General features: G+C 43.9%; 1 pseudogene; it reads left to right on the plus strand.

Moving 5' to 3' along the window:
• Positions 1 to 28,511: 28,511 nt before the first annotated feature.
• Positions 28,512 to 30,629, plus strand: LOC105739001 (annotated as a pseudogene).
• Positions 30,630 to 72,089: the final 41,460 nt, after the last annotated feature.

Below are 72,089 nucleotides of genomic sequence, written 5' to 3' on the forward strand. Positions count from 1 at the left end.
CAGAGAACTTGGAGCAAGAGAGGGACTGGAGTAGAGCTGGAAGCACCATGAAGGCCTCTCCTGCAGGAACTGCTAAGTTAGCTCTGGTCATCACCTCCCAAACACACCTGACCATGGGATTAAAATTACGATGTTCTGATAAAGCACTAATTAAGGGTTAAGAAGATGGAGTACATACTTGCCTCAAAATCGGAAAAATCCAAATTTTAATATTTTGGAATCTGTAATAGAAAAAAATACATCAATTAAAAAATACTTTTTCACAGCATACATTTTGGTTGTTTATAGTAAGTATAGCATTCCCTCATTCCCACTTTGAATCTTCCTTTCTCCATCCTGAGAGGCAGTGCACGTTGAGATCCGAGCCTCTCTTTATCAGAGGGTTCAGGGAACTGGCCACCAGTTGGACTGAAGGACATGGCGCTGTCCACCTCTTTTCCCCCCATGGGACTGGAGCCAGGTCTCTGCCCAGCTGAGAGACAGCTCCCACATGGATACCCCTGGGCCTCCAGAGGGCTCCCTGCAGACTCACTCCCAGCCCTGACTCACTCCTGGGTTCTCCTTGAAGACCAGCATCAGCAAGTCCCAACCCAGCCCTCTCCCTGGGGCTCGCCCTGTTGAAATGCTCCTCCTGGCACTCACCTGCAGGCACAGGTGCCAGGAGTGGACAGCAGCAAAGATGGAGGAGCCCCTCCTGGGCTTCAGCTGCCTGTTTATTAAAGTAGCTTAAATTAAATGCACTTCGGAGTGTGAGAATTAATTTTTTTCAATTAAAAAATATTTTTAGAGAGTTGTAGGTTCACATGCAGTGGTAAGAAATATTACAAAGATTCTCCAGTTTCCCCTAGTGGTAACATCTTACATAAGAATAGCTGTCATAACCAGAAATTGACATTGATCCAACCATCGACTTTATTCAAATTTCATCAGTCTCACATGCACTCATTTGTGTGTGTGTGTTTGGTTCCATGCAATTTTATCACGTGTCTAATCATGTGATGCCATAGTCGAGATATAGAGCAGTTCCATCACCAGGAGAGCCCCTGGTGTTACTTTTCTAATTGTTTTCTCCTCAGCCAGGTGTGTGCAGATGATACCTGGGAGGTACTGAGTGTGACTGCATCATGGCAAATGGTGTCAGCATGTGGTATGTACCCAATGTTTGTATCCCTCAAATTCATATGTTAAAATCCTAATGCCCAAGGTATTAATGCCATGGTATTTGAAGGTGAGGCCATTGGGAAATGATTAGGTCATGAGGGAAGAATCCTCATGAGTGGGATTAGTGCCCTTAATAAAGGGACCCCAGGGAACTTGGTCATCTCTTCCACCATGTGGGGACACAGCCAGAAGGCACCGTCTGTGAACCAGGGAGCAGGTCTTCACCAGACACCAAACTGCTTGTGCCTTTGTCTTGTACTTTCCAACCTCCAGAACGGTGAAAAATAAGTGTTTGTTGTTTAAGCCTCCCAGTCTATCATAGTTTTGTAATAGCAGCCTGCACTGAGACAGCATATGCTGTTTCCTCTCCTCTCCCTGCAGGGGATCTTTGGAATGGGGGAAAGGGACCAAAGAGTCACCCTGCCCCTCAACATCAACCAACAAAGAGAGCACAGATGAGAGGAAAAACAGGTTTGTCAACAGATCCCCCCCCATGGGCATGGAAAGTCACATAACTTCTCAGACTGTTTCCACACCTTTGAAATGAGTACTAGGTTGTGCCTGCCAGAGAGCACAGGGCTCCTGGGGCCCAGGGGAAGTCCTCTCTGTAAATGGCCTTTGAACCTTGGCCCATTTCTTTCACAGGATGGTTCCGGGATTCAGGCAGCACGTGACACCAGATTCACAGATCACCTGGTATCAGCTATGTGTAGGAGAGAAGGACCAGTCCAGCAGCTACTCACTCCTTGGGGCAGATGGCTTCCTGGGTGTGCATTTTCATGTTGACCCAAGGCTTCCTCAGCTGGCTGAGACCAGAGTCCTCACAGACCTGGGAGATTGACACATGGTGCCAGGTGGCCATGGAACCTCCTTCCTGGATTCAGGACTTCCTCAGCGTGAATCTGGGAAAGCTGTTCCTGGAGCCCCCGGCCCATGAGGCTGATGCACAGCCTTCTCCCTAAGCCTCATGGACTTGGACTTGCTGTGATTCCCACAGTGACCTCATCAGCCCCTGTCACAGGAACAAAATATGCCAGCACCGCCCTTGACTTTATAGGTCTTGGCAAGGTGTGAGACACTTGGTTTTCACAATGTCTTGGTCTCCTTAAATTCTAGGGGAGGTGTGCCAAAAAGTGGCATCACTGTCCACAGTCCAGGACTCAGAGGAGGTTACTTCACACACTTGCCAACTCAGGTGTGTGAAGAACAACTGAGGTAGTGTTCTAAGTTGTTTCTGTGTATTCTCTCAATCCTCATAGCATCCCAATCAGGTAGGTGCTGTCATCTCCACATTTTGCTGATGAGGAAACTGAAGAACAGAGAGGTTGAGTAAATTATCCCAAATTACACAGCTAATTGAGAGAGTTTGAGGCTGTCCCAAATGACAGTGATGGCTCCCAATTGCTTCAACTTGTTATTCAAAATTATGTCTACCACACAGACTTTCTCTCTTTCTCTCACTGACAACTTACTAGCCATCGAGTTAGAAATTTGAGAGAAAAATAAATAAGATAGAGGATTTTATCACCCTTTCACTGCACATCCTTTTAAATCTCCAACTCAGAGTGGAGGTGTTAGGGGCAGCCTGGGGTCAAGGGGAGCAGAGGTGTGACGTCCAGAGGGAATTCAGGGGGAATTCCCAGCGAGCAGGCCCATTCCTCCCCAGATGTGCCTATTTGGCCCAGAAGCAGCAGAGCGTGTCCTTGTGGGAGTTTCTCACCTCCTGCTGGAAAGCCCTGGCCTGTACTCTCCTGCCTGCACCCTGCAGACCCAGGCTGAGCCCTGAGATGGGGATGGGCTGAGCTCCTCTGTAGGCAGCCGCAGCCCATTCGCATAGATACAGAGGAGACCCAGTGGGGAGGGCTCTCACCCAGCCGCCACCACCAAGCCTGTGCAGCTGGGTGCTGAGGGCAGGCCGACTCGGGAACTCGCACATCCAAACAGCCCCGGGGCGCGCTTGGATGGATTCCACACCAAGAGCTGCTGAGTGCAGGGCGGACTGGAGATGCCTCAACAGCATGGGCTAGAAGTGGGCCTGACAAGGCAGAAAGAGGCTCATGGGGTGGGATTTGGGACTCCCCAGCCAGGCCCAGGGCGTCTGTGTACAGTGAAAGGAATGGCTCCCACTGCGAGATACAGGCTGGCCTCAGAAAACCAAATGCAGAAGGGAAGGAAAGTGGGGAGCAGTGGGTGGCTCAGAGCCAGGAATTGGGTCTCTCCCAGGGCTTCCATGGGTCTGTCTCCCCATCTCCCGGTGCGTGGGCTAAGCCCTATTCCATAGCAGTGATGAGGGAGGGACCAACCAAGGTGTGTGTGCCTTGGGGCCCCCATCTTGGCACCAAGCCTTGGGAACATGGTCTCCTCTGCATCCCTCCCATACCCACGTGTGACCTGGGTTCAAGCAAACAATGAGTGCAGAAGCCTAGTGAGCTAGAGAACCCTGCTCTTGGAGTTGTCCCTGCAGTCCCATTAGGCACCGTGTATCAGAGCTGCACACCTGCACTGGCAGAAGAAACAGGACCCTGGGCTGCAGTGAGCAGGCGACCTCAGAGCCCTCTTCACTGAAGCACTGGAGCCTGGGCGGGTTTCCATCAGCTGAGTCAAGTAATTGAGTTCAGATTAGATTAAATCCAGACACATCCCGTGTTTAGTGCCAATTACTCATGGCCAGCAGGGGCAGGCAAGGGGTCTGGACTGTGTCAGGTCGTGCCTTCTTGGAGGCTGACTGCTCCCTCCAGCTCAAGGTGAGTTGACCCAAAATACCAACAGTCGTGTCCCTGGCTGTGTTTCACCTCCACCTGGCACTTTGCATGGATCTGTTGCTGCTCAGGTGGGCGGCTCCTCTGCCCCCTGTTTACAATGGGGGTTGGAGCCTTGAACCCTCTGTCCTTGCCATTATTGGCTGGGCTGGCAGCAGAATCGAGGCCCACCCTGCACACCTCACTCACCCAGGCACGGGGCACAGGTGGGCGTCTGGCCCCTGCACGCCCTCGGGAATCCCCATCACTATCTGGATATTGCCACATGAGTGAGGCGTGGGAGGCCAGGCAGGCAGGATGTGGGGGTGCTGCGATTTGTCATCTATTGCTGAGTTCACAGCTTGAGAAGAAAACAACCCAGATTTAAGCGCTTTGCTTCCCACTGGGAAATGGCTTGACTGTAGCCATGGCCTTAAGCCCAGGGCCGAGAAGCCCCAGCTGCACCCCCTTGGAGGCTGAGAGTGGCCTTCAAGCCAGCCCCAGCTCACAGCCCAGCTTGAAGGCACAAGCAGGGACAAGGCCACTGCAAGAAAAGCAATGAGTCCAGAGAAGGGCACTCAGGCTGGAGAGCTTGGCACTTGGAGTAGAACGAGTTATGAGTCTGAACCAGGGAAAACATTGGGGAGAAACTTGGGATGAAGCAGCAGGGCACTGGGTTGAGACTGGAGGTTTGGGAGGATGGCTCAGCACCCCTACAGAGGAGGAAGGGATTCAGTGGTGACCACAGCGTAACTGGGAGTGTGACAAGGCCCAGAGTTGAGCTCTGCCTGTGAAGATAGAGAGGGGAAGAACTCACCTTTGCTGGGATTTCTCTTCTCATGTTTCAATGCACCATTTTCCCATGGTTATTAATTACTCTTTTAGTGAATAAAGGCTGTGTATTAGTTATTTATTGTTGTGCAGCCAGTTGCCTTAGAAAATAGCATCTCCAAACAGAAAAAATTGATTATCTCACACAGGCTTTGAGGGTCAGGAATCTGGGAGCAGCTCACTTGGGTGGTTGTGGCTTTGGTTTCTCAAGAGGTTGCAGTGAGGATGTCGGCTCGGGCTGGATCATCTACAGGCTCAGCTGGGGCTGGAGGACCTGCTCTCAGGAGGGGCTCCCTCATGGCTGTTGGCTGGAGGCCTTGGGTTCTGGCTGACTGCTAATAAGAGACCTCCTTCCATCCATGTAGACTTCTCCACAGGGCTGCTTGAGTGTCCTCACTTTATGGCAGCTGGCTTTCTCCAGAGCAAGAGATCCTGATGACTTCTGAGATGGTTCCCTACATTCCATCCCCTGCCTGTGCAATCCCCTTCCCTTAAGTGTGAACTGGACTTACACAAATGGTGCGATCTCACTCCCATGATTATGTTACATTATACAGCAGAAGGAATATTACAATCAAGATCCGTGATCAGTAGACTTTGGGTTAATCAGAAATATTATCCTAGGTGGGCCTAATCTAATCAGGGGATCCTTTAAAATGGATCAGAGGGATTCGAAGCCAAGGAAGTTCCTGCTGGCCTTGAAAAAGCAAAGTGTCATATTATGGAGGGGTCCAGGTTCCAAGACCCCAAGAGCAGGCTCTAGGAGCTAAAAGTGTTCCTAGCCCCTGTTAAGCTTGGCAGAGGGCCCCAGACCTCAGCTGAGATCTCAGTCCTGGCCAGCACTTTGATTTCAGCCTTGTAGGACCCTGAGCAGAAGACCACCCATACAGCACCTGTGATATAGAGAACTGTGAGATAATACATTTGCAAAGTTTAGAATAAGTTCCTGGTAATTCATCATGCAGCAACAGAAAATGAATACATTCATTCCCTGAAGTTGCACCCCATCACTTCTGCCTTTTCTCTGTTTGTCAGAAGTTAGTCACTAAGGCCACCCACATGTCAGGGAAGGGGTCTGCCTGTTGAAGAGTGTGTTCAAGAACTTGTGGACTTCTTTTAAACCATCACAGGCTGGACAGTGTGTGTAATGGGACCATGCTGATACACCCAATGTGGAGATGTACAATGGCTAATCATTCTAATGTCTAAAGTGAATTTGCACAGGGTGATAATAGACTTAGGTAAGGCAAATGAGCATTTTATTTTAGGAAGTGACAATTACAGCTACAACGTCATAGGTTGGTGCTTTTTTCCCCTTTTGATGTCCCCTTGCAAGCAATCTACAGAGTAATTGTGTAGATACAGGAGGAGGATGGAGCATTCCTGCCTTTAATTTGAAAGTTATGATGCATTAATGAGCCCCAGTCTGGGCCTTGCAGGAGTGCTAAGTTTGGGACGTGTTAGTAAGCATCTGCCAGATGGGGTGGGGGAGGAGGACATGGGTGGAGTTCAGAAGACAACCCACAGGCAAATCTTTTGGGACACTTTTAACAGGAAAAGCTCACTATCACCAAAGCTACATTCCACTTCTGAGCCATAAAACAGTTCTTGGCTCTTGGATTAACCAGTCTTCGACATTTGCCATCATGTCAGTGTTTGAAGCAACTGGGAGTTTTCTGGTTCTGCTTGGACCATGAGAGATCATCCAATACAAGCACAAATGGTGGCTCAGGATTTATTTAATTCCCACAAAATTTTCTCCTACATGGCTACATAGATGAAATGAAGACACATTTAACTCCCCCTATTCAAGCTCTGCCTTTTGTGTTCCTAAGAGCTGTGGTCTGGTTAGGTGACGGTGGCTCAGAGAGCCATCACTGTTATAAACAGAGGAGGGCCACATGCCTGTGACTTTATCTTCCCCAGAAGGAGAGAAGAGAAAAAACAAACTGGATAATTTAAGAACGTGTCAGCAATTTGGCAAAAGACAGAGAAGTGAAAGAGCCATATGAGTTCATAAATAAGCCACAGATCCCAGCTGGATTTAGTAAAAATCCCCAAAGGTTTTGTGTACTGACACCAGTCAGGTTGGTTTCATTTCATCTTAGCTCTGGCTGGAGGCCTTCGTGAAGCAGGATGGGTGGGGGCACGAGCAAACCCAGATTGTGGTAGAAAGGAAGAGTCTGCTCCCAGAAGGCCTCTGAGCCAGAGGTGTGAGTCAGAAGGAGCTGGGCCACCTCTTAGGCTGCATAGACTGCATTTCCCATGGAGTCTATTAACATGGTTGCATTTTCAAAATGATGATGGTGAGAGTAGCAAGTTTGATGGCCAAGTGTCCCAAGACAAAAGTTCTTGGGGACAGGGAATTCACTTGGGTTCGGGCCCACACAGGACCTTTTTTTTTTTTTTTTTTTGTCTTTTTGAGATAGGGTCTTGCTCTGTCTCCCAGACTGGAGTGCAGTGGCACAATCTCGGCTCACTGCAACCTCTGCCTCCTGGGTTCAAGTGATTCTCATGCTTCAGCCTCCCAAGTAGCTGAGACTACAGGTGCGTGCCACCACACCTGGCTAATTTGTATTTTTATTATAGTAGAGACTGGTTTTGCCATGTTGGCCAGGCTGGTCTTAAACTCCTGACCTCAGGTGATCTGCCCACCTCAGCCTCCCAAAGTGCCACCCAGGACCTTGAACACCTGTGATCCCTCAATCTGAGTCCAAAGGGAGCTGCTCCTGCTCAGTGCACTGACCCTTAGATCTGGGTGCAGATGGAGAGCTGATGTCCCCGCAACACCCTGCTCTGGGCTCTTCTTCTGTAGGTCATGGTATCTGTGTACTAGAGACACAAGAAACACAGGAAAGACATCATCTTGCATCATGGGCCATCTGTCTTCTGTTGGAGGCAAGTTTCTCACCATCAGCAAAAGACTCCCAATTTTTGCCACTTTCTCAGATTGGGTAGAAGAAGATAGGAGGTGCCCACTAAATCCCTGGAACTTCCCGAACTGAGCTGGGAAACTGAGTGGGAGCTGAGACTTGACCCAGACTGCTCCATGGACAGCAGGTGTCAGCAGGAGGTAGCCAGTCTGTAGCCCTCCTCTCCTGGGCCATGCCATGAATCCTCACCTGGAGGTGTTGTGCTGAGTTAAGGTAGAATGTGCACACATTTTATCACTTAATCCTCACAACAATCCTAAAAGGTAGTGATTATTCTTGTCTTCTTTACAAATTAAAAAGTCAAGCAGCAAGTTGTCTTGTCCAAGGACAGAGGCCTACCTAGTAAGTGGTCGAACCAGGACTCAAGCCCCGGCCTTTCACTCTCACACTCTGGCACCCTCATATCCACACACTCCTTGAAACAGTACTCTGGATCTTTGGCCTGAGGAATCTCTGGGGACAAACCCAGCAAACAGATCTTGAATTGGCCCAACAGGCACACACAGGGGTCAGAGCTGCATGGAGTAATACAGTCCAGGTGACTTGGCACCTGGCAAAGAGAAACAAAACTTACCTGGGCACCCACTCACTGCCACATTTGTGTGTTTCAGGGCAATTGTTTGTGTGGGTTGTGTTTCTGGCACTCTTCCAATACCCAATATCTGACGTCTGTCTTCAGTTACATCAAGGGTTGTAGTGGGGTGAATAGTAACCCGCCAAAGTTATATTTGCATCTAAACCCCAAGACCTGTGAATATTACCACGTATAGCAAAAGATGTAATTAAGGACCTTGAGAGGAGGAACGTATCCTGGGTCATCCAGGGCTGTAAATGCCATGTATCCTATATGAGAGAAGCCAAGGGAGTTTTGACCCAGACCTGCACAGGGCACAAGGCCCTGTGAAGACAGAGAAGGCCTTGGAGAGACATGGCCACAGCCCAGGAACACCACGGAAGCTGCCAGAAGTTGGAAGAGGCCAGGAAGTCCTTTCCCTAGAGCCTCAGGCAAGAGCACAGCCAGGCCAACACCTTGACTTCAGACTTCTAAATTCCAGGCCTGTAAGATGATAAAGTGCTGATAAAGCTGCTGGGTTTGTGGCCATGTGTTACAGCAGCTGCAGGAACTAACACAGTGGGTAAAGCCCCTTCCCACCATGGCCTGTTCCAACTGCACTTAACATGGCCTGTGAAGGGCATGGGCTGACGACTGCCTGATTGCACCTGTGTGAACCAGTGAATGAGAAAATCAAGAAGCAGTCACCCAGGCCAGCTCTGAAGACCAACCTCAGCCCAGCATCACACAAGCTGCCCAGACAGCCACAGGGCCTTCCTAGAGATGCTCCCCAGGACCCAACACCCAGGGCCTGGAAACCAAGACACCAGAGTTGCACTCCCAGGAGGAGGCGGAGGACATAGGATCCTTGGAAGCATACTGTTGTGCAACTCTGTTTTTAAATTAACATTCCATCTGCTAGTATGGGAAAAGTATTTCATTCCTTTTACTGGCTACATAGTATCTCATTGCAAGATGCCTTTAGAAAGAGGAAAGAGAAAGGTTGTACCTGGACAACACAGTGAGACCCCACCTCTACCAGATAAATTTAAAAATAGCTGAGTGTGGTGATGCACACCTCTGGTCCTAACTATTCGGAAGGCTGAAAAGGGAGGATTGCTTGAGCCCAGAAGGTTGAGGCTGCAGTGAGCTCTGTTCCTGCCACTGCATTCCAGCCTGGGTGACAACAAGATCCTGTCTCAAAAAAATAAATAGGAAGTGGCAGCTGTGTGTGCAGCTTCAGCAGACTTAAATGTTCCTGCCTGCCGGCTCTGAAGACAGCAGCAGATCTCCCAACACAGCGCTCAAACTCTGCTAAGGGACAGACTGCCTCCTCAAGTGTGTCCCTGAACCCTGTGCCTCCTAACTGGAAGACATCTCCCAGCAGGGGTCGACAGACAAGTCATACAGGAGAGCTCCAGCTGGCATCTGGCAGGTGCCCCTCAGGGCCACAGCTTCCAGAGAAAGGAACAGGCAGTAATCTTTGCTGTTCTGCAGCCTCTGCTAGTGATACCCAGGCAAACAGGGTCTGGAGGGGACCTCCAGCAAACTCCAGTAGACCTGCAGCACAGGGACCTGACTGTGAGAAGGAAAACTAACAAACATAAAGGAATAGCATCAACATCAACAAAAAGGACGTCCACACAAAAACCCATCCGAAGGTCACCAGCATCAAAGAACAAATCCACGAAGATGAGGAAAAACCAGTGCAAAAAGGCTGAAAATTCCAAAAACCAGAATGTCTTTTCTGCTCCAAAGGATAACAACTCACCAACAAGGGAAGAAAACTTGACAGAGAATGAGTTTGATGAATTGACAAAAGTAGGCTTCAGAAGGTGGGTAATAACAAACTCCTCCAAGCTAAAGCAGCATGTTCTAAACCAAAGCAAGGAAGCTAAGAACCTTGAAAAAAGGTTAGAGGAATTGCTAACTAGAATAACCAGTTTAGAGAAGAACATAAATGACCTGATGGAGCTGAAAAACACAGCAGAGAACTTTGTGAAGCACACACAAATATCAATAGCCAAATCAATCAAAGAAAGGATATCAGACGTTGAAGATCAACTTAATGAAATAAAGTACGAAGACAAGATTAGAGAAAAAAGAATGAAAAGGAAAAAACAAAGCCTCCAAGAAATATGGGACTATGTGAAAAGACCAAACTACGTTTGATTGGTGTACCTGAATGTGACGGGGAGAATGGAACTAAGCTGGAAAACACTCTTCAGGATATTATCCAGGAGAACTTCCCCAACCTAGCAAGACAGGCCACCATTCAAATTCAGGAAATACAGAGAAAATCACAAAGGTACTCCTCGAAAAGAGCAACCCCAAGACACATAATTGTCAGATTCACCAAGGTTGAAATGAAAGAAAAAATGTTAAGGGCAGCCAGAGAGAAAGGTTAGGTGACCGACAAAGGGAAGCCCATCAGGCTAACAGCGAATCTCTCTGCAGAAACCCAATAAGCCAGAGTGGGGGCCAATATTCAACATTCTTAAGAAAAGGATTTTCAACCTATAATTTCATATCCAGCCAAACTAAGATTCAGAAGTAAAGGAGAAATAAAACCCTTTACAGACAAGAAAATGCTGAAAGATTTTGTCACCACTAGGCCTGCCTTACAAGTGCTCCTGAAGGAAGCACTAAATATGGAAAGGAAAAACTGGTACTAGCCATGGCAAAAACATACCAAATTGTAAAGACCATCGACACTATGAAGAAACTGCATCAACTAATGGGCAAAATAACCAGCTAACATCATAATGACATGATCAAATTGACACATAACAATCTTAACCTTTAATGTAAATGGGTCAAATGCCCCCACCTAAAAGACACAGACTGGCAAATTGGATAAAGAGTCAAGACCCATCAGTGTGCTGTATTCAGGAGACCCATCTCACATACAAAGACACATATAGGCTCAAAATAAAGGGATGAAGGAATATTTAACAAGGAAATGGAAAGCAAAAAAAAGCAGGAGTTGCAATCCTGGTCTCTGATAAAAGAGACTTTAAACCAATAAAGATCAAAAGAGACTAAGAAGGCCATTACATACTGGTAAAGGGATCAAGGCAACAAGAAGAGCTAACTATCCTAAATATATATGCACCCAATAAAGGAGCACCCAGATTCATAAAGCAAGTTCTTGGAGACCTACAAACAGATTTAGGCTTCCACACATCAACAGTGGGAGACATACACAAATCAATAAACGTAATCCATCACATAAACAGAACCAATGACAAAAACCACATGACTATTTCAATAGATGAAGAAAAGGCCTTCAATAAAATTCAACATCCCTTCATGCTAAAAACTCTCAATAAACTATGTATTGATTGGACATATCTCAAAATAATAAGAGCTATTGATGACAAACCCACAGCCAATATCATACTGAATGGGCAAAAGCTGGAAGCATTCCCCTTGAAAACTGGTACAAGACAAGGATGCCCTCTCTCACCACTCCTATTCAACATAGTATTAGAAGTTCTGGCCAGGTCAATCAGGCAAGAGAAAGAAATAAAGGCATTCAAACAGGAAGACAGGAGGTCAAATTTTCTCTGTTTGCAGATGGCATGACTGTATATTTAGAAAACCCCATTGTCTCAACCCCAAATCTCCTTAAACTACTAAGCAACTTCAGCAAAGTCTCAAGATACAAAACCAAAGTGCAAAAATCAGAAGCATTCCTACACATCAATAATAGACAAACAGAAAGCCAAATCATGAGTGAACTCTCATTCACAATTGCTACAAAGAGAATAAAATACCTAAGAATACAACTTACAAGGGATGTGAAGGACCTCTTCAAGGAGAACTACAAACCACTGCCAAAGGAAATAAGAGAGGACACAAACAAATGCAAAAACCTTCCATGCTCATGGATAGGAAGAATTAATATCTTGAAAATGGCCATACATCCCAAAATAATTTATAGATTCAATGCTCTCCCAATCAAGCTACCACTGACTTTCTTCACAGAAGTAGAAGAGACTACATTAAATTTCACATGGACCAAAAAGGAGCCCGCATTGCCAAGACATTCCTAAGCAAAAAGAACAAAGCTGGAGGCATCATGCCACCTGACTTCAAACTATACTACAAGGCTACAGTAACCAAAACAGCATGGTACTGGTACCAAAATAGAGATGTAGACAAATGGAAGAGAACAGAGGCCTCAGAAGTAACTCCACATATCTACAACAATCTGATCTTCAACAAACCTGACAAAAACAAGCAATGGGGAAATGATTCCCTATTTAATAAATGGTGTTGGGAAAACTGGCTAGCCATATGTGGAAAACTGAAGCAGGACCCCTTCCGTACACCTTATACAAAAATTAACTCAAGATGGATTAAAGACTTAAATGTAAGACCCAAAACTATAAAAATCCCAGAAGAAAACCTAGACAATATCATGCAGGATATAGGCATGGGCAAAGACTTCGTGATGAAAACACCAAAAGCAATGGCAACAAAAGCCAAAATTGACAAATGGGATCTAATTAAACTAAAGAGCTTCTACACAGCAAAAGAAACTCTCATCAGAGTGAACAAGCAACCTACAGAATGGGAGAAAATTTTTGCAATCTATCCATCTGACAAAGGGCTAATATCCAGAATCTACAAGGAACTTAAACATATTTACAAGAAAAAATAAGCCCATCAAAAAGTGGGCAAAGTATATGAACAGACACTTCTCAAAAGAAGATATTTATGCAGTCAACAAACATATGAAAAAAAAGTGCATCATCACTTGTCATTAGAGGAACGCAGATCAAAACCACAATGAGATATCATCTCACACCAGTTAGAATGGCGATCATTAAAAAGTCAGGAAACAACAGGTGCTGGAGAGAATGTGGAGAAATAGTAATGCTTTTACACTGTTGGTGGGAGTGTAAATTAGCTCGACCATTGTGGAAGACAGTGTTGCAATTCCTCAAGGATCTAGAACCAGAAATACCGTTTGACCCAGCCATCCCATTACTGGGTATATACCCAAAGCATTATAAATCATTCTACTATAAAGATACATGCACATGTATGTTTATTGCAGCATGATTTAGAATAGCAAAGACTTGAAACTAACACAAATGCCCATCAATGATTGATTAGATAAAGAAAATGTGGCACATATACACCATGGAATACTATGCAGCCAGAAAGAAGGATGAGTTCATGTCCTTTTTTTTTTTCTTTTTTTTGAGACAGAGTCTCGCACTGTTGCCCAGGCTGGAGTGCAGTGGCGCTATCTCAACTCAATGCAAGCTCTGCCTCCCGGGTTCACACCATTCTTCTACCTCAGCCTCCCGAGCAGCTGGGACTACAGGTGCCCGCCACCACGCCCGGCTAATTTTTTGTATTTTTAGTAGAGACGAGGTTTCACCGTGTTAGCCAGGATGGTCTCGATCTCCTGACCTCATGATCTGCCCCCCTCAGCCCCCCAAAGTGCTGGGATTACAGGCGTGAGCCACTGCGCCCGGCCGAGTTCATGTCCTTTGCAGGGAAGCTGGAAGCCATCATTCTCAGCAAACTATCACAAGCACAGAAAAGCAAACACTGCATGTTCTCAGTCATAAGTGGGAGTTGAACAATGGGGACACATGGACACAGGGAGGGAAATGTCACACACTGGGGCCTGTCAGAGGGTGGGTGGGTAGGGGAGGGATAGCATTAGGAGAAATACCTAATGTAGATGATGGGTTGATGGGTGCAGCAAACCACTGTGGCACGTGTATACCTATGTAACAAACTTGCATGTTCTGCACATGTATCACAGAACTTATACTAAAAAATAAATAAATATTAAAGTTTGTGTTAAGGCTGGAATTCTAGCTAGTGTTGAAATGCAAAAATTGGCCTAAAATTTCTTACTGTTGGCTTTTTGTCCAAGTAGAGGGCCTATCTCATGAAAATTGAAGAGAATACATTTTACCTGGAGAAATGCTGATTTAATCAATGTGACGTTTAACTGAAAACACGGGCATGTAAGGATCCAAAGCCTCAGCCTACGCATAAACTGCAGTTACCCCGGAGGATATCTGGTGATGTGCCTAAGTAAGGCTGGCAGGAAGGGGCCACGGAGGAATTCACAGGGAAATGAAATGATTAGGAAGAGAGTGTGAAATAACCCTCACCCCTCAGGTGTGTGTGTACCCGCAAGTGGAGCCAAAAGGGAGTGGGAGGTCTGGGTCCTAGTGCAAGGATTGAATGTGAGCTCAGGTTTCCCTGAAGTTTGGTGGTGTGGCATCTGCAGCAGAAGCCTGCAATGCAGAGGCTGAGCTGAGAGCTGGAGCCTGTATGTTGCTGGGGAAGATAGAAGGGTAAAGATGCGGCCGGGCGCGGTGGCTCAAGCCTGTAATCCCAGCACTTTGGGAGGCTGAGGCGGGCGGATCACGAGGTCAGGAGATCGAGACCATCCTGGCTAACGCAGTGAAACCCTGTCTCTACTAAAAATACAAAAAATTAGCCGGGCGTGGTGGCGGGCGCCTGCAGTCCCAGCTATTCTGGAGGCTGAGGCAGGAGAATGGCGTGAGCCCGGGAGGCGGAGCTTGCAGTGAGCCGAGATTGCGCCCCTGCACTCCAGCCTGGGGGACAGAGAAAGACTCCGACTCAAAAACAAACAAAAAAAAACAGAAGGGTAAAGATTCCACAGGAGGCAGGGGCCTGGAGACCATATATCTCCACTGGCTAGACTCTCCAGGCTCTGCCGCACACCCGCAACCTACCCACCCACCACAGTGGCCTGCACCTGGGCCTGCCAGGAGGCCGCAGGCTCCCCATGGAGGAGGGAGGGCTCTGCTGCTCCCAGGCTCTGGGGATGCTCAGGGCTGCCACTGTGACAGGGCTTCCACCAGCTCTTGTTCCCCTCTGTGAAAAAGCTCTGCTCGTGGCTCTTGCCCCTGCATCCATGCTCCCTGAGGCTGGCCATGACTCACCTCTATGTCTGTGGTGTCTCAAAAGGGCATCCTCAATGCCATCTGCATCTAAATTACAATGGAGTGGTTTCATAGACCCTTGGCCTCCAAAGACCAAGATTTCAGACAGCTGTGCCCTGGTAACCACTCATATGATTAATAAAGCAGGCAGCTTTTATGCCTGTCTATTTTTAATTAATTTTTTGCATTGCTTAATCTTTGTGGTAATAAGTCTTACAAAAATAATCAAAATATTATAAAGACAAATGTGAATCATTCACCCAAGTGGCTTATCTTCTCTTGTTAACCCATTACCTTCCCCTCAGTTTTGCTCTCTCCCCATTGAAGCATATTTATTTACTTGGTCAGAAAAGGGACGTGATGAGGCAGGTGAAGACTACAGAATGGTCCTTCTGGACTTGATCACAGGCCTGATGGAAACAGCTGAGCAGTGCTGAACAGCAATGCCTGTATGAATCATATGAGCAGCAGCAGAAGTGAGACACATGCCATTACAGCACCTGGGGAGGAGAACGTCCTCTCTGATCCCGCCATGCCCTTTCCCAGCTCCCAAAACCACCATCTGCATTTAAGGTGCACTCTTTCTAACTGCATAACTATGCATGTACTATGTTTTATGCAGATCATGTTCACTATATATGCTGCATGGAAATTTAGTTTTTCACTTAAGGTCCAACTGGCATCTTTCCATTGTAATTTGTATAATTGATCCATCTTAGTCTTTTCAGTGGCAGCGTATTATTGCATAGATTATTGCATAGATTATGCCATATGATTCCAGTGCTCTGTTGTAGCATAATTTGTTGAATGAGTTCCCTTTCAATGAAAAGTTGGGTTTTTGCAAACAAGACTGTGACATATTTCGTGTATGTTCATATTTATATACCCCAAACATATTTCTGTATTATTATTCATAAACCATGGTCAGAGATTATGAGTATATTTTATTTTAATAGATTTGATGACATCTTCCAGCATAAAGTTTGTGCCAGTTTATAGCCCCTCTCACAGTATGTAAGAGGATTTCACACTGGCCTTTTCAGAAGTTCAGGAATCCAATGTCAAGACTTAGAAACTTGTCCAGAAGAGGCCATGAAGATACAGGGACTCTCATGTAATGGGGGATTTTCCTTAGAGAATTTCAGGATTTCAGGACTGAACAGAGACTGAGAAGGGTAAAGGGTGGTAGGATTGAGTGAGTCAGGCCAGAAACCTCTAGTTAGCTACCATGACAGAAGGAAAACATGCATTCAACTTATTTAATTAAACCAAGCTGTGTCATTTTCTTGGGATCCTTTGCTTCCTTTTTATAAGGAAACTTTCTGGAAGGTAGCATTCATGCCGTCCCTTCAGGGAAGCTGATCTCTCACCCAGGAACTGGGTGTGGATTTTCCTTTGGCCCCTTGATAGTGGATTCACCCACCAAATGCTTGTATTTTTGTAATTGTTTTTTAATTTCATTGTATGCATGCTAAAGAGGTGTTTGTCTTTTTTCACATGTCTTTTATTAAAATGATTTCTGGAAAACATACTGAGCTGTGGATTTTGGAACCAACAGGAGTGGAATGCTGCCTGCCTCATAAAAACAACCAAAAGCATGTTGAGCAAAATGGCAGGGCTTCCAAGGGCTGGCAAAGTACATCCTTGGAGAAGGTCCTGGGATCATTCTATTGGACAACGCAGCACTGGTTAAGCAACGGCAAAACTGTGTATTTTCTCAAGCCCAAATGCCAGCAGACTCCTTGAAAATTCTTTTTTGTGTGCTTGCTGCCCCTCCCAAGAACCTAGCGGCAGAAACACTAAAGCTTTGCAGTTTGTGCTTTGTACATGCTACCTGGACTTGGAGAGCATTTGTTTCTCTATTTCCTTCCATGAGCATCTGTCCATGATCAATAGGTACAGCTAAATGCAACCGAGGAGCCAAGGTCAGGAGGACAGTGAAACCCCAGGGCTCTCCCACACTGCTGGCAGACGCAGCACCTCAGCTGAGGCCCAGACATACTGCTGGGATCCCTGCTTGGCTGGGGTATGAGGTCCCTCTGGATCTAAGTCAAGTAATCTAAAACATGGCACCTCTTCTCGCAGTGTGTGCCAGGGCCACGTCTGCCATGCAAGCTGAAGGCAAGGTGACCACGTGGCATCAGTTTGAGGTAAGGGAAACTTTGGAGTAGCAGGGCTAAACATCTGGAAAGGAGGGAAAGCCAGGTGGAATGGGGAGGGAGGTGGGAGGAGAACAGGACAGGAAGGAAAGATGGAAGCGGTCAACAGCATAGCATGTTGCCAACAGGAGACAGGATGAGAGAAAAGCGCCTCACTGGGCTTCGCAATTAGGAGGTTACTCAGATTTTGCCAGTAGTGGCCTCAGCCACATGGTCAAAGCAGGATTCAGAGCTGTGCCTGCTGCAGCTCACTCCTCTATGGTTCCAATGGCCCTTCTTCCTCTCCGCCTGGCAGAGGCCTCTCAGAAACGACACTTGTCTCCAGAACAGCCTAGTTTGTCAGCCACGAGGAGCCCCTGAGGACAACCGTGCTGGGGACCCAGTGTTGCCTTTCTAGGCAGCTGGGGTGGGTAGAGGGTGGGGAGGTGCTCTGGGTCCTCTGCCCACAGCAGGACTGTGGATGGAATGGTCAGTGAAGAGGTGAGGCTGGAATTTCAGGCAGGGCTGAGCAACGCACAGCCCACGCCATTCGGCAGCTTCCTGCCTTGGGATATGGGGACCACCTATGCTCTGTTCCCTTCTCTCTCACTTCCTTCTTCCACCACCCTCTGGTCTTGCTGCCAGAGAGGAGCCCACCCTCCCCTATCAATTTTGAAACTCAGTCCAGAAACTCAGGTAGAGAGCAGCACCCAGCCGGTGTGCTGCCCAAACACAGAGCCCTGCCCTGAAGACACATGAGGACACAGCCCAGCCAGAAGGAGGTGGAGCCGAGGCCTGCCAGCGCCCGCAGGCCCCACCCATCCTGAGGCTCCAAGGGTCCTGAAAGACAAGCTGGAAGCTGAGGACATTTGAGTTCATCTTCTGAGGGCCTCAGAGAGGAAAATACTACCAATCACTAAATTAATAGCCTGACTACGCACCTGGCCATAAACTCTTGGTATGCATTACAAAGTTACACCTCACAATAGATAACTATCCTATTTTGCCAATTTGACAGATGAGGAAACTGAGAGACAAAAACAAAAGTGAGGTCTTCCAGCCAGTAAGTGGCTGGGTCTGTATTCTTAAGGATTTCACTCTATTGAAAACCATGGAGATAGGAGAGTCTTTGGAGTCAAACAAAAATGAATCTTTGCCTGGATTCCACAATTTACTGTATGTGTTGTGACATATAGATATATATACACACACACGCTATGCATGCTCTATATAACATGAAATGTAAAGATATAGATGTATCTAAAATGCATATACATTTCCACATGTAAATCACACATCTTAAATCTTTCCCACCTCTTCTTCACCTATACTTGTAGTGCGAGTCCTTGCAGGTGTAGTATGTGTGTGTTGAAAACAGGGGAGAGCTTAAAGCCCTGCCTCCCCCGTCTATGCCACACTGCAATGTGGGGAACGCACCTGCCACCCAAATGACAGTTGGCAGGAGAAATGTCTGCAGGCCTCACATGCTGCTCAAATGCAGGTGACACAGACTGGCTTTGCTCCCAGCTTTCCCCCATCTCTCAGACAAAGGAGAAGCAGACAAGAGACATTAGACATGTTGATATAATCAAGTTACTTTTCAAGCAAGCCCAGCTTTCTTTTACTTTGCCAGCACCAGCTTGTGTCTTAGAGGAGCTGACACCCAACAGCAAACTAAAATAAACTCCCTAAGTCAGCCATGTCACTTCTCAGAACTATAGGCAGGTGGGAAGTCTGCCATGTCATCCCACTGGGCCATGTCTGTTCTCAGTGCCACACCTCCTGCCGTCCTGTGGGGAGCCCTGGCCTTGTGTGGTCACCTTCAAGCCTTCTTTCTTTACACATGGCCCTCCCCATGCTGCTGGCCCTCCCAGGTTCCTGTGGAGGTCTGTCTTCCTGGCGGCTTTGATGGTAGAGCTCTCTGCAAAGCTGCCTTGACAGTGATAATGCAGTGTCTCTAAAAACAAAGAAAAAAATAAGATCGCTTAGATTAAAGGAGTCCACTGAATGCTCAGCTTTAAAGAAATATTTGATCAGTTTGATGACATCAAAATTGTAAAGTCTTATATGACAAAAGCAATAAAAAAGCAAATAATTGCCAACTGGACAAGAGATGAGAGTAGGGCATTCACAGAAAAGGGAATCCAGATTGACAACAAACATGAAAAGACACAGTCTCCCTGCAAACCAAGGAAATGCAAATTATAACAGCAAGGGCAGACTGCTGTTCTGCCTATGAGGCTTATAAGAAATTAAAAAGAAATTGGCAGTGGCAAGGATACAATTGGTGAGAGTATCAATTGGCAAGACCTTTTCAAGATAAATTTGGCATTATCAGTTAAATTTTAGATGCACATTTCTTATCCTGACATTTCAAATTCTAGGTGGCCATTTTAGAGAAAGACTACATACCTGCTCAAATAGACATGCATGAAATATCATTTAAGAATAACAAGGAAGTGCTCCGAATGTTCACCAACATTTGCAACATTTGGCAGTTCACCAACAGAGATGGCTGCAGATGGAATTGGGGTGTATTTGCACTGCAGTGCAGCCATTTAAGATGATTAGGTACCTCTCTATGTTCTGATCTAGAAACATCTCTATGGCTTAGGTGAAAAAAGGAATTTGATGACAATGTGTGATACAATGCTAAATATGTTAAGATATTTAACATAATATGTTAAGTTAATATGTTAAATATGTTAACTACTAATTTTTACGTGTAAAAATGTACATAAGAGATCAGACACCAAACTGATAACCTTTGAAGATACAGCTACAATTAGAAGTAGAACGGAGGACAGTAGTAGCCAAGGGAACTTTTACTCTATGTGTAATTTAGAACAGTTCAAAATTAATATGTCCCAAAATGGTATATTCATGTATTTATATTCAGGATTGCTTTTTTAAATGATGGAAATCAGGTGAGGAAAAGTCAAAGACAGCAGGACAGGTCTGGGAGAGCTGCTCTGTTTGTTTCCAGGAGCAGGGCTAAGCCCGGCCCTCTGAAGGTGCTCCACGAGGTGGGGCTGCACACTCCAGCTCCCAGTCCATCTCGGGCATGCCGCAGTGTGTCCATGCTGCAGCTCCCCTGCTGCACCAGCAACAGAGGTGCAGGCCACCAGCATCATCTTCTGTGCCCCTTGAAAGAATGTAGCACCCCTGGAGCCAATCCTGGAGGGCATCCAGGGGCCTCCTTCCTTTATACTGTGTCCCTAAAACGGACATGCTGGTCTGTCTACAGTGCCCCTCAACCTGCTAAGACCAGATTCCTGAAGGCTTGAAGTTCTTGAGAGGGAAGCACAGCATAGAACAAACAAGCCAAACAACACTGAAGACTGAGTGTCTGCAGGGAAATCCTTTCACCTGAGCCTCAGCTGGGGCACGCCTGCGGACTGCTGGTCACTTTCTGCCCTCCTATCACCCAGGGAGAAGGTGAGTCCTTGGACACCTCCTTCCTGCACTGCATCTCCACCCCCACACAATCATTCCCTAGTCCTGTCCCCTGAGGCCACCCTTTGTGTCTTGCATCTGCCATCTTGGCAACAATTGACAGGAAGAAATTCCATTATCATTAGGAAATAAATGAGTTTATCCTGAACTGACAAGATCTGGATGTAGGACTGTGACATTGTGAAAAATATACAGCCATGTACTGCCTGGGATGTTTCAGTCAATTATGGACTGCATATAAAACAGTGGTCCCATAGGACTATTGCCCTATACAGGTGTACATTTTCAATCTTTTATACAGTATTTTTACTGTACCCTTTCTATATTTAGATACACAAATATCACTGTGTTACAACTGCTGACAGTATTCAGTACAGTAGGATGCTGCACTGGTTTGTAGCCTAGGAGCAATAGGCCGTCACACATAGTGAAGGTGTGTAGTAGTCTCTATCATCTAGGTTTGTGTAAGTATACTCTGATATTCAAACAACAATGAAATTACCTACACCTAAGAACATTTTTCTCAGAAAGTAACCAATAGTTCAGCAACCATTTTATTGTTTTCCCCTTTTCCTGGCTTACAACTTCTTAAGTCCTCAGAATCTTCCAAAATGTTGAGTGTCTTTTTATGCTAACGAGTAGGCTGATGTCTGGCAGCCACCAAGTAGCTTCAGGATGGGATGCTGGTCAGCAGAAATACCCAGGCATGATTTGAGGGTTGGTACTTTCCCCTCCATCCCCCAACCTCCAGGGATGAGAGAAGGGCTGAAGTTAAGTTGATCACCAATGGCCAATGACCTAATCAAACATGCCTACATAATGAAGCTTCCATAAAAACCCAAAGGGCTGGATTTGCAGAGCTTCCAAACATCCAAACCTGCGGAGGTTCCTGAAAGATGGTGTGCTCTAAGAAAGGAAAAGTAGCTCAGGGCAGTCAGGTATGTGAGGGATGCAATATCCATCAGGCCCAGAGAGTCCGAGTGTGGGACTTCAGTCAAGCCCCACTTATGCTGGAGGACAATGGTTTAAAGTCATTTTGTGATACAAATAAACAATGTATAGCTAATCAAATCTTACATTATTTTAATGTAAATTATTGGTAAAAAACTTAGGAACTTCTTTTTTTCCTTTAGCAATTCACTTGCAAGTACTGCTAATCAGCGTGTACATTCAGGGCAACCTGAATTTATGATCCTGATTGCAATTCTGAAGCTTAGTCCCCCCCACCCCCCCAAATTCTCTGCTTATATTAATTTGGCCTCAGCTTCTTCCTTCTAGGTTGACATATGTGGTGTAGTTGGCAGGATCCAGAGCTACTCCCCCCAACCCTCCAGGGTTTCTCTCTGAAAACCAGCAGGAACCCATTGCATTCTCTCTGCCTTCAGAAGTTCAACAGGTATTTCAGGTAAGTTCTATTGAACTTGTGAGTTCTCTTGAATTTGAAGCTTCTACTCTTTTGTTGAAAGTCTAGGTGTTATTTGGATCAGTTTTCAAAACCTCTTTTTCTTTTAAGACTGAGGGCTTCGATCTGTCTTTGGACAGGAGGTTCCAATAAAGAACTCCGCAGAGAACTGGCTTTTTTCCACCTCTACCTTAGGACAGAAGGTTTGGGTTTTTCTACCTTTGTCTCAGGATTGGGAATTCAGGTCATGGGAATGGCAATGTGGACCAGTGGTCTCAGTTGATATAGTATGCTTTTTAAGATTGCAGAGGTTTTCTATTGTTTGAGATTGGGAATTGGTTTTTCATTTGTGATCAAATCCTGTGAAAACACCAGCTGAATTTGTATATAACATTTATGGGACTTCATCTTATAAATACCTAGGAAAGTCGACCCACCCAACCCAGGATGTTTTTAAGCAGCCGTAGCCAATATGGGGATCCTTTGAAATGTTTAAAATAATTCATCTGCATGCATAGTTGGAGAAAAAAGCTGGCTTTGATACCAGACAAACTGAATGGGAGACCTACTTTATGTTCATTGTGGCTGAACTCTAATGATAAGAGATTTGATAACATTTCATGGAGAACTCTATGGTCAGAAGTTGGCTTAAATAAAAGCTGATATTTAAGGTATAATGTTTTTGAGTAAAAATAACAAAAAGGTTTTTCTATCTTTTCCTTTTTTGGATCTTGTTTGTGGGAATTTTTTCAGTTAACTAAAACTCCTGTTTAAGAATGTTTGGCTTGTCTGTTTCTATCTTGCTGGCATAATTCTTGCTGAGAAAAATGTAAAAACATAGTCTTTTAAAAAAAGACTCCTCAATTTGGCTCCTCTAAGACTTATTGTTCTATTTCCTTCCCCTTCTGGTTCTCTGTCTTTTTGCCATTTTTGATACCACATGAAGAAATCTAAGGGAGACTTCAAATGACTGTGAGGCCACTTGAAAAATACAGAAAAAGGCAGTCCCCCTTTTGAGAGTTTTCTGTTTTTCTCATGGAGTACAAAGAATTGTGGGCAGGTTCCTATCAGGTCTAAAACTCTTCTGTCTTTTGCAATAAGTTACCTGATCTCTTTGGCTTTGGGGGGGTCCCAGGAATTACTTTGTACTGTAAGAGAGAACTTGACTTTTTTTGTGTGCAATGGCTGACAAGTCAGTGGACAAAGCTGCAGTTTTGGAAGCAGCTGACAGTGGTTGTAGTGAATATTTGCTCCTCCAGGGGGCAACTTGTTTCTTCGTGTGCTCAGATTAAAAGGCAGATTTGAACACTTGGAGGCTGTGGGAACAGTCCCCATCAAGCAGTAAGATTCCTGTGGAGAACAGGCTGCTCTAGAGAGGCTTGCTTGGCACTAGGTCACCCACCAGGCTCAGGGGAATGTCTGTACCAAGGAGTACTGCGGAAACATTGCACAGCCTGGTCCTGTGGTGCTTCCCTTTTTGGGGGGTCCTACAGCTCCATGTAGAAGTGGGGTCCTTGATTTTTAAAGATCTAGATGCACTGCCTTCCAGTTGTGCTGCTTTTTACATTTCAAATATTAGGCCAGGGAAGCTGCAAATACTTTCTTTGCCCTATTCATTAAAGGGATCCACCCTGAGTCAGTAACCTAATCAAGAAATAAACTAAGTTGAAAGACCCCCTATCTAACTAGATTGCTGGCATTTAGCTGGCTAGTTTGACACTCTTTATAGAAGAAATGTATATCTTTAAGGAAATCGTCATCTATAAGGGCACCTGCCTGCACAGGATCCGTTAGAAACTTTTACAATAAGAAAGACATTGGCTTAACGTTTATACACCAAATCTTACCTTTGTTTAGGATACTTTTCCTGACAATCTTGTTTTGAGTGGGCCTTTATTCATGCCCTTTTTGTTTCAGCAAATAATGGTGTTTAGATCTAAGTTCTGTGCTTTGGAGATGTAAACTTTCACCTGAGTCATCCCTTTGAAGGTGTAAATTTAGGGTTGCTTAACTAACAACTGTCTAGAGCAATGGAACAGGTAATCAAGAGGTTAATAGTTTAAAGGGGGAAGAAAATTATTTAAAAACTGGCAAATAAAAAACTGTATAAAGCTATACAGCCTGTTTTTATCCATGTGTCTGAATGTCTGTATGTTTATATGTGTCATGTTTATGTGATATTTCACTATCAAAATATATAAAATATCTATTTCATTGGCTTAAGGAAAAAGGAACCGCTTAAATAAAATATTTTAGCAGAAAAATAGAAATTAACTCAAATGCCTTTAGTTCACATGACTTGGAAAACATTAGTAAATAACTCAGTTAACATTATAGGCTTAATGAAAACAGCTGTGTCTTCTGATCAGCAAAATAAACATGTGTTTAACTTTAGAGCTCTTTTTTACATGATAACTGCCTAACATTATGGGTTACAGAAGTGATTAACAAAGAAATAACTTGAGATGATGCCTGACTTTGTTTAATGAACTAGTCAAGCATAATTGTTAAGAATGAATACATTAAATAAATATAAATGGAATAAAAGTTTATATACAAAATTTTCACAATTTCAAAAATCTTTTTCAGAAACTTAAAGTCATATTATGTTAAATTAATAGGTAATTATAAAATACTTGAGTCATTTATATGATATAGAAAAACTAAATATATTTAGATCTGTTAATAAGGAAAAGTTATGAAATAGTTTTCATCTGCAAGTACTGGTATAAGAGTTCCAAATTTACTTTTTAGGGTTTTCACTGGAAATTAGGGTTACTAATGTTACCAGTGGAAGGTATCCAAGTTACCAGTGGTGAATCTATAGAGGTCTGCAGCAATCTCAGTTTTTGCCTCCTCAGAAGAAATAATTCAACTAAGGGGCATACAGCAGAAAGAGACTGAGGCAAGTTTCAGAGCAGGAGTGGAAGATTATTTAGAAAGGCTTTAGAACAGGAGAGAAAAGAAGGTTCACTTGGAAGAGACCCAAGTGGGCACCAAAGGTCAAGAGTGGTGTTTAACCTTGACCCTAAGACTTTATAGGCTGGCCTCTTTGCCATGATCCTTCCCTTAGGGGGAGCTGCCCACATACACAGTGCCCTCCTTACCCTTGGGAGGTGAGCATGCGCAGTGTGTTCAGGAAGTTGTATGCATTCCCATCTGAGACTTTCCTCCCTTTTCCAGTGGTGCGACCCCAGAAGGTCATACTTCACCATTTTGTCTCTTAATGTAGATATCCAGGAATTTGCTTCTCCCTGGCGCCTGCATTCAGTTAAATAACATTTTAGTGAAACAGACTTGACCATCAGGAAATGGCCTCTCTCTGGTGCTTTTTATCACTTTCGTTTTATTTATTTTATTTTATTTATCACTTTTAGAGAGACAATGTGATAATTGCCAAACCAGCACCTAATGTTCCCAGTGGGTGGGGAACCCTCTCCTGCCCCACTCATGCCTAACTACCTGCAGCACTAAGAGTCAATGTTATAGCTAATATGTATAATTAAAACTACTTGATATAGGAAAAACCTCTGTTATAGAGCATATAAAGGAAGTAAGATGTAAAGAAAGTTGAAAAGAGAAAGCGATTTTTTTCTTTTACATGACTGAGAACTTTGTGGTCAAAACAATAAGGAAGAGAGAAAAATCACATTTTTATAGACTCCCAATACAAAAAGAGAAAGTATAGGACAAAACTAGAGGTTTAAGTAAGTTGTAGGTTTGTGAAAGATGAATCTTGTGAAAAGAATTTTGTGTGTGATCAAGTTGGCTAAAATTATACGGGAATTATTTTAAGTTTTTCTAAAGATTGAGCATTAATATGAAAAGCACACTAATGCAAGGCCAGAGTCCTGGCTCCTATGTTTGGACAATAGGGTTTTCCCTATAATTTTAATAGAAAATTATAAAAGATTATAAGAGGTTTATAGAAAGCTTATCTTGTATGGTCAAAGCTGATTGAGACTGGATGGATTTATTTATAAGTCTTTATTAAACTTAACTTTAGCATTAATAATATACTGACACAAATGTAGAATATGCTTTCCTCTTTTGAACAAGATTTTCATGTAGTATTAATAAGGTTAGGAAAAGGTTTTTGTTCAACTTTTGAGTAAACTTCAAAAAAAGATCTTTATTAGGTCTTTCGATTGTTTAGGTCTTTTGATTATTTAAAGAACTGAGTCTTCTCTCTCAAACAGTAAAGGTTGTTTGAAATTTTTGAATTATCACTTTGGTTAAATGAATGACTATTATTTACACTGAACTGTGATCCTAATTTGATCAAGTGTTTTAAACCTTTAATATTTGATATACTACCCAAAGTCAAATTTCAATTTCTAAAATTAAACCTTTTCCAAAAGTAACCTCTAGAAATCTAAGAAAGATATATTTAGCTTATTTGGTATGTTAAAATCATATGGGAAGCATTGTCAAATGTCAAATAAATAATGGAGTTTAATTTTTTAGTCATATTTTTCTGAATATGTTATTATTCTGATATATCATGATATATGTTGTCAAGCATAATTATGATTTATCCTGAGTAAAAATGGGGAAATGGGAGAGAAAAATTGCATTTCAGAAGACAAGTACAGTATGCCTGTTATCAGATTCTAGTCTTGCCCATTTTTTTTTGAGTTTTTATTATTTTCCTACAATTTGGAGTAAATCCTGAATTCTTTCTTGGCTGCAAGTCTTCAAACTAATGCTTTTGGACTTTTCTCTCATTTTTCTCACTTGGAATCACTAGAATTTAAAACTGCTTTTCTTGAAGCCCTGCAAACTAAAGTTAGACAACTTGATATAAACTGCAGGAGGAGTCAGCACAGCAACTCACATGTACACAGCCTTTGTGCCTGCTGAGGTGTGGGCTACTCAGGAAGTTCACATGAACACGTAATTCAAACTATAATCCAGGAAAATCTGTAAGAGTGCCACTACAATCTGAAGATACTTCTGAGACTCTAGAAAAACTAGTTTATTATGGACTATTCTAGACATTAAGAAAAATCTTTGTTTTTCTTTTGTTTCCATAGAAATGCCTCTTATTAAAGACCGACTTGCCTGCATCAGCTGTAGAAGCCCAGCCCCTCTGTAGTGCCACCTCCTAGAAGGGACACAGCTGTTTGACCGAATGCTTCTACACTTAGGACTAAGAGACTGATTCAAGGAGATATGGGACAATATATTTATTTATTTTTCTTTTCTGCTTATCCCAATTTGTTTTTTCCCCTTCTTTTCCTCTAACCCAAATCTCTCCATAATAACTGATTCAGCTGTTGATATGTGAAACTTCCAGGGAAGTTCCAAACAGGAGGATTGAAGGAGTGCAGGGAACTTGGCCCCAAAATATGGCTCCCTGGCGTGAGTATTTTCAATTAAAGGCCCTCAAGATCAACAGAAGCTGGAAGAGTCCTCTCCCCTATCTACATGAAGACCCTGCAGACCCACCAAAGAGAACAATTACTTTTCCTTCTCCTCCCTGTTATCTCATTATCTATTGCAGAAAAGAAAACCAACATGTGACCACACCTGAACAGACGCTTTCAAAAAAATAATCCATTTCTCCAGCTTATTAAATTTTCAAAGAGAACCATTTACGAATTACTGTTTCTTGACCCATTCATTCTCCTTAATAATAATTTATTGCCCCTCAACAGAATCACCTACATTCCGCCTTCCACCCTCCTCTCTGAAAAAAGGCTCTACAAGTATCTGGACCTCATGGGATATTGGGTAATCACCTTATGTTTCCCCGTGTACAAGTTAATAAATTTGTATGCATTTCTCTTATTAATCTGCATTGTGCACTTAAAAAGTATTAAAAGAGTGAAGTTTATGTTATGAATATTTTATCACAATAAAACAATATTTTAAAAAACTGACAAAAATTCTTTTTAATTTCTTTCAAGTGAGGAATTACCAACTACTTAACAGGGTGCTTAGAATGGGGGATTTTACCAGATAAATGACATGCTTTTTACAATTAACAATTGCTGTTATTTACTGAGTATCCACTTTCTCTGCCAGCTCCTGCATTAAGCACTTTACATATACTAATTCAAATCCTTAAAAAAAAGAGAAAAGGAAAGAAAAATAAGAACATGAAAGGCTACAAGGTGCCTCATCTTTGCCACATTCTACAGACTGGCCAGGAGACTGCAGGCCACTGCAGCTTCCTAAGGCCACTCAGGACAAGGCCAGTCCCCAATTGTTTCACTGTGAGACGGCTGCGCGGTCAGAGGCCAGACATGGTCACCAGACTCCCGGACTTGGATTCAGCTCCACATGGTGTCACCCTTGGTAAAGGATGTACATCTCTGCGTGCCTGGGTTTGCCACCTGACAGCATGGATGCTCAGGCAACTGACCCGTCAGGACTGCAGCAAATGAACAGAAGCTGGGGGAGAGCGCGGGCTGGTGCTGTACGGAGCTCTGGCGCAGAAGGCGCTCACAAGAGGTGCCCAGAGCCGGGGTCTGTGCGCCGCGGGCTGGATCCGGGTCACAGGCTCTGGGTGGACAGAGTGAGAAGACAAAATGAGGATGTACTCCTTAGATGCTCACGAAAGGCCTCCTTTCCCTTCGTTGGGAACGACCCCCCCCCCCACCCCGTCCCCCCGACAGGCAGTCCCAGGCCGCGCCAGGACTTGGCCGCAGGCAACTCGGAGGAGCGCGAGCCTGGGGGCCTCGGGAGGGCCTTGGGAGTGGAGAGGAGAGGGGGGCGTCGGGAGGGCCGCTGGTGGGAGGCGGGATAGGGAGGCGGGGAGACGGGGAGCGGGGTTGGGGAGGCGAGGAATAGAGGTGGGGAGGCGAGGAATGGAGGTGGGGAGGTGGGGAGGTGGGGAGGGGGGCCTCGCGAGGGCCGCGGGTGGGAGGTGGGTGGGGAGGGGGGCCTGGGGAAGGTTGGAGCCTGCTGAAGGTAGGCTATGACGCAGGCCCAGGGTACTCCTTTCTGGGGCTCCTTTCTAGGCCCACGGAAGCTCCGTGTTGGTTTCTTTGTACCCATATCACACTTACTGTATTTCTTCTTCTTTCCTTTCCTCTCCCAGCAGCTGTAAGCGCCCTACAGTTTGCATGGGAAGGCAACAGGGACTTCCCTTTTGCACTGTATGCGGGTAACACTGTTCCAGCCCTGAGAGGACAAGGGGACGCTGCGCTGTGGGGAAAGTCCGGGTGGCAGGAGGTGGCGGGGCTCCTGGAGGAGATGCTGGGATGCGCTGCTGTGGCTGCTGAGAAAGGTCCCGAGGACGCAACCCGCTCCTTCCCCCGAGCTGCGAGGGAGCCCCGCGGGGAGGACGGGCAGGGTCTCTCGGAGGGAGGAACAGGGGAGCCTGGAGTCTCAGGGCTGCAGGGAGCAGAGGCGCTCAAGATGGCGAACGTCCCCACCCTGCCCTCCCCGCTCGCTGCGGGGTCGCGCACCCGCTCTGCTCGGGGCCTCCCCTCAGCCCTGGCCTCCAGGCAGTTTCCATTTTTGCCAGGTGGATTCTGTGCGACTTCATTTATTCAGAATCTGGATCAACAAATGAACACTCAGAGAGGAAAAGCGTGTTTGGAGGAGTGGAGAGGTTTCCAAGCAGGTGCCCACCTGAGGGCCCCCTGAAAGGGGACTTAAAGCTGTTTCCAGCTCGGCCACCCTTCTTTTTTCTTTCTTTCAGAAATATAAACAAAGAGCTTGAATTATTTTGAAATAACTGTTGTTAGCTGGACTGTGTTCTCTTGACCGCAACATTGCTCTGGGACTGAACCACGTGGGTCTCTGCTCTTTCTAAGTGTTACATAAGAATAGCGAACCCATGAGGTCAGCTTTTAAACCAGTTTCTTCCCATAACCTCCTGGACCAAGTCCCAAGCAAGGCCCAGAGGAGCTCAAGGTCCCACTCTCTCCCGGACACTCCTCACTCTCTAGTTGGAAGGAGGAGATGAATGTCCCCCAGTAATTGAAGGCTGCTCATGTTTGTGTAGAAAAGCCAAGCACAGGCCCATATTCTAGAGGATTGCTTGTGGCAGGCGGAAGGCCATCAAAGGCAAAACGAAACAGATGAAAAGGCATCTTTTGAAGCTAATGGAACAGATCAGGTGGTCAAAAATGGATAAACAATGGCATTTGTAGCAAAACTTTCAGCTTCTTCGTTTTAGTTCGACAGCCCCAGGAGGGCATGGAAGCTTCTCGCCCTCCTCATATGTCTTGCCCCAGGCATCTCTGTGTCTCTCTCCTCTGTAACATCCTTTATAGTAAATATAAGTAGGCCTTTCCCTGAGCTCTGTGAGCTGCTCTAGCAAATTAATCAAGTCTAAGGAGGCATCCTGGGAACATTGATTCGTGGGAACGCCAGTGGGTCAGAAGCACAAGTGAGACCACCTCGCCATTGGCATTGGAAGTGGAGGGCAGGCTTGGGACATGAGGCTTGGGCTTGTGGGGTGTGAGGCCACCTCCAGGTAGAAGGTGTCGATGTTGGAATTGTCCGATGTAGAACTGCCTGCTTGCTTGTGGTGGGGAGAAAACCCACACATTTGGTCACAGAAGTCTTCTGTGTTGATTGTTGTTGAGTGAGAGGAAAAGAGTACTTTGGTTTGTTCTGATATTTTCAGAAAGGCTGTAATCAGTTCCTGGGCAATGCATCATAATACCTCCGCCTCAGCACACTTCCCATCCTGAGGGGCGGCGCTTGCCATTTCTGAAAGGATGCCTCTGTGGGGCCTGGGAGCAAGGCAAGGCTGTGTCATTTCAGTCCTCTCAGCCCAGTCCCCACCAGGACCTGCCAGCCTGGAGTGAAAATGCATCTTATTGTCCTTCTGTTGCCTTCCAGAGCCAGACTCCTGACCAGAACGCACATGCCACACATACATACACACACATTACACACACATGCCACACATACATATGCACAGGCCCCACATGCATACACACGCACCACACATTCATATGCACCCAGCACACATGCATACACACATGCCACACATGCATACATACATACCATCCTACCCACATCACACATGATATACACAAGACACACCACACCGCACCATAGTCACACATGCTAAACAAACCACATCATCCACAAATGCACCTACACATGCCACACATCATGCCACACCATGTATGCTACTGCATGTTACACCATCCACACACACCACACTACACACATCACACACACACCAGACATATTACAACATCCACACAAATATCCCACGCATACCACACAATACATACATGCTTGCCACACACACACACCACAACACACATGCACACGATGCCATGTATGCTATACACAAGTGCATGACATACCACCTAGACACATGCATGCCATTCATACCACACTGGGCACACCATGCACATATCACAGGCACACACACTGCCTACACGAATTCCACATTATACTTCCAGATACCACAGAAAACAGCATCCAAATCACACAAATACACAAACTGTGCACATAGACACATATACCACAAACATACCATACATCCACACACACTGCATACACACACCACATACATAGACACAAGCCACATACATACCACAAAGTACACATTCCTACACCCAGCTCCTACCGTCAACACCACAAACACGTTTTCACATGCTCATTCCACATACTTATGAAAACAAAAGCTGTCATAAACAGCACAGCTCAAACCTGGGTCAATTAAAAGAAGAACAAAACAGTTGTAAAAGAAACACAGTATTCCAACGTGTTCACCTCCTCTCCTCCCACATAATAGTCGTTTCTATTGTCATGTGCTTCACTCATCATTTTCTTTCCTTGAATAGGATCTCTGTGACATAGACAAAGCCACACTGAACTCATTTCCTCCAGAAAAGGGTGAATCCAAACTTCTCCCTGGCCACCTCTCCAGCTCTGGGGTATCCCCAGCTGATATTAGAAGGTAGGAGGAGGGAGGGAAGTACAAGATCTTTCTCTTCCAAAACTGTGTTTCATGGGAACTATTTCAGTTTTTATAATTATAGCAAAATATAAGTTTAAGATTTTTTGTGTGTTGTATTTGGGTTTGTAAAACTGAAAAGTAATCACTGGAAAATATATCCTTTATCCAATATCCAAATATTTCCAAATATATCCAACATCCAATATCCAATATATTTGGAAATATATCCAAATATATTCAGTAGAAATTGAATAAATAACTTGCCAAATGCTGAGCAAACAAAAGAGGAAAATATTACTGATCAATGCACTGAAAGAAAGGAAGATAAAATCAGAAATACTGGAAATGTGATAAACGTAAAAGATAAAATAAGACTATTACTGAATGTATTGGTTATCAGAATACATACAAAAATAAGTGGACTAAACTTCCCTATCCAAAGGCTAAGTACCTAGAGTGCTTCAAACAGCAAAACCTGATCCATCTAAAGTAAAATGAAGCAGAGAGGTTGATACTTTGACACTTAGGAGTTAGGCAAGGATCTAGCAGATAAATTCAGATATAGACAAAGCAAGGGAGAGAAAATTTATATCAAATAGAGAAAGAAAGCCTAAAAATAGTCAATGAGGCAAAAATGATATTATTAATAAAATATACAATCCACAATGAAGACATTGAAGTCATGAACATTTGCATTTCAAATACTAGTCTCAGAGGAAACAATGTGAAAATATAAAACATAAAAATTTGATAAAATTGTTTGGTACTGAAAAGTTCTAACACATTGTACAGAATTTTGTGGATTAACGAGATAAAAAAGGACATACAAGGCATGAATAATATAATTAACAAACTTGGCATACTATCTACATAGAAAACATTGTAAGCCACAAAGAGACAAAGTAATATATTAAACTCAGTATTTATAAATATTGATAATGAATTAGGCCTAACAAAGTCTATTCTAAATAAGGTAGAAATTCTACAAGCCTTTATCTCTCAGTACAAGTAGTAAATAATGACAAAAGGATTATGAATTTTAACCATATAGAACTGTAAAACTACTTTTTTTGATCAAAGGACTCCAATCCCAAGGAGGGAAAGCTTTTTTCAAATGCGAATTACTTCCTTCCCACCTTCCTTCAGATCCCTTATAAGTAACCCAGGTCATAGGTGATTTTTATCAGACTTTGAGGGAATATAGTTCAGTATGATGCTACTTTAAAGTTCCCAAAGCATAGAAAGTTTAGAAATTGTTTGAAACTGATTATGTAAGACTAGCATCACATTTAAGCCCAAACTCAACAAAGATAACAATGAAAAGCATCTTTAGAACAATTGCACTTATGAGTATAGATATAACACTTCTAAAAATATTTTTACATTAAATCCAGGAATAAATTCAAAGAATAATATACCACGAACTACCCAGCTTTATTCCTAGGAATATGGAAATAATTTATTAGCATGACATATACTAATATAATTTATAACAATAATTTGTTAAAGGAGAAAATCCAAGTAATTATCACACTAATTACTTCAGTGGCAGATCATACAATTCAACAACTGCGCCTGTGTTTTCCTCACATTTTGGAGGGTATTTGTCAGAAGAGCTCAGCTAGCATTATACTGAGTGCTGAAGCACAGGAGAGATCTACGGTAAGGGTAGGAATGAAATGAGGATGTCCACTTTCACTCAGCGTGATGTCTCAGCATTGCCGTGCAGCCACATTCTAGGAACTCCAAGGAGGAAAGAGAGATATGTTAATTATATAAATACTGGAAAGGAAAAAATAAAATGTTTGCTGTATTTTATTTCTAATTCCCTGCAAAGTAATTCATATTCTAATTCTCTGCAAAGTAATCCATAAATATAGCAAAGTGTCAGTTAACATCCCAACAGCATGCATTCTAAAAATCATTTGGAAAAATGACTGAACTAGCAATACAAATGCTGATAACAGCAGAGAGGCACCGAGGGGCTTCCCTGGCAGGTTTTGCACTCTCACAATGCCAGGATGCCTTCTGCTGTGTGGGGCACGCAAGAGCACATACACATGTAAAGGTGTCTCTTTAAATCTCCAGGAAAAGGACAGATTAGTGGAGAATGCGTTGTGACAACCTACTAACCACCTTAGGGGAAAATAGTGTTACAGTCCTACCTCATACCTCACACCAAAATGAATTCCAGATGGGCTAAATATTTTAATATTTTTAAAAAAAGAAATCATAAGGGCAGTAAAAGAAAACATTTAGTAAAAATTGTATGAATATCTGGGTGTGAAAGTGCTTTCTAAGCAGGCAACCAAAATCTGAAGTAATATAAGGAAAAGACTAATAGATGTTAATACATAAAAACTTAAAATGTGCTCTGAAATTAAACAAAAACCTGCCATGTACAAAATTAAGAGATAAGGAAAACTGGGGGGAATGGCGAGCAGGAAGGAAATTGCCAAATACATATAAAAGAATTAAAATTGCTATTACCTAAAAAGATCTTATAAAACTGTTAGGAAAAGGCAAACACACCAACTTTTAGAAGCAGAGAAAGAATACAAACAGGCAATTCAAATAAAATGAAATGCAAATGACCAATAAATTTGCAAAAGCACCGCCTAGATTAAGAATAATGTTAAATGTGCAAAAAGATTATGGACACCCTTGCCCATAAACCGCTGTTGGGGATAGAGTCGCGGCCCACCTCCAGGACAACAGGCAGGAACTGGAAGCACACACTCCCTCAACTCCACCGTAGGAACTGAGCCTCAGAACCGGTTCTAAAGAAAGAATTCCAGGGTGCATAGCTATGCGATCAGGCAGTCCTCACAGTGCTTTCATTTTTAACAAAAAAAAAAAGGAAAGGAAAAATTTTAAATGACCATCAACATAGGATTAAAGAAAACTCATAACCCTGTTCTATAAAATATTATCCAAAAATTTATATATGACACAAATCCATGTTTATGAACATAGAAATTTATCCATATTGATTACTAAATAAGGAAATCTGGATAAAGAACAGTATGGATAATATAATTAAAAAGTAGTGTGTGTGGGTCTGTCCGTCTAGAATAAAGCATGACCCCAAATATTACCAATGATTAAATTATGGCCTGACCCTATTGACATAAGGCAGTACTCATTCATGCAATGTCAATTCAGAAGGCAAGTTGGATACAGAATGTAATCTCTAACTACCACCACTCTCAATGTCTCTCTATATAATATGGATTTTAAACTGTAAGAAAAATGATTGAAATAGTAACTGAAATTTTCTCTGGGTGGAGAGATTTAGAAAAAAGTCATTATTTTCACCATCTAAACTTGTCTATATCTCCTCAATTTTCTGTGGAAGGTGTATTAGTTTGCTAGGGCTACCATAACAAAATACCACAGACTGGGGGCTGAAACAATGAAAATTTATTCTCTCACAGTTGTGGAGGCTGGAAGTCTGAGCTCAAGGTGCTGGCAGAGTCCTGAGGCCTCTCTCTCTTCTTGGCTTGCAGATACCCTGTGTCTTCGCGTGGTCTTCCCACTGTGTGTGTCTGTGTCCCCATCTTCTTAGAAGGACACCAGTCAAATTGGATGAGAGCCCACCCTAATGACCTCATTTAACTTATTTACTTCTTTAAAGACCCCATCTCCAAATACAGTCACATTCTGAGGTGTGCTAGGGGTTAGGGCTTTAATACATGGATTTGGGGGTGGGGAGGCCCAATTCAGCTCATAATAGTTGGCATGTGGTATTTCTATAATCTGAGGAAAATGTTAAAACAAAAGGAGAACAAGAGAGGGAGCAGAGGGTCAAGGCGTGTCCTTGCTGCCACCAGCACACAACCATGCCCCACTGCAGAATCAAGGCCGGGGGTGGTCATAAAGGACAGTCCAGGACAGCACTGTCCCAGAAAGAAGAGCACAGGCTGGCTGCCTGGGCCTGCACCATGGCGTCCACCAGGCCTTGCTAACACATTTAGCTACTACTGGCGCAATTCTGGTGGTCTGCACCAGGAATGCAGGTGCCCAGAGGACTGGCCCACCACCCTTTGAACCTTTTCCCAGAGGAGCCCTGGCACCTGGGAGAGACTTCCTAAAGCATTCTTCATAAAAATCTAATGATAGGGAGCCCACACCATCTCTTAGAGATGTATGCATTCAGGGTAAAATCTTTCAGGGGATGGCAAAATGTGTTGTTAATCCATCCTCAAAGATGTTTTTCTGTGCCATGCTACACACCTGGGCATTAAAATTACTCACTGAAATGTTCTGGCCACAGGCTTTGCTAATATTGCTGGGTTTTGTTAAAGTCGTTTATCTCTCCCGGAGACATGAATGAGGTCCACCAACTCTGGAGTGGCCACGGGCAGCATGTCTCCTGCAGAGAGGCTAGGATGTTGAGAGGCTATTTGCAGCCCAATCTGCCTCCCTGCACCCCACTGCCTCCCCGGCAGCTGATCTGCATGTGCCTGACCTGACCCCTAGCTACAAGAAAGGAGGCCAAGGTCTTGCAGCTTTCTGGGGTTCCTTGGGGATTCCTGGTGTTGGGTAAAATGAGGGCATTCAGCCCTGCCAGAAGTGAAGAGAGTAAGTGAGGTGGAGACGAGGATGGGCCTGAATACGTCCAGAAGCAGAGTTCTCCAGCCTTCCCACGGTGTTTCCATGGTGCTTGGTATAACAGAAAGCATGGCATTTTAACTGGATGCTGTGAATCTTGTGTTTGTATCATTCCCCAAGAGACCCTGAGTTTCTTGATGGCAAGGGCCATTAACGCCCAGCACAGTAGTTTCCTCATCTTTTGAGCTCAAAAAGATGTCCACTGAATGAATGAATACATGCATAACAACATAAAGAAATAAATCGAGGTACTTTAGATGTAGGCATCACAATGCAAATCAATTATGATTGTTCATGTTATTACTACAGCTTACCTCACCAGATAGTCATCTGGCTACTTTTTGCTTGAGCAGAAGATGCCTAATTGCTGGAAACTAAATGACTCAGCATCTCACCAGCCTTAGTGACAGACATGCCCTCAGGCTACAGCCTTGGCTCTGCTCCCTGGAATTACATGTGGTCAATGGTTCTGATTCACAGAAGCTGGTTTACCGACTTGTCTGTCTTTCTTGATTTGAGATGTAGCTGACCTCACTGCCCGTCATCACGGGAGTTAAAATCCCTGTGGCCATGGTCTGATCAGTCATGATGGTCATGATGATGCTGGGAATTTGAGTGTGTGGGATCATTTGCATTCTATCATAGAGAAAGCACAGCCGATCGCCACATCACTCACAGCACCTGCTTCTCGCTTCCCTGGACCTAATTAATCTCCTTGTGTCAGAAATTTGTTGGCCCTGAGCCGACTCCAGGGGATGATGGTGCCAGCTCAGCCCACCAGGCAGGGCTGGGAGCCAGAAGCCATTACAGGGGATGCAAGGCCTAGACAGCAAAAGGAGAGAGAGGAGCAGAAAGCTGGGAATGTTATTAGGCTCTAGGACAGACTAGCAAGTGTCAAAGGATGATTCTTGAGAAAAGAACCATCCCAAGATTTTTTAACAGCTCTAATAAGGAAATAATAAGGTCTGTGCTGAAGGAGGCCATGACAATGGCCTCCTTGATATCTAGGGCAGGATTTCAGGAAAACCTTTGGGGACAGTGAGAAGTGGGGGACATATTGCTGCAGAGGTGCCCAGGGCTCTTGTCTGAAGGCACCATGGACTCTTCTGGATTAGAGCACTCAATGTGTCCACAACGTAGTCATTCAAAAAGTCCTTTTAATACAGCACCCAGCAGGACAAGTTATTCATTGTATGACACATGGCTGCTTGGCATTATTCCAGCTTTCTGTGTTACTGTCACCAAATAAATTAAAAATTAAGAAATAGAGATATTTTAGATAATCAGTGTTATTTTCCCTGCCCCCATCCCCATCTCTTCATTTCTAGAAAAGCCACAGCCCAGGCACCTCTTTGCTGGGAGGTGAGAGTATTTCTGAGGAGGTGGTAGAAGAGAACTAATGGGATTATCCACCAGAGTGATCATTTGCAAAGAGTAGCTCATGGTTGCTGGAAAGGTTTCCACTGCCATCACCATTGACCACAGTTATTTGCTCTACTTGGTGAAATGATTTTAATAAGTTATCTGAAATCAAGTATTATTAAGTAAGTTATGCCAGTCAAGGGGCTCTGCCCAGGTGGGCCTTAAAATGGCCCTCTTAGAGAAGATAGGAAGACGCATCCTACCAGAATTATGATGTGACCTTAGGCAAGTTGTTAACCTCAAGTTGTTGACTCTCTTGAGTCTCGTTTCATCATGTGTGAAATGAGAAAACAAGGCAGTTGTCAGGGTTCAAGGAGCTAAGAGATGTAAATCCCTTAGCATGGTGTCTTGTCACATGTGAGGGTGCTCAGTTAGGTTGGCTGCTGTTGTCATCATTACTACTGCTGATATTAAACTGTTAGGCTTTGAACAAAGTAGCAATAAAAAGCATCATGTTCCTAGGTTAAACTTTCCCCTGTTAGGAAGATTAGAGCCAAAAAGAGAGATATCCCATCAAAGAAAAGCCCCAGGAACTGATCGAATCACTGCTGAATTCTACCAGACATTAAAGAATAAATACTAATCTTTATCAAACTCTTCAAAAAAAATGGTGAGGAGGGAGTACTTCCAAGCTCATTCTAAGAGGCCAGCATTACTCTGATACCAACACTAGACAAGGACACAACAACAACAACAAAAAACTTCAGGCCTATATTACTAATGAATATAGATGCAAAAATCCTCAACAAAATACTAGCAAACCAAATTCAACAACACATTAAAAAGATCATTCATCATGACCAAATGGGACTCATCCCAGTGATGCAAAGATGGGGCAATGCAAATAAACATACACATGCAACATATGCAAACAAACAAACATAATACGTCAGACTCACAGAATCAAGAACAAAAACCATATGATTATTTCAACAGATGCTGAAAAAGCATTTGATAAAATTCAATGTCCCTTTATGATAAAAACTCTTATAAAAATGGGTAATCAAGGAACATACCTCAAACTAATAAAGGCCATATATGACAAAGCCACAGCTAACATAATACTGAAGGGGGCAAATTTGAAGGCCATTCCTGTAAGAACTGAAATAAGACAAGGATGGCTATTTTCACCACTATTATTCAACATAATACTGGAGGTCTTGGTCACAGCAATTAGGGAAGAGAAAGAAATAAAAGGCATCCAAATTGGAAAAGATGGAGTCAAATTAGTCTTGTTCACAGATGGCATAATCTTGTACTTAGAAACACCTAAACATTCCACCAAAAAACTGTTAAAACTGATAAACGAATTCAACAATGTTGCAGGATACAAAATCAATATATTAATACAAACTTGGTAGCATTTATATATGCCAATAGTGAACAATCTGAAAAAGAAATCAAGAAAGGAATCCTGTTTACAATAGCTATAAAAAATATAAAATACCTAGGAATCAATCTAACCAAGGAAGTGAGAAATCTCTACAAGGAAAACCATAAAACTGTGATGAAGGAAATAGAAGAGGACACACACGCATGATAGAAAGATACTTAATGCTCGTGGATTGGAAGAAATAACATTATTTAAATGATGATACTACCCAAACCAATCTACAGATTCAATGTAATCCCTGTCAAAACATCAATGATATTCTTCACAGAAACAGAAAAAAAATCCTAAAATGTGTATAGAACCCAAAAGACCTTGAATAGCTAAAGCAATTGATATGGTTTGGCTCTGTGTCCCCATCCAAATCTCATCTCGAATTGTAATCCCCATAATCCCCACTTGTGGGAGGGTGGGACCTGGTAGGAGGTGACTGGATCATGGGGGCCATTTCCCCCATGCTGTTCTCATGGTAGTGAGCAAGTTCTCATAGGATCTGATGGTTTTGTAAGTGTTTGACAGTTCCTCCCTTTCTCTCTCTCCTCTCTCTCTCTTTTGCCTGCCACCATGTAAGACATGCCTGCTTCTCCTTTTGCCATGATTGTAAGTTTCCTGAGGCCTCCCCACCCATGCGGATCAGTGAATCAATTAAACCTCTTTCCTTTGTAGATTACCCAGTCTCAGGGAAGCTCTTTACAGCAGCATGAGAACAGACTAACACAGCAATCCTAAGCAAGAACAAGGCTGAGGCATCACATTAGCTGACTTCAAAATCTAGTACAAAGCTCTAGTAACCAAAACAGCATGGCACTGGCATAAAAATAGATACACAGACCAATAGAACCCAGAAATAAATCCACACATTTACAACAAAATCATCTTTGACAAAGACACTAAGATTATACAATGAAGGAAGAACAGTCTTTTCAATAAATGGTGCTGAGAAAACTGGATAACTATATGCAGAAGAATGAAACTCAATCAAATCAAATCAAATCAAATCAATATGGATTAAAGACTTAAATCTAAGACCAGAAACTATGAAACTTCTTAAAGAAGACAGGGAAAATGCTCTAGAACATTGATCTAGGGCAAAGATTTTTTGTATAAGACCTCCAAAGCACAGGCACAAAAGCAAAAATAAACAAATGAGATTACATCAAGCTGAAAAGTTTCTACACAGTAAAGGAAACAATCAAAAAAGTGAAGGGACAGCCCACGGAATAGGAGAATATAATTGCAAGCCATCCATTTGGCAAGGGATTAATAACCAGAATATATAAGGAGCTCAAACAACTCAATAGCAAACTCTTCTCAGGAGAGTAGAGAAAGTCAAACAAAACAAAACAAAAACAAAAACAAATAATCTGATCAAAAATTGGATCAGACATTTCTCAAAACACACAAATCATCGACAGATATATAAAAAATACTAACATCACTAATGATTGGAGAAATTCAAGTCAGAACCACAATCAGATATTATCTCACCCCAGTTAAAATGGCTCATGTCAAAAAGGTGAGCAATAATAGATGCTGGAGAGAATATGGAGAGAGGGGAACCCTCATATACTGTTGGTAGAAATGTAAATTAGTACAGCCAAAAAGGAGAACAGTATGGAAATTCCTCAAAAAAACTAAAAATAGAACTACCATATAATCCAGCAATTCCACTGCTGGGTATATACTCAAAAGAAAGGGAATCTATCAAAGAGATATCTGCACTTGTGTGTTTATTGCAGCACTATTCATAATCACCAAGATTTGGAATAAACCTAAGTGCCCAAGGATGAATGAATTCTTAAAATATGGTATATGTACTCAATGGAATATTATTTAGCCATAAAAAGAAATGAAATTCTGTCATTTGTGGTAACATGGATGGAACTAGAGGCCTTTTAAGTGATATAAACCAAGCACAGAAAGACAAATATCACGTTCCCACTCATATGTGGGAGCTAAAAAGTAAATCTCATGAAGGTAGGGTACCTTAGTGGTTACCAGAGGCAGGAAGAGGAAGAGAGAAGGAGACATGAAAGAAAATAAAAAGAATAGAAATGCATTTATTACCATTGAATGTACACTTAAAATGGTAAAGATGGTAAATTATATATGTAAAAATTAATTTAATTAAAAAAATAACTAAAAATAAATACAAAAAAAAAGAGATAGCAATTCCCACAAGAAAAAAAAGTTAGAAAAGGGTTCTATATATGAAGAGATCCAGGCCCAGCATGATTTTTTCTAGGGTTTATCAGTATAAATCGAGGCATATATAAAAAAAATTTCTAGGGTAGTCAAGATTTTACTGTAAAGCCAGTAAAGGGACTGAAATGCAACCACCAAGAATATTAAGGAAAAGAAAGGATTAAATTTGATCATTAGTAAATTAGAACAGTTTACTCCAGGGAGGTTGAAAATGGGTGAAATCACTTCCTTTGCCTCTTTAAAAATCACAAAATATAATTAACTTGGGTTCAAATGCACACATCAAAAAGCATGAGCATTTATGAGAGTTGTGTGATGGGATTTGATGCGAAAGGAATCCATATAAAATGTTCCTTCCCCAACCACCGGGCCTGGAGGACATCAATCGGTCCCACAGTGATGGTGCCATCCAATGCCAGGAGATCACACTCAAGGAGTCACCATGCTTCTCAGAGGACAGGTCAGAATGTTCCTCCACCTTCCATGTGGATAACAGTGTGGAACTTACAAGTTGCATTACCTTACAGCCACTCTTTTGTTCCCACTCATTTTAAAGCTATGAAGGAAGTTGAATGAGGCAGCCATGGTTTCAAGGAATTGGGTGACTTGCCCAAGAGAGCAGAGAAAGTCACTAGTGAAATTGACCTTAGTTCCCTTCTCAAGATCTCCTGGCCTGGCAATAGCACACACTGATGCTGGACTTGGAACTTCAGCAGCAGGGTATGAGCTGAGTCATAATGTTTGGCACTAGTAAAAGGCCAGCCCACAGAAGTTGGGATGCTGAGAAGAATTGGAGAGTGGGGCAAGGGAGAAGAAAAGTAGAAGACAATGCTAAGAAACTAATAACCTCTTTTACAAAGTGGAGTGTCGAGAGTCTGTCAAAAGTTGTCTTAGTCCATTTGTGTTGCCATAAAGGAATACCTAAGGCTGGGTAATTTATGAAGAAATGAGGCTTATTTGGCTCATAGTTCTACAGGCTGTACAGGAAGTGTGGTGCTAGCACCTGCTTCTGATGAGGGCCTCAGGAAGCTTACAATCATGGCAGAAAGTGAAGGTGGAGCAGGTGTGTCACATGGCGAGAAAGGAAAGAAGGGAGGGGAGGAGGTGCTAAGCTGTTTTAACAATCAGGTCTCATAGTAACTAACCAAGTGAGAACTAGAAGAGTGCCCACAGGAGGGCACCAAACCATTCATGAGGGATCCACCTCATGACCCAAACACCTCCCAGAGGCCCACCTCCAATACTGGGGGTAACATCTCAACATGAGATTTGGAGGGGACCAATATCCAAACTATATCAAAAGTAAATGTAAATAGAAAGAAAAGGATGAGTGTATTATTTGAAGTTACAATATTATCAAGAGAGATGCTAGAAATAATCTAATTCTCAAACATTTCAAAGAACAGAGGCAGGAAAGGTTTGGTTGTCAGGGAAGCAAATCTTCTCTGTGCTTGATGCGATGTGGATAAATAGGTCAACAGAGATAAAGCATTTTATTTAGAACTGTGGGATAGGCCTCAGGATAATTACTAACAGAAAGACTCAAAAATCTCTGTATTGTGGTTCTGGTGAGAGGCTGCTCTTTTGTATTATAAACCCTTTGTAATATTGTATTTGATTTGTTACTATGAATGTCTATTACTTTAATTTAAAAAATGACACAAGATCAATTTTCTGTATTTCTAGCATAGAGACAGTTGCTGTCTTTTCATAAAGAACATTTTAAAGAGAAATCCCTAAAGAAATAATAACATGCTTGTCATTCCTTACTCCCAGGGGACACAGTTGCTTTAAAACATAGGTTTTATTCATTTAGGCAAGGCCAACAGATAAGGAGGGGACTGCTGTTGAACGGATAGTCTGTCATGCACAGATCTGGAGAGGAGGCACATGCCTTGCCCTGGGGGCCATGCTGTGCCATGGGGGACCACATGGGGAAGCTCCAGAGTTGGTTAGAAGTGTGGGGGGAACTGTAGCAAGGGCCTTTAATGTGGTTTTTGTGAGAAGGAACCAGCAAGGCAGTATAAGTAGACTTAGAATGGACTACTTTGAATAATTTTAGTGGGCTCTGGACACAGAGGTGTCATGAGTTGCCTGGTGCCTGCCCTGGGGTGATTAGGGCAGGTGGCCATGGCCCAGAGGGTGAGAGCCCAGCAGAGGAGGTGGTTGGGAGGGCTCTGGATTGGTTGGTTTGCATAGGAAAGCTGTGCTTGCTGAAGTCATTTACCATCTCTAGGGATTGGCCAGCCTGGGAAGGGCAGTCCCTCCAGGCCCAGCAAGGCTCCGAGATTTCTACACCTTTTGAAATAGTTTAGTCAAAAAGCACCCAGTGTCTATTTCTTGCAACAGCAAAAACAATATTAAAAAGAAAGCACCAATTGCTAGATATTGCCACCCTGGGTAGTGGTCACAAAGACCATTATCCCCTGAACCCTCATGGATGGGTGTTAACAGAATCTTCTGTTTCTACCTCTGCTGTCCTTTCAGCCTTTCCCATTGTCCCCTTTTCTGCCTCTGAACCAGAACAACATGCACAGCCCATCCAGTGGGCAGTGCATCCTCAAGGTGAGTAGCTCTCCTGGACCTAAGTCCTTGCATGGCGAGCAGCAACCTTCTGGCTTGCACTTGGCCACTGCAGAAAAAGGGAATATGCCAATCCTTTCCATGGGAGCATGGGACATCTCAGAGCTCATTAACAGTTGATGCTTTGGTTACATATCAACTTTGTGTTTTTCATTATCACAGGCTAATTCCCACGCCAACATTTTGGACCTCTAAGCAACTGACCGGGTTAAGCTTAGCATCCTGGCTGATATTTGGTTGCTATCACTTTAATGTTAATAATAGATTCAATCAACCCGCTGGCAATATGGTAATTAGATAAAGCCTAGAAACAGGAAAAGACAGTAAAGGTGTCAACCTGGGACAGGGAAGCAGAGTGGCAGCCTTCTCTCTGGATCTACCTAGCTTGGCTAAATTTTCATAACACAAACAAATACAAGAGCACTCTGCTCTTAAAAATATATACTCTATAAAAAAAAACTCTATAAAAAAAAAATCTGGGGCCCATCAGCTCTCTTCTTGTTTTTCCAGTGAATGGTTGGCAGAAATCTTCCAAACTGTTTACTTGACAATTTGTTTAAAAGTATAGTTTTGCAGCTGGGTGATTTGTTTGCTCTTTTTCCCTCCAAGAATCAAGTGTTACAATCAGGGATTGCTTGTTATGATGGAAGCCGTGCGGGCGGTTTGGATTTTGATGGGTGTCCCCACCCTGCTGGCAGGCAGCTGGCTTTGGAGGCTTGCCCTGGATCCCTCTCACTGACTGCATCTCCCCTCCCCTGGTCCAGGCTCCAGTTTACAGGCTCTGCCATTGGGAAGTGGAATGGCAAAGCATATGCAGCCGTGCTGCTCAGCCAGGTACAAATAAGAGTTGTGTTGCTGCTCATCTGGGGCTACTGGCTGCCTAGAAAAATGAAATAAAGTGAGTTTGTAACAAGCAAAGTCCTGTGAACTGTGGCCTCTTTCAATCACCAACAGACAGTTTATCCACTGAAAAGATCATACGGCCCAAAGAATCAGAGTACCTTTGGAAGAGTAATCCATGTGGTTTTATATTAAAGAGCAGGAGGGAGGGAAGGAGGTGGTGGAGGGAAAGAGAGAGAAAGAGAGCAAGCCAGGTTTCTCCACAGAAACAGAAACGATAGGATATACAGATATAGGTGGATGAGGAGAGCTGTTGTGAGAATTGGCTCACTCAATTATGGATGCTGAGAAATTCCAGGCCACGCCATCTGCAAGCTGGAAGCAGGTCCAGGCCCAGTTCAAAGGCCTAAAAACAAGGGAGGAAGGGGACTGGTGTAAGTCCCAGAATCCAAAGGCCTGAGAACCAGGAGCTCTGATGTCAGAGGGCAGGAGAAGGTGGATGTCCTAGCTCCAGAACAGAGAGAGAATTCACCTTTCCTCTGCCCCTTTGTTCTCTCTGGGCCCCCAACAGGTTGACCAGTGCCACCTACATTGGTGAGGGTGGACCTTCTTATTCAGTCCACTGATTCAAATGCTTATCTGAAATGCCCTTACAGACACACTCACAAATAATCTTTTACCAGCCATCTGGGCATCCTCACCCCAGTCATGTTGACACCTAAAATTAACCATCTCAGAAAGCCAAAAGGTGGCTGGGGCCGCGGGGGCAGCATCAGCCGACTCCCCGCCCCCTGACCAGGAGAAGGTGCGCACCGTAAACACTCCACCCTCCCATTCGGCCTCTGGCCCCAGGTGGAGCCACTGTGGACTTACCCTGTCTGGTGCGGAACACTCCCTCCATGTGAGGTGCAGTCCGCAGATGGAAGCCTAGAGGGCCCACACGCTTCCGAAGCCGGGTGGCCCCAGGCTGACTTGTCAGTGGAAGCTGCCTAGCGGCGATAAGGCGGTGGTAGAAGTGAGGGGGCTGGGAGGCGGGGCGGACTTTAGCAGGAGGATAGAGGGGAATGTCCCTGTTTCATAAAGCTGAAGTGTGCCCAAGCAATGTCCTGGCATCTCTGTGAAAGGTTGGCTGTCTGGTGTGACTGAGAGACCGGAGGTTTGGCCCTGGAAGGTCAAGTGTGGTGGTCTTTTTCTTTTTTCCACTTTTTAACCTTCTTCTACTGTGGGGAGGTCGCCTAAGATTACTGAATTTGCGAACCCCACGGGAAGTAGGCATTTGAGTCTAACAACGCCATCCCGCACTCCACAAAACCCTGTAGAGCCATGTTTGCTCTATGATGTGTGAAGGTGAAAAGCCACTCAGGAAACCAGAGATTTGGCACTAAAATATATGTTTTTCGTATCCAGGGCAAGTTGGGCTTCCCTTCATCACACACCAACAGATGAGCACGGAGTCCCGCGCGGCCCATTCCTGAGGGCGGATTCCCCAGGGCAGGGCGAGAAAGGCTCTAGGACCCCTGCCTGTGTGCCCATCTCTCCATCCTGGGTCGAGGATGAGCGGGTGTGCGCAGGCCCAGCGTGGGAGAAGCAGGCGGGCCAGGAGCGGCCCGCCAGAATGGTGCAAGGGAAAGCCCCAGAGGCGGAGGGGAAGGTGAGAACCCGGGGCGGTGGTGCTGCACGCTCCTGGAGGGCTGCATGGAGAAGGGGAGGGCGCGCGGGGACGGGTGGTCCAGTGCGCTCCGGCGCGGCCTTGGCACCCGTGGGCACCGCCATGTCCTTCGCTCAGCTCCGCCGCGGCTACCTGCGGGGTCTGCGCGGGTGCGGTGGCCGGGTGAGCACGTCTCTGCCGTTGCGCGGCCTGCGCTGTATGCTTCCCGCCCGGACCGCGCTTCCCCTGCTTGCATAACCCGCTGCCCGCGCGGCTCGAAGCGCGCCCTCTGCTGGACCGGCTACGGCCGGCGGGCGGCTGCCTCCAGGCTCCACCACCGGAGGGGGAGCAGGCGCTCTGCTGACCGCACGCCCACGTGGTATCGCCTTCTGCCATCGCAGAAAGCAGCGGTTCAGCCTCTGCCTGCACACTTGCGTGATGGGGAGCTCACAAGCAGTCCACTGCAACGCTGTCAACGCTGACCATTAGAAACAGCTTCCTTATGTTAAGCCCTTTGTCGCTCACTCCATTTGTCCTACCTCTGCCCTTCAGGTCTCCCCTGCAAAGAACTTAGCTTCTCATGACAACACTTAAAGCATTTCAACATAGCATTAGCACCACCTAACCCCAGTTCTTCGGCTCTGCCCAAACCTCCCCGGGCCCTCCAATAGTTGTGGTATGATGTAGCGTCACCATTCAGATGATTCACGTTAGGACACAAACCATCTACAGAGCCCTTTCTCCACTGTGGTGCCCAGGAGTACACCTGAGCCTGCAGGTAGGGTCTGCCCACTGCACAGGACGGGATGTCGCCTGCGGGAGTCTAACCGCTAGCCTTCGGACACACAGGCAGAGGTCATAGCAGTCGATTTGCCAGAATCTTCATGCTTCTCATGCACTCTGAGTTTAGGTTCAATTTTTATTCATTTTCATATGTTCTACTAAGTAATCCCATCCCTGAATCCAGCCAGCAAACATTTAATTCCTAATGAGTGCCAGACAGCTGCTATTATTGCTGTTCAATCTAAGGGTATGTCTTCACAGTTTCTGCACTAAAGTTCATCCTGGCTTACCACGTCCATAATTCTCATTTATGTTAATCATTTGGGATGGTGATGTTTTTAAATATCCAATATATCCGTAATGGCTTCCAGATCCATCTAATTAGTGAGTTTGACAGGCAGCCTTCGTATGTCCTAGTGCTGTTAAAATACCGAAATCCAGCTTCATATTCCGGTAAAGAGGCTGCACAGCCCCTTTCCCCTTTGTGAAAGATTGCTTGACAAACTACCAAGGCTTTTATGAGGAGCCCATGAAGATCTTAACCTATTGTCTTTAAATTGATCAAAAAGCTTCCTCATGTCACTTTGTCACATGCCTTACAGAAATCCAGAGACACTGAGTCCACCACATTTCCCTGATGTGCAGCCCAGTAATTGCACTACCGTCTTGCTGCCCTGCTGGGTGGTTTTGACAGAACACCTGTCATTGCCTCTCCTGGTCTCTAAGCCTGTTGTTCTGCGGGGCTGGCTGGACACTGAGGTCCCAAGACTGCACACAGAGGCACACTTAGTTCTCAGACAACCACTCTACGCACTCCTGACTCAGAAAGGAGTCTGGGACTCAAGCTTTGTCTCTGATGGTCCCCTGAGGAAGTGGGTGCTTTGTTCCTCTCTTGTGCTTAGCCATGCCTTGTCCCAGCAGAAGTGTCTCAAGTTATGGGGTTTCCCCGTGTCCCTGCAGAGCGTATTTTAGTCTAAGAATGCATGGCATTCTTAACAAGGGCTTCCTGATATTAATCATAAATAGTCCTGCACTGATTTCACACTATTATACTTTCTTACAACTTTTGTTTTTAATACAGCTGAACACCCACCTCCTCAGGCTGTGCTTGAATATGTGTGTGATCTGTATGGTATGTAGGACAAGGATCCTATAGGAGATAATGACTGTTTTAAATATATAAGACATATTATTTACTATTATATATTTTTAAGGAGAGAGAAGATGTAGCATTTTCACTGCACTGGAAACTATACTGCAGTGACGGCTGAGGCCTAGATGTGTCGTTGAGGTGGAGGAGTGTTGGGGAGCAGGAGGCTGGGTGTGGGGAGTCTGCTCTGTCCTGCTTTCTGGCCTCAGCTTCCTAGTTTAGTGAATGGCTGGGACGGGATGATCCCAAACATCACTCCCAACTCTTCTGCAACATCTGCAGGTCATCACTTACAATACAGACCTATGGTCTCTGAGATTTGTAACTGACTTTTGTAAGAGTACTACTGCTACTAATGAGAATAGTAATTGACACTCAGTATGCATCTGTGACTTGGGCTTCAGCAATTTGCTGAGTTCTTATAACACATCTCTGAGATAGATGTACTACTCTATTTACAGATGAGAAAGACCCAGGTCTGGCATGCTTAAGCCACTCGTTCAAATGAACATGCTGTTATGCAGCAGCCAGCAAGCCAGGTCTGTCTGGATCTTTTACATCCTCTGGCCAGAGGCTGCAGTGTGGAGATTCTACCTGAGGAGACATATGGAATCTAGAACTCTGCAGCCCAGTGTCCAATATGGGAGCCAGGCCAGGCGAGGTGGCTCACTCCTGTAATCCTAGCACTTTGGGAGGCCAAGGCAGGCAGATTACCTGAGGTCAGGAGTTCGAGACCAGCCTGACCAACGTGGTGAAATCCTGTCTCTGCTAAAAATACAAAAATTTGCTGGGCATGATGGTGCATCCCTGTAATCCCTGCTACTCAGGAGGCTGAGGCAGGAGAATTGCTTGAATCTGGAGGTGGAGCTCTGAGCCACCTCCCCCAGTCTGAGAGCCAAGGCCTTGGCCTCCATAGTTGACCCCCTTCTTGACCTTCTCCTTCACTAGGCAGTCAGTGGCTGCTTCATTACAGCTCCACACTTCAACAACTCCCAAAGAACCCAAATATCGTTAAGCAATTTTATAGCAGTCTGGGGCTGACTGACAGTTCAGAAGTGGCTGCCGAGTTACTTGCCATCCAACAATTAGAAAACAGTCAAGGCCTTGGTGGGGGGTGAGGGTGCTTAGCACAGGGCTGAGGGCACAAGTATAATGTCTAAGACCCAGCACAGAGTCCTGCCAAAGCCTTGGCAACAATCCCAGTGCTGTGTCTGGAGAAAATGACAAATGTTCCAGAAGTGGGAGGGCACATGTCTCTCCTGGAGATACTCTGCTTGAGGCTGCATTTACTGTGGAAAACTAGATGACTAGAACCCCAGTAAAAGCCGCCTACTGTGTGGAAACTGCATGCAGATAGTTCTGGCATGGGAGGGTGGCTTCCTGATTGAAACAATAATAATGCTGGCATGTGTGTCACTACAAGGAAAGAAAGGTGATTTGTGGAAATAACTACTCATACAGAAAGACAACTCAGCTTGATTAGGGAGAAGTAAGGAAGACAGGAAAAAGAATGATTTTTCCTCACCTACCAATGCCAGGAGCAGCTCCAGGACTAAGTAAGGGATGTCACTTAAGGAAGTGCTCCTGCTTAGGGTAGTAGGGGTGCAAGGTCAGCTCCTGAGAATGTGTGCCTCTTAAATGCTGGGCCCTGGGAGGGTGGTGTCTGCCTGGCTGTACCCTAGTCGCAGCCCTAAGCAGGGATTTAAGGATCTACTTACTTTAGCTTATTTATTCCATATAAAACCTTCGTGGTGCAGAATTACTATCCCCATTTTATAGACAGAAGAAACGGAGGCTCAGGTTCAAAGTCACACAGTGAATAAACTCAGACAAATAGCCTCACGATCTCATAGTCTGCTTAAAACCATTTCAGATTTTTGCCCAACATTAAAACAACTCTGGAGGGAAGCTAGATTAATCCGGTCAGAGTCATGTCCCAGCCACTTGCTGTTTGACTTGAGGCCAATCACTTAATTTCTCTAGGACTCAAGTTTCTTGGTTTTAAGTGGGGAGTAATACTAGGACATGTATAGATTTGTTATGAGGCTGAAATGAGAAGATGCACATGAAGTACTCAGCAAAGTGCCTGGCAGAGGATACAGGCAACACTAATAGTCAATGAACAGCAAGAACCAAGAGTCACTCATTCAACAAAATGTTTCCATGCCCAGATGCCTCCAGCCAGTGACTACCCTCAAAGGGCTCATAATCTGGAGGCAGAACAGAAAAAAAAAAATAAAGCACGAGGAGTGAATAGCATGAAATGAAGCTTGTGGGAGCCAGAAAAGGAAATTTCCAAAAGTTGGGAGGAGACCCAGAAGCTAAACAGAGGAGGTGACTTTGGAGATGAGTCTGGAAGGGCCACTCTGAGGCTTGCAGGCAGGAAGGGCACCAGGGCTTGTTTCAGCTTGTGACCCCTTAGGAAACCCGAGCCAGCCTCAGGATGCCTGGAGTGGAAGGAGGGAAGAAGAGATAGGAGAGTTGGGTTCCAGAAAGTGTAGGGGTTCCAAACACAAATGTGTTTTGCCATGAGGACTTGCCCAGCCCAGACATGTGGTCTTTTTGCACTCTGATTTAGAGAGTGCCTGTAGTCCCAGCTACTTGGGAGGCTGAGGCAGGAGAATTGCTTGAATCCGGGAGGTGGAGGTTACAGTGAGCCGAGATCGCTCCACTGTACTCTAGCCTGGAGACAGAGCGAGACCCCATCTCAAAAAAAAAAAAAAAAAAAAAAAAAAAAAAACAGAAAAAAGAAAAAAAAAGAGAGTGCAATTCCTACATTCTAGTGCAAGAATGGTTTTGCTCAATCCTGGCACCCTAAAATCAGGGAATGGTGAGAGTCCAGGTTATAACCCAGAACCACCTTTCACTCGTTTCAGGACATAATCTTTCTTCTCTGTTCTTTTTCTTACAAGCATGGAGCTCCTGTATCTACTCCACCATCGGCTTCCTGTGTTTCCAAACATGTTGCCCTCTGTTGGTGCTGTAGTCCAGCACGGATGCCTTCTGGACATCCTGGTCTGCACCCGTACCTAGCCGAGAAGGGGCTCCCTGGCAGCTGTGGGCTGACAGAGGCACTGGTGGCCTTTGGGGAGGGCAGCAGTTTAGGAAGAAAGAACCGCAGAGACCCCTGGAGCTCCCTCAGGCAGAAGCCTCACTGGTCAGACCCTCGGATCTCTTCTGAAGCAGGAAGGCAACTTCTTCCTCTTGGGAGTGAGAGAGCAGTGTGATTACCAGCAAGATCATTATTCTTATCTCCATTTCTCAGGTAAAGAGATATCACCTAGCTTACAGGTGGCAGAGTAGGGTTCGCATTCAATTTTTGCTGCCTTGGAAGTTACAGCAATATCAAACACTGCCAGGAGTCCCTCAGCTACGAACAACCAGCACTACTAATTTTCCCAGCTTCCCACTCTTACTTTGAATCACTTTTTTCCTCTTCATTGCTATAATGACACCAAGGAATGGAGGACACTTGTGTAGGTCTTCCCCGTCCCATCCACTTCCTCCCCATCACTTTCCTCCAGTGTTGAACCATGACTGGTCTTAAAACTACTCTTTAGGAAAAACAAACAAAAGCAACTACTCTTGGCCAGTCCCTAGACACTGGGTCTTTCCCACCACCCCTGACTCCTCCCACAAGCCTTGGTCCCTCCCACCACCCCTGGTCCCTCCCACCATCCTCGGCCCTTCCTACCAGCCCTATCTCCTCCACCAGCCTCAGTCCCTCCCACCACTAGTGGCTCTGCCCACCATCCTTGTCCCCTCCCACCAGCCCCAGCCCCTCCCACCATCCCTAGCTCCTCCCACCACCCCTGGCTCCTCCCAGGATCCTCTGCCCCTCCCACCAGACCTGGGCCCTCCCACCACCCTCAGCCCCTCCCACCAGCCCTGGTCCCTGTGTTCCAGCACAACTCACTTTGCTGCTGGTGAGCACGGGCCCCTTCAGGACCCCTAACCTGGTCTTTGGACCCTGCTTCTCGGAACCATGGCCCTTATAAGGTGGAGGTAGAGACCTCCCCTTCCTCGACTGTCCCCCACCTTCTGACCGCCACCTCGAAAGGAAGTAGAGGTCTAGCTGCTCAAAGGTTTGGGAGGCTGAGAGGCGGTGAAATGCCTGCAGCATGCAGTCAGGAAGTAAACTTGAATCTCTACAGGCTACCATTTCAAAGAAGTCAGCTACGCTATGCCTCTGGGAATTTCAAACTGAACGTATTTCTAAGTGGGCCGAGTAGCTCTCCCCTTCTCCCCTGCTCTCAAACACCTCCATGCTCATCTTTGGCCTCCCCAAACCCACGTTTCTTTTTATTTTCTCAATGCGTTTTAGTTATAGCTTCGCTTTTCTCTTTCCAAACATCACCTCAGAAGCCTCATCTTTAACATTTCAAGGTATTTTGCTAAACAACGACACCTACTCTATAGCGAGATTGCTCCACCAAGTCAGTTGCAGAGGTCAACAGAATACATTTGGGGAGCTGCTCCGCTGCACACTCACAGACACACAGCAGTGCTTTACTTCAGGCTGTATTTGACTAGGCCCAGGGTGAGAATATCATCCAAGACCCATCATACATCCCGCCGGTGCCCTCATCCCTAATTCTGACACAAGGCACACTGCTGGCCCAGTCCTGGTGCAGCCTGGTGTGGCCGCAAGGAAAAGCGAGCTGTTTCTCTATTTTCTGAAGCTTTTGGCTGTTTTGGGCCAAGACCTATGGTTACTTTACTTTTGGTTATCATCTTCGGAAGCCCTCGGGCTCCATTTTTTTTTTTTTAAATGAGACAGCTGTGAGCATCGTAACTGCAGTGATGTGCCCCAGCAACTTCCAGATTTTCTCTTTAAAATATTTTTCTAGTTATAACTCGAGTTTATCATGTCATCATCAAATCACTGAGTAGAAAATGTTACATTTGGGTGTCATCATGGATAATCACTCTGAAGAAAGAGTTTTATTCTAGTAAAGACTGTGTTTAATAAAGCCTCTGGTGAACTTCAGCCTTGCCAGGCTGAGCAGTAATGGGTGACCCTGGCTGGGAGGGACTAGCTGCTGGCTTTCCCCATCTCTTTCTTTATGCCCTGAGCCAGGCACCCTGTGTTGCTCTGTGGCAAAGAAAAAGTGTTTCCATTTTCAATCTGTGGCCTAACCGCATGCCACAGTGGAAGTTGCTGTGCTTAGCCCTGCTCACGGGGCCACAGGCTTCTTGAGGCTGTGAGGAATATTGCTTTTCTCCTTGCACTTGTAAAGGGACGTAGACCTGTGGGTCCCTCTCCTCCATCTTCTCCTGCTATTGTATTATTGTCTTATATTGTATTATACAATCTTCTGCCCCAGAGCACATTGCCCATTCTAGGCATCCATTTTCTTGCCCAAAGTCCTGTTTCAGTTCATGGAGAAATTGATTACATGCACTTTTTTTGCACCCAGAATGTGAAAGTCAGAGATCTGGAGTACAACTGCAGCCCATTTGGCTGCAGAAAGCAAAATGGATCTCTGTATTTTCTACCTGATGTATCTTCATCAACATGATCCATTCTCTGATATGCACAGCACTCTACGAGTTGCCAATTTTCACATCCATTATTCTTATTTGATATTCACGTATCTGGTTAGAAAGTAAAAGTAGATGCAATGTCCCCCCATGTTATAGAGGGAGAAATTAAGGCGAAGGCAGGCAAAATGCTTTTGTCAAACAAAGAATGTGGTAGGTTTTCTGATATCTAGCCTAAACTATTTCAGATATACCAGGATGTACCAAACAGAATATACTTGTCTGTGTATTACATGCTAAGATATCACTATTTAGGTTTAAATATATTATACAGAGATAATGGGGAGAAATTGGCCTCTGCAACTTTGATGTTGCCAATATAGCTTCAAACAGCTCTTGAGGTATGTGAGAGCTGGCAAATGAAACTGACTGGTAGTGAGAATCACATAAAAAGTCAATCATGCAACTTGATAAATGGCACTTACAGAAAACCCACGGTACCATCTTATGGTGAAATAATGGATGCTTTCCCTCTAAGATCAGGAACAATACCAGGATGTCTGTACTTGTCACTTCTATTTGACATGGTACTGGAGATTCTAGCAGGGTGGCAATTAGACAAGAAAAAGAAACAAAAGGGAGCTAGATGGGAAGGGAGAATTCAAACTACATTTGCAGATGCCATGATCTTTATTTAAAAACTCCAAAGGAGTCCAGTGAGAAAGTATTAAAACTATTACAAATGAGTTCAGAAAGGTTTCTGGATACAAAATCAATGTATGCACATTTATGATAGTAGCCCTTCCTTATCCACAGTTTTGCTTTCTGTGGTTTCAGTTATCCAAGGTCAACTGCAGTCAGAAAATAAGTGAGTACAATCCAACAAGATATTTTGAGAGACAGAGAGACTACATTCACATAACTTTTATTACCGTATATTGTTATAATTGTTCTATTTTATTATGTTAATTATGCTACTCTCTTACTGTGCCTAATTTACAAATCAAAATTATAGGTATGTATGGAAAGGAAAAAACATAAGCTTCAGTACCATCTGTGGTTTCAGGCATGCACTGGGGGTCTTGGAAAGTATCCCCCACAGATAAAGGGGTCTATTGTGTTATTTCTATATACTAACAATGAACAACCCAAAAGTGAAACTAAACAATTCCGTTTACAATTTCATCAAAAAGAATAGCATACTTAGGAATAAATTTAACAAAAGAAGTACCAGACTTTTACACCAAAAACTGCAAGATATCATTGAAATACATTTAATAAAACCTAAGTAAGGGCCGGGCATGGTGGTTCATACCAGTAATTCCAGCACTTTGGGAGGCCAAGGCAGGTGGACCACCTGAGGTCAGGAGTTTGAGACCAGTCTCGTCAACACGGCGAAACCCCGTCTCTACTAAAAATACCAGCTGGGTGTGGTGACACGTGCCTGTAATCCCAGCTACTTGGGAGGCTGAGGCAGGAGAATCGCTTGAACCCAGGAAGTGAAGGTTGCAGTGAGCCGAGATCACGACACTGCACTCTAGCCTCGGTGCTAGAGCAAGATTCCTTCTCAAAAATAAAAAATAAAAAACTAAATAGGTGGAAGCACATCCCACATTCATGGATAAAATGAGTTAACATTGTTAAAACGGCAATACTTCCCACGTTAATCTACAGCTCAAATGCAGCTCCTATCAAATTCCCAACCTCCTCTTTTGCAGAAATAGACACACTGATTCTCATACTTACATAGAATTGCAAGGGGATCCTAAATAGTTAAAACAGTCTTGCGAAAGAACAAAATGTGGAGGACTCACACTTCTTAATTTAAAACTTACTACAAAGCTATGACAATCGCAACAGTGTGATACTTGGGTAAGGACAGTCAAAGAGATCAATGGACTAGAACTGAGAATCTATAGATAAACCCTCACATTTATGACCAATTGATTTTTGGTGAGAATGTCAAGATCATTAAACGAGAGCCACATAATCTTCTCAATAAATGGTGCTGAGACAACTGGATATCCACATGCAAAAGAATGAAATTGGACTTCTATCTCACACACCATATAAAAAATTAGCTCAAAATGGATCAAAGACTTAAATATAAGAACTAAGACTATAAAATTCTCATAGGAAAAAAATAAGGTATATCTTCATGACCTTGCATTTTAAAGTAGGACACCAAACACACACACGCACACACACACACACACACACACAATCAGACAAGTTGAACTTCATCAAAATTAAAAACGTGCATCACAAGATATTATCAAGAAAATAAAAAGACAACTCACATGGGAGAAAATATTTATATATAATATATTTGATAAGAGTCTAGTATCCAGACAAATAACCTGATTTAAAAAATAGGTGAAGGATTTAAACAGCCATCACTCCAAAGATAAACAAATGGTCAATAAGCACATGAGAAGATCCTCAACTTCATTAGGTAAGTGCAAATCAAAACCACTTTATGCCTACAAGGACAACTAGAATAAGAAGGAGAGATAAGGACAAGTGTTGGCAAGGATGTGGAGAAACTGAAATCCTCATGCACTATTGGTAGGAATGTAAAATGGTGCAGCTATTTTGGAAAACAATTTGACAGCTTCTCATTAAGTTAAAGTAGGATTACCGTATGATCCAGCAATTCCACTGGATGTGTAACCAAGATAACTTAAAAATATGTCCACATAAAAACTTGTACATGAATGTTTATAGCAGAATTGTTCATAATACCCAAAAATGGAAACAACCTAAGTGTTCCATCAACTGATAAATGAATAAACAAAATGTTATATATCCATACAATTGAATATTACTTGGCAATAAAAAGGAATGAAGTACTGATGTGTGCTATAGCACAGATGAATCTTAAAAACATGTGAAAGAAGTGACAAAGCCAGACACAAAAGGGCATATATATATATATATGGTTCATTTTACATAAGACATCCAGAATAGAGAAATCCATAGAGACAGAAAATAGATTACTGGTTGCAAGGGGTGGTGGTATTTGGGGTGGTAATGGAAAGTGACTGTTAATGCATATAGTTTCTTTTTTTGGGAGGGAGGGAGATGAAAATATTTTGGAATGTTATTCCAGCGATGTCATTAAAAATAAAGTATTTGTCAGTGTCACTAAACTCTACCCTGTGTAAAGGCTGAAATTTCTGCTCCCTTTCCTAAGGGGATTTGATTCTGGTTGCCTGAGGGAAGGGAAGAAATCAGATTTCAATGTGATGACTGGATGCCATATGTATGGCAGGTGAGTTCATCCTGTGGGTGAGCAGGGCTCCTGTTTATACAATGTTAGAGTCTACTTAAACTCTACCACCATAGGAGTGTGGATGTTGTTACCATTAGGATCACGCAGTTGTCCCTGGGTGGACCTTCTCTTGTGGATGGCATGCTTCCCTCTGTCACCACAAGTGAGATATGGAGTCCTAGGCCCTGAACAGGTTACTTTGATGCTGTTAACCCTAAAAACAAATACATTTTCAATAAGAGGTTCCATGGTCATGCTAGCTTTCTGTTTCCCTCAGATGATGGAGAGTAAATTGTTCAGATTCAGAGGCTAACCTTTGTCATGAGTGGATATAGACTATCCTAGAAGCTCAGCACCTGAGGCTTATCCAACAGAAGCACTGAGGGGCTTCCAAGCAGAGAAAAGCAGGGCCACTCTTGCTGAATCAAGAGCAGGGGTCACAGGGCTGCCTGCCCACCTTCTAGCATAGCCCATCGTGTGCCCAGACCTCAGTTTGCCTCTGCCCTCACCATTGTGGCACCTTTGCACAAAGCATGGTTTAAATCCACTTTATTAAGACTGCTTTCAGTTACTAGACTAATTTCCATCATACCCCAAGGCAGACATTCAAGGAAGAATCCTACCTCCTCTAAACCCTGGTGTGTTTATAAGTCATGAGGTGAATCATACATATTAGTTAATACATAATAAAGCATTTACATACACGTAACAGGGAATTTTTTAGACTTCATTTTTTGAGAGCAGTTTTAGGTTCACAGCAAAATTAAGAGAAAGGTACAGAGATTTCCTCATATATCCTCCGCTTCACATGGGCACAGCCCCCCCCACCCCCATTGTCACCATCTCCCACCACAGTGGTGCATCTGTTACCACTGATGAGCCTACATTACACGCCATTATCACCAGAGTCCACAGTTTACATTAGGGTTCACTCTTGCTCTAATACATTCCAGGACTGAGCCCACTAGCTTAGGGCTCTCTTCCTCTTTTTAGAAAGCCACCATTGCTCCATTCCCTTAATAACCTATTAATCCATTAATCCACTAATCCATGAAAGGATTAATCCAATTATGGGGGCACTCTCATGACCCTGTCACCTCTTGAAGTTCCCGCCTTTCAATACTGCCACGTCGGGGATGAAGTTTCAACAGGAGTTTTGGAGGGGACAAACATTCAAACCCTAAGAGTCTTGTTATCTTACCTACTTATCTTTTACTGAATCAACCACATTGTTTTTACTGTTATAACTTTATAATGACTCTTATCTACTTTCCTTGGCCTTAAGCTAGTCATTTAATTTTACTATTCTTACTTACTGTTTTACTTACTCCAGGAAAGGAGGCAGGTAGTGAGAGAAGAGTTCGTAGATAGTTGGAAGCAAAGCCATGAAGTGCCAGAGAAGTTGTACTCATGAACAGGGAAGGTGCTGCTAAGCATTCAGAGTTCTTCAAGTCTATTTCTCAAGCTGTTGTTCCAGGCAAACTGGGTCTCCTAGGTCCAGTTGGTAGAAGACCATACAATTTTCTGCAGCAACCTGAATGTGGGAAAAAGTTTCCACTTCTTTTCGTCCAGGTCATACCTTTCCCTGGTGTAGCCCCAAATTCTTGTACTTCTTCCAGTTTACTACTACTAATAGCTACCATTTAATAACATTAAATTATTGCCTAACTTAATCCTCTCGATAACCCTATAACTTACACATAACCCATTCCATGGATGAGGAACCTCTGGTTTGAAGAACTTAAATGACTTTCCCAAGATCGGGTTACTTGATGGTGTAGCTGAACATCAGTCCCAGGCAGGTTTGGCTGCTCAGCCTTGCCCACCTGCTTACTTTCCCTCCCAGCTGAGGAACAGTCTCAGAGCACTGGGTCCATTGTCTCAGGTATCCAGTCTGAAGAAAGAGGACTTACCTGAGGGCTTTGATTCATGGGGCAAGAGAATGATTCTAGGAACTTTCTAGCAGAGATTTTTGTTGGGATAGGAGGTAGAGGGTGAGAACAGTGGGTAGCAGGGCACACAGTGGGTGACAGTGGTGGTGGAAGGAAAGAGGTTGGTGAGAGGCCAAGGTAGGTGTTCCCTGTTGCTTTCCTACTGTAGTGGGTTGAGCAATCCCCCCAAAACTCATGTCCACTTGGAACTTCAGAATGTACTTGGAAATAGGGTCTTTCCAGTGTAATTAGTTAAGTTAAAAGGAGGTCATACTGTATTAGGTATCCTAATCCTAGTAAATTCAATGACTTGTGTCCTTACAAGAAAAGGAGGCCAGATACAGTGGCTCACACCTCCCAGCACTTTGGGAAGCCAAAGCAGGAACATTGCTTGAGCTCAGGAGTTTGAGACCAGCTTGGGCAACATAGGGAGACTCTACCTCCGTAAAAAATATAAAATTAGCAGGGTGTGATGGCACAGGCCTGTGGTCCCAGCCACCCAGAAGGCTGAGGCAGGAGGATTGCTTGAGCCCTGGAGGTGGAGGCTGCAGTGAGCTGTGAGCTGTGATCCTACCACTGTACTCCAGCCTGGGTAACAGATTGAGACCCCATAAGAAAAGAAAGAAGAGAGAGAGAGAGAGAGAGAAAGAAAGAAAGAAAGAGAGAGAGAGAAAGAAAGGAAGGAAGGATGGAAGGAAGGAAGGAAGGAAGGAAAGAAAGAAGAAAAAGAAAGAAAAAAGAAGAAAGAAAGAAAAAGAAAGAAAGAAAGAAAGAAGGAAAGAAAAAGAAAGAAAGAAAGAAAGAAAGAAAGAAAGAAAGAAAGAAAGAAAGAAAGAAAGAAAGAAAGAGAGAAAGAAAGAAAAGGGAAGGGGAAAGGAAAGGAAAAGGAAAAAAGAGAACTGAGAGACAGACACAGGGGGAAGAGGCCATGTGAGATGGAGATGGGAATTCTGTTCCTACAAGGCTGAGAAGACTAAGGTTTGCCACAGCCACCAGCAGCTGGGTGAGGCAAGGAAGGATCCTCCCTTAGAGGCACTGGAGGGAGTGCGGCTCACCTGACACCTTCATTTCTGCCTTCTGACCTCCAGAAGTGTGAGAGCATAAACTTCTGTCGTTTCAAGCCACCAAGTTTGTGGTGATTTGTTAGAATAGCCATGAGAACCTAGGAAACCTGCTGAAGAGCCAAGAGTGATGTTCCTCTTGAAATCATTGAAGCGACACCTGCAGATAACACTCATTTCCTATTCTTTTGATTACATGGCTTGTAATCTCTGCTTCTCAATATGTGAGACATAAATGAAACAAAACCTGCAGCTGCAGTCGCTTTCCAGTATGCTTGGTTTAGTGATAAGCTTCTCTAAATGAGAAGTGCTTGGCATGTAGTAGACCAGCATATGTAAATTCATTAAATAAATGAAGGAACTCAGAGGAGGTGACTATACGTATCTGTGGAAATAAGACTTTATATTTTTCCTTGACACCGTTGTCTTTGGAGGGCAGTCTGGTTTGCCACAGTCACAGAGAACACACAGGCATGAGAGCCAGACAAACATAGAGTGAGTCACCGTGGGACTTTGAGCTGGTACCTGAGCTCCACTGAGCCTTTGTTTTCTCACCTGTGAGTGAAAGGACCATGCCTTCCTGGAAGGGTTACTGAGAGAATTAGTCGTCAGAGCACTTGGCATATCATATGCCAAGCTATGTGATCAGAGCTGTTATAATGCTGACCTACCTCACTCCTCTTCTCTAGCAGGAGGCAAGTAATGGTAGCATTCACAGTGGCTCTCTGGAAATATGAAATTGCATGCACGTGTTTTGTGGCGTGTGTGCATGTTGGTACAGTGTGTGTATTTTTAGGTGTGAAGTGTGTTCATCAAACAGCTGTACTTAGATAAACGTGAAAAACCATGACACCCTAGGCAGTTTAGCTCTAGAAACATCCAAGTTTTCCAAGCAGTCCTCCTTTGAGAGTAAAGCATCAAAGAATTAAGTCACTTAGTCACACATTTTCAATCTCGGTAACATTTTCCTCATTCATCCCAGGACTGTCAACACAGCTGTTACTAGGCCTAGGTGTAGACAACTTTCTAAACGGAGTGGTAAGTCCATTGGTTCTGGTTTAATAGACAAGGTATTAGATGTTTTCCAATTTTGGCTACTGTACTCAATAAATCATCTTCTCTGGAGGAAATAAAAAGGAACAAAAAAGGAGAAGGAGAAGAGTAAAGACATCAATCTTGACTAACAACGATCCCCGGAGCTTCTGTTGCGGGGGAGCGTTTAGGAAGAGTATGTGAATGTGGCGCTGTGAGTGGACACAATTAACCTGTCCTGGGATCTGTGTGTCTACTTTTCTGACACTGAGCAGTGCCCCTGGAGAACACACTCCCAAGATGCTTGTAATAGAGCAGTGGAAATTCTGACTGCCTAAAGCAGCAGCTCCAGGTACCTTGAAAGCAGATGTTGGAAAAGAATTATTCCACAGGCCTGGTCTCCATCCAGTTTCTTAAGCTTCACTAGATCCTATAACCACAGCAAAGTGGCTTCAAGCTCCACTCAGCTGATGTTAAATCCAGACACATACACCAACCATTAGAAGACATTGAGTTGGTATTTTTATGGCTTTGTAAATCCATTCTTTGCTTAATGCCTTAGCCACCTTGGGTGGCTGGGAGGGGGGAAAGCAAGGAATATCATAAACAAGGCAGCATCCCTGTTAAAACTAGATCATCTGATTCCAATCCCCATGCTCTTCCCACCATGGTGCACTGCTGTGGAGGTGGCAGATGTTGAAGGCCTCCCTCAATCTGGCCCCAGATTCTCTCCTTGACCTAATTTCCCATAAACCTACACTTGCCTTCCAGGTCTGCAGCCACACTGAGTTCCTTGTCTTTCATGGATGTACCATTAGTTAGTGCTAAGTCAATGTCTTTGCTCTTGCTGTCCCTCCTGTCTATCTGGAACATTACCTGCTTAGAATAGTTTTTGTCCCCTTGGCTGCCTGCCAAATTTCTAAATAAAGGGCAGCCCTTGAGCCCACTTTTTCCTGTCTCCTGGCTCCTTGTGGCTCCCTTTCCCATAGGACTTATCCCTGCATCTGTTATTGTTTGTTTACTTGGCTGCCTCTCTCACCAACCTGACACCTTCCCCTTTGCAGCATCTGACTCTGAGCACTGCTGGGCTCTAGTGGCTTTTGACAGAGATTACTTAATGAATGCAGGAATTAATGAATGATCAAATTCAGTGAGAGTCCCAAAAACCTCAGGATGAGGTGAGCTATTATTATTACATGTCACCCTCATCATTATGTATTATGCTAACTGAGCCCTGACTGAACCAGGTCTCCCTGAACCAGACTGTACACTTCTTTCTGAGAAGGCAGAAGTCCAGTTAGATTATAAACTAAGCATCAGAAATATGTAGCATTGCAGACATCAGCTAGCATGACCAATTAACTCATAGATCCAAGGAGGGAGTTGACTAATTCAGCTATTGGCTTAGCATGTGATGGGCAAGTATCCATTCCTTAATCTTTCCACTTATAACAGACAGATAAAGACTTTGATCTTTACCTCAAGGACTAATGAGGTTAAGTGTCTGAAAGCTCTAAACGTCTTGGGGGAAATGCTTGCTACAGGACTTATGGCCACGTACTTGCATCTCACTTGGGGCATAGAGTATGGTGAAGGTTGTCTCCATTCTTCTCTGCCAAGTAAGGCAGATAATCTGGATTCAATAGGTCACTGTGAGGAGGGCCACAGTTAGATGGATAATTCTGGGTAAGGAAGAGATAGCGTTGACATTTCCGTTGATTTATGTTTTCACCAGCATGAGGTACAAAGGAAGGCCACTCCAGGTTTATAGGGCTAAATTTTGAGGACCCATTCCACAAACCATGGGAAGTTCTATCTTCCCTCTCAAGATTCCTTCCCGTGATAAATTTGAGATATGCTTTCTCACAGCCAAATGGTTGGTCCTGGTGACATTGCTATCAACTGCTCCACTGCTGTGGGTGTTGAGTTTTGTCAAAGCTTCCTCATGTGAAGGGTAGAGAGGGTCCTGTACTTGGTTATGGGTGCTCTACCCCAAAGAAGCCTGGGTCCTGGGTGCTGTGTTTTTTGTAAGAGTCACAGGCAGTTCCTGTAATGAGCCTTTCCCACAGTAAAACATAATAACATTTAGATTGGAGCTTCTCTCAATTCAAAAGAAGGAAGTTACTACAAATAAACCAAGATGAGATCCTAAAAAATTGTTCAAGTAACTCACAGAAAAGTAAGAAGAGAAACACAGGAATAAGAAAGAAGAAACCAACAAAAAACAACAAAATGGCAGATGTAAGTCCTGATGTGCCAATAATGTAAATGATCTAAGTATATCAATCATCTAAGTACACCTTAAATGTAAATGATCTCAATACACCAATTAAAAGAAATTGACAAAGTGAATTTAAAAACATGGTAAAAAGTACTCCATCTACAAGACACATAAAATGAAATGACACGCAGATTTCATAGCCAGTGAGTGATCTAAGTAGGTTGAAAGTGAAAGGATGGAAGAAGATATACCATTATACATAATTTTTACAAAGTAGAAGTAGATACATTAATATCAGGTAAAGTAGACCTGATAAGAAAGAAAAAAGTAACTAGAGACAAAAATGAGATCACATAATGATAAAAAGATTGATCCCCTAGGAAGCCATGATGATCCTAAATATGTATCCACCAAAAAACAAAGCCTTAAAAAACAGGAATAAAAAACTGATGGAACTGAAAGAAGAAATAGACAAATCCACAATTATAGTTACAAACTTCAACACCCCCACTCCCAGTAATTAGAAGAACTGAAGAATACCAACAAACAGGAACTGCGTGGCATTTATAGAGCACTCTAGTCAATGCCAACAGAATACACATTCTTTTCAAGCATCCATGAAGCATTCACCAGGATAGAGCATATTCTGAGTCATAAAACAAGCCTCAATATATTTAAAATAATAAGAATCATACTGAATATGTTCTTTGACCATAATGTAATTAAACTAGACATCAATAACGGAACAACAGAAAAATCTCCAACCATTTGCAAATTAAACAACAAAATTGTAAATAACCCATAAGATGATGAAGAAGTCTTAAAAGAAATTTTTAAAAAATGAAAATACAACACATCAAAATACATGAAATGCAGTTAATGTAGTGCTGAGGGGGGATTTATAGCCCTAATTTATTAGTTTAGAAAATCAGAGAAATCTCAAATTAATACTTTAAGCTCCTACGTCAAGAAACTGGGAGAAAAAAGAACAAAGTAAACCCAAAGCAAGCAGAAAAAAGAAAATAATAAAGAGCAGAAATTCACAAAATTGTAAACAGAAAAGCAATAGAAAAAAATCAATGAAGCAAAAAGCTGGTTCTTCAAAAAAAAAAAAATTAATACAATTAGACCTCTAGCAAGGCTGATATGGTTTGGCTGTGTCCCCACCCAAATCGTGTCTTAAACTGTAGCTCCCATAATCCCCACGTGTCATGGCAGAGACCTGGTGGGAGGCAATTGAATCATGGGGGTGGTTTTTTCCTGTGCTTAGTAGATAAGTCTCATGAGCTCTGATGGTTTTATAAAGTGTAGCTCCCCTGCACATGCTCTCTTGCCTGCTGCCATGTAAGATGTACCTTTGTTTCTCCTTTACCCTGTGCCATGATTGTGAGGCCTCCCAGCCATGTGGAACTGTGAGTCCATTAAACCTCTTTTCTTCTTTTTGCTTTTTAATAAATTACCCAGTCCAGATATTTCTTCATAGCAGTATGAAAATGGACTAATACAAAAGCTGACAAAATAAAAAATTTAAAAAACAGAGAGAGAAAACACAAATAATATCAGGAATGAAATAGGGGATATAACTACAGATTCTGCAGTCATTAAAAAAGATAATAAGAAAATGCCATGAACAACTTTATACTTATGAGTTCTTTAACTTAGAAAAATAAACCTATTCCTCAAAGATCATCAACTAGAAAAATTCAGTAAGGATGAAATAGACAACCTCAATTGTCCTATAACCATAAAAGGAGTGGAATTTGTAATTTAAAAGCTCCCAGAGGCTGGGCGCTGTGGCTCACTCCTGTAATCCAGGCACTTTGGGAGGCCAAGGCGGGCAGATCACAAGATCAGGAGCTCGAGACCAGCCTGGCCAACATGGCGAAACTCCATCTTTATTAAAAATACAAAAATTAGCTGGATGTGGTGGTGGGCACCTGTAATCCCAGCTACTTGGGAGGCTGAGGCAGGAGAATTGCTTGAACCCAGGAGGCAGAGGTTGCAGTGAGCCGAGATCACATCACTGCACTCCAGCCTGGAGGACAAAGTGAGACTCTGTCTTGAAAGAAAGAAAAAAAAAAAAGCTCCCAGAAATGTCCAGAACCAGACAGATTCCCAGGAGAATTCTACCCTACATTTAAAGACAAATTAACATCGTTTTTTCACAATTAGTTCAGAGGAGGGAGCACATCCTAATTCATTTTGTAAAGCTGGTACTGTGTTGATACAAAACCAAAGACAGTACCAAAATAATAATAATAATAAAAATCTACAGACCAATACATCTCATGAACTTTGATGCAAAAATCCTAAACAAAATATTCACAAAGTGAATTCTGTAACGTATAAAAAAAATTATAAGCCATGACTAAGTGGGATCTATTTTAATTGTGCAAGGCTAGTTTAACATTTGAAAGTCAATCAGTGTAATCCACCATATCAGCAGGCTAAATAAGAAAAGCCACATGATCCTATCAATTGATGCAAAAATGCAAAAGCATTTGACAAAAAAGGAAAGTGAAATTCTCCACAGAAAACAAGTTATGCTGGCCTTATCCAGCTGTTCAAAGGAGGAAATGAACAATCTTTGTGCTCTGGCCTTGGAAAATAAGGAAGTGTAAACTGGGACACAGATACAGAGCAAGATGAAGATAAAGCACTTGGATTACAGGCTCAGAGAGGCTAAGTCATTTGCTTAATGTCACATTACCAGTAATTGAGAATCATATCTTTTGATGGAAAACCCATAGATATGTACACCAGGGTACCCTGGAATTATGCTCTTGATCAATGTCTTTCCAATTATATTTGTACATTCATATATATTTTCTTGTTCTATTTTCTATTGCTATAACAGAATACTACAAAGTAGTTAATTCATAAATAATAAAAGTTTATCTGGCTCATAGTTCTGAAGGCTGGGAAGTCCAAGATCAAGGAGCCACATCTGATGAGGGCCTTCATGCTGTGTCATCCCATGGTGGAAGAGGTCACATGGCTAGAGAGCACACACAAGGGAAAAAATCTGGGTCAAACTCATCCTTTTATCAAGAGCCCACTCCTGCCACAACTAGACCACTCTTATGATAATAGCATTAATTCATTCATGAGGGCAGAGCCATCAGGCCCTAATCACCTCTTAAAGACCCCACCTCTTAATACTGTTGCAATGGCAATTAAGTTTTCAACACATGAAATTTTAGGGACATATTCAAACTATGGCATATAGATATAGATAGATACAGATATTGATATAAGTTAAGTATCCCTTATTTGAAATACCTGGAACCAGAAGTGTTTCAGATTTCAGACTTTTTCAGATTTTGAAATAGTTGTACTGTAGTGGTCAAACATCTCGAATCAGAAAGTCTGAAAGTTAAAATGCTCTAATGAGCATTTCCTTTGAGTGTCATGTAAGCACTCAAAAAGTTTCAGATTTTGAAACATTCTGGATTTAAAAATTTTAGATTTGGAATGCTCCAGTGCATACACACACATATGTGTATATATATTGCAGAAATGAAGAACACATTTCTCAAGAGAAGAGAGTGAATACAGCAATTTGAAATTTTTGCAATAATTTGAACTAGTGAATTTCACTCTTAACATAATATTTTAGAGAAATAACTGGCATGACAGCACTCTTTCAGGGGCTTTTAGTTTTACAGTGATGAAATTGAACTTCAGAACAGTAAGGCTTACCTGAAGTCACACAGCTTATGAAAGGCAGCAGGTAAAATAGACCTAGTTTGCTGTCTTTCAAGAAAATGTTAGCTGTGAGTGCACAACTGTATTAATCATATGAGAACCACATGTATTTTTTAAATGCTCATGCCATGTAAAAATCCAGCCTCACTGTATCGTTAATTGGAATTAAAATGTGGCTATAAACTGTCTCGAATTCTTTTAAAATTATGTGGGAAATGCTTTATAAAAACACAGCCTTGGATCTCACATATTTGTTTTCTCAAATGAACATTCCAGCAAATATGGTAAATATCCATATGTATTTAATAATAAAATCTGGTTAGTTTTAGAGGATGTGGAAGGGACTGGTTTGGAGGGATTGCCCATGTTATTCACAAAACTGTTCATAAAAATGGGAACAATGTCTTATTTTCCCTTCAATACATTTCCTCAAAGCAAACTGCTGCTTGGAATTCTTTCATTACTGTTCTTTTATCAGGGATCATGGCAGGCATCCCCCATGATCCAAGGTTTGAACATTTGGAGGGGAAAATATTTCTTGAGTCTTATATCATTAACATTAGTGATAACTTTGTGCACAACAGAGTTCTTTGTAGATATATATTTTTTAATTCTCACAACTCTTTTTCAATGTAAGTATTATGATTATTCCAGCTTTACAGGAATTGGTTTACCCAATGTGTCAGCAGGCATGCGGGGAAGCTGGTCCCAAGATCCAGAGAGGTTTGGATTCAGAAGCCTGTGCTCCTTCTCATTCTTACTGTTGCACCCACAGTAGCCATAGGCACTGGGGGATGGGGCGAAGTGACCTTCCAGGATGCTACCGAGGGAAAAGCCAAAGGGACTATTCAGGCAGAGAGGGGACCAGGGCAGTCTTTGGCGGTCACGTTCTCAGGCTGATGTGCCTGCCTAGAGTTTTGCAGAAATCTCAGGAGCACCTAGGAGCCAAGACGGTAACAACCAACCACTATCTGGGAGCGCAACTGAAAGTGTGCTCACAAGCTATGCAGATCCATCATACACAGCCAGCCTGGTACCCCCCAGAAGTCCACCCAGAAAGCAGTGGCCACTGAGGGAGGCATGATGACTCCACTGAGCTTCTCCCCGTCCCAGGTGCACCTGGCTTTGAGGACTGATCAGTACTCTACTAATGTCTGTTCTTTTACTTCATATTTTCCAGAAGTTAGGAAGAAACTATAACTAGGTCCAGGAGGAACAGGTAAGTGATTACGGCAAAAAGTAGCTAGATCATTGAAGAAAAGGTTAATGGGGAGGGGTTAATTGGTGGGAAAATGACACAGCCCAATGCTAATATCAACCATGCAGGAAAATTACTCTTGAAATAAATTTGAAGAGGAAGGATGCAAAAATATATGGTTCTGGACAAAAAGTGGTGGCACAGATCCTGTATTAGTCCCACTTTCCAGCTGTCCCTGGGGAATTCATTCACTGCTTCTGACATTCCATAATCCCAGACCTAAAGAAGTGTTGGAGAAGTGGGTGTGATAATGGGTGGAAAATGCTCTGCAAGCACTTTATGTATGTAAAGAATCATAGTAACTCTATGTGTGCTGAGGGTTCTGAAAGATGATGGCTACCCCCTATCTTCTCTGTCCAGAGGTGATGCCACTCAGAAAAATAAACTTTTGTTCAGAAGGCAGGAAACCAGACAGCCCTGGAGGCACATGCTGGTGTCCCTGAAGAGCAAGAATCTGAGTGGCACTGCAACACCACAGAGCCAAGCGACGCTGTCTCAGTCAATTCAAGGCTGCTATCACAGATATCTTAAACTGGGTAATTTATAGGCAACGGGCATTTACTTCTCACAGTTCTGGTGGTTGAGAAGCCCAAGATGAAGATGCCAACATGTTTGGTGCCTGGCGAGGACGTGTTCCTCACAGACAATGCTGTCTAGGAGGCCTTGCGTGGCAAAGAGCAAAAGGGGTCCGTGAGGAGTGAGCACACCATGCGGATGGAGCCCTGGAGAAAGGGGTTGGAGTTCTTATGAAAGAAGCCCAGGGAGCTTAAACACAGTGTCCATCTGGTTCCACACTATCCGCAGTTTCAAGCACCCACTGAGGTCTTTGAACGCGTGCCCCGGGGATAAGAGGAGACTATTGCAGTACGTGTATCAACAATTTGTTGAGTACCAGTTAATTGCCTGATGCAGATCTGTTCTAAATGAAGAAATAGAGAAAGAGAAAGGGGAGAAAAGAAAACAAACCAGTGAAGCCTGACATTTTTCAGAAAGGAAAAGTAACGCCTCCTTCCACTCTGGCTATGCAGGTGGTCACAGGGCTGAGCTGGAGAGAAAGATGAAGGACAAGTCGCACTGCAGAGGCCAAGCTCAGAAGCTCAAGGCTAAGTCGACCCCACACCCAGGAGTGTCCAGCCCAGTCCTTTGCAGCATCAGAGTGGAAGGAAGGCCTCCTGATTCCATGCCCAGCCCTGCCCCTGCATCTGGGTGACAGAGCAAAGGGCTTTCACCTAACCCTCGGAGTCTCCTCTGTTCCTTCCATGCCCTAAAAATTCAGACACTGAACTCTTCTTTTGGGGACTCGCAGCCCTGAAGATTGCATCCTGCCTTTTAGCATGGATGTCTTTCTCCCAGGTGCAGCTGCCCAATCCAGAGGTCGCCACCACCATAATTTACAGCTCAGACCCTGGACATCGGTGTGGTTGAGAAGGCCAAAGATCAGAAGGGGTGACCCATCCACTGGGGCTTGGATTTGCTCTCTTCTGACTTGCTCAGCTATAAACGCTGCTGCTCTGAATAATAACTGAGGATAATTACTTTCAAACCCCAGCGTAAGGTGATCCCTGAAGGCCCCAATCACTTGCAGGTGCTGCCTCCTTTCTGTGCTGCGTGTTGTCATTTTCCTCTCTCTGTCTTTGTGGAGACTTTTGCAAGAATCCTGTTCTGTCCCTTTTGCAATAACCCGTAATGTGGGGGCAGCATCTGTCCCATCTGTGTTCTCTCTGAAAGCCCAAATAAAGACAGCTCAGTGCTCAGATTCCATGGGGTCCACCCCATGCTGAGGCTCCTCAGGTTTCCAGGCACACAGCCAAGAAGCCACCACCTTCTGTCCCTTTGTCTTGCCCTTGGATTACCTAGAAAACAAGAAACATCACAACTACCCACTTCCCTGGTCAGGCAACAAGAAGGATCAACTGGGCTCTCCTGGGTAAGGGAGCTCTGTGATTTGTGAGGTCTTGTGCTTGTACAGGGGTTAGCTGTTGTTGTTATTAGCTGAGCGATGTCCATGACTCACAGGATACAATTAGGTTAACTCCTTGCTAAACCCCATGGTCCCCACAGCTGCAGTTAAACAGTCAGAGAAACAGGCTACAGAGAGGCCAGAGTGGCCATGGAGCTGCATGGTCAGCATTGCATCTGCGTGAGTTCCCAGCAGATATGCAGGTCACCTGCACCAGGCTAGCTTAGGAAGCTCAATAATGTAGGTGTGTGTATTTGCAAACTCTTCACTTGGGGTTTTCCATTTAAGTTCTGGTCTAGAATGGAGCACAAACAGTAAGCGTATTACTGGTGTTAGTGAGAGGGCTGGTCTGAGGACATAATCTAATCTCCCGTGCCTCAGTTTCCCTGTCTGTAATGGAACAAGAGAGCAGGCCTCATTGGGTTGTGAGATGTTTATTGGAATACATGGGGAGCCCTCTGGCATAAGGCCTGGCACAGGATAAATGTTAGTTATTATTATTAAAATGATGCATGCACAGAACTTAAATTTAGACCTGTCCAGGGCAGTCTCCAGTTACAGACAGAGAGCCTTCAGTTCTCATGTTCCTAAAATGAGTGCAGCCGCCTTCACATCACAGATGGGCACAGAGCCAGTGATCACAATCAGTTAGGAAATTCTGGAGACATGTCTCATGAGGACTGTGCCCCAGCCACTATATCAGCACAGAGAAGTTGGAGACTCCCATCCCTAGCAAGCCCCAGGCTAGTGAGGGGTTTCAATGATGCAAAATGTAGGACAGGAGTAAGACAGGTTGGGGCAGACATCAGCAGCCTCCATGTTCTGGGGCAGGTCCAGCAGCCTGGGGCAGATTTGCAACCTGAAGCTCCACCCACAGACCTGTGCTGCTGTGTGACTCACCCAGGCTGTGAGTCTTCTCTGGGCTTCACTTCCTCCTCTGCCTTGATTTCCACCTTGGTTCTTGAGAGGACGAGAGCATTCCAAGAAGGGCTTTGTGAGCTGCTGTGGCTAAAACCCAGGGGGTGTGGTCATCCTAGTGATGGGTTGGAGTTGGTTCCTGCTCTCCCATCTTTGGAAAGGATGAGAGGTGTTCATAGCAAAACCTACCTCATATAACCAAACCCAAGGCAGAGGACAATGGATGGGGAGAGCTCTGTGCACAGAGGAAGAGACACCAGGTGGGAGGTGTCCTCCCTCAGAGCTCATGGTGCAGGATGTGGTCACTGGACCTCAGCAGTCAAGCTTTCTGTTGACATGGCTTTGTGCTCCTCCTCATACAGGAGCAAGAGGGGAGGGTGTGACAGTTTCAGCTTCACCAGGGTGTGCCCAGCTAGACCTCCCGGCTGTCTCTACTCTGGGAACCCCCACTTTACTCCTGGTGGAGAGAAGCTACAGTAGTCAGCACAGGCATGCTCAGTGGAACTGCAGCTGATATATCTCACAGGCACAGACCCGGGACAACTAACACAATCACAGATGC

The sequence above is a fragment of the Nomascus leucogenys genome, chromosome 18, assembly GCF_006542625.1.
Source record: "Nomascus leucogenys isolate Asia chromosome 18, Asia_NLE_v1, whole genome shotgun sequence".
NCBI lineage: Eukaryota > Metazoa > Chordata > Mammalia > Primates > Hylobatidae > Nomascus > Nomascus leucogenys.